The following is a 71,727-nucleotide window of genomic DNA, read 5'->3' as shown; positions in this document are numbered from 1 at the left end:
GAGTAAAATTATGTTGTCAAAATTACTGACTTTTCATTTGCCAAATAATAGGTTAAATATTTCTTTAGGGTTTTAAATTAGCTTGAAAAAATGTAGCATATAATCTCTTTGGCCAATGACATACACATTACGATAGCTAACCATGACATGTTTTTTGGGTAGATTTTTTGATCATATTTTGCCAAAAATTGACCAAGTAAGTCCTCGTTAGTATAGTATGAAGTATCCCCGCCTGACCTGCGGGAGACCGGGGTTTGATTTCTCGACTGGGAGTTTTGAACTTTCAATCTCTTTTTTTGCATGCTGTTTCACTTTGTTTCATTGAGATAACAAAAATGCCTTACCTAAATTAAATCCAGGGTTTATGTCAACTTGAAAAAATCTTGCATGTAAGCTTCATGGCCAGTGCTACAAGTACAATTTGTGAGGTCACCATGACCTGGTTTTGGATATATTTATCAAAGTAATAAATAGTGATTCAATACACTGCTTGGTTAGAGCAGGAGAAAAGACTTTAGAGTGCTATGCATTGCAAGAGTAAAATTATGTTGTCAATATTACTGACTTTTCATTTTCCAAATAATAGGTTAAATATTTCTTTCGGGTTTTAAATTAGCTTGAAAAAATGTAGCATATAATCTCTTTGGCCAATGACATACAAATATCGATAGCTAACCATGACATGTTTTTTGGGTATATTTTTTTATATTATTTTGCCAAAAATTGACCAAGTAAGTCCTCGTTAGTATAGTGTAAAGTGATTCCGCCTGTCATGCGGGAGGCTGGGGTTCAATTCCCCGACGGGGAGTTTTGAACTTTTAATCTATTTTTTTTGCATGCTGTTTCACTTTGTTTCATTGAGATAACAAAAATTCCTTATCTAAATTGAATCCAGGGATTATGTCAACTTGAAAAAAATCTTCCATGTAAGCTTCATGGCCAGTACTACAAGTAGAATTTATGAGGTCCCCATGACCTGGCTTTAGGTATATTTATCAAAGTAATAAATAGTGATTCAATACAAAGCTTGGTTAGAGCAGGAGAAAAGACGTTAGAGTGCTATGGATTGCAAGAGTAAAATTATGTTGTCAATATTACTGACTTTTCATTTTTCAAATAATAGGTTAAATATTTCTTTAGGGTTTTAAATTAGCTTGAAAAAATGTAGCATATAATCTCTTTGGCCAATGACATACACATTTCGATAGCTAACCATGACATGTTTTTTGGGAATATTTTTTGATCATATTTTGCCAAAAATTGACCAAGTAAGTCCTCGTTAGTATAGTGTGAAGTATCCCCGCCTGACCTGCGGGAGACCGGGGTTTGATTTCTCGACTGGGAGTTTTGAACTTTCAATCTCTTTTTTTGCATGCTGTTTCACTTTGTTTCATTGAGATAACAAAAATGCCATACCTAAATTAAATCCAGGGTTTATGTCAACTTGAAAAAATCTTGCATGTAAGCTTCATGGCCAGTGCTACAAGTACAATTTGTGAGGTCACCATGACCTGGTTTTGGGTATATTTATCAAAGTAATAAATAGTGATTCAATACACTGCTTGGTTAGAGCAGGAGAAAAGACTTTAGAGTGCTATGCATTGCAAGAGTAAAATTATGTTTTCAATATTACTGACTTTTCATTTTCCAAATACTAGGTTAAATATTTCTTTAGGGTTTTAAATTAGCTTGAAAAAATGTAGCATATAATCTCTTTGGCCAATGACATACAAATTTCGATAGCTAACCATGACATGTTTTTTGGGTATATTTTTTGATATTATTTTGCCAAAATTGACCATGTAAGTCCTCGTTAGTATAGTGTGAAGTGTTTCCGCCTGTCATGTGGGAGGCTGGGGTTCAATTCCCCGACGGGGAGTTTTGAACTTTTAATCTATTTTTTTTGCATGCTGTTTCAATTTGTTTCATTGAGATAACAAAAATGCCTTATCTAAATTGAATCAAGGGATTATGTCAACTTGAAAAAAATCTTGCATGTAAGCTTCATGGCCAGTGCTACAAGTAGAATTTACGAGGTCCCCATGATCTGGTTTTGGGTATATTTATCAAAGTAATAAATAGTGATTCAATACACTGCTTGGTTAGAGCAGGAGAAAAGACATTAGAGTGCTATGCATTGCAAGAGTAAAATTATGTTGTCAATATTACTGACTTTTCATTTTCCAAATAATAGGTTTAATATTTCTTTAGGGTTTTAAATTAGCTTGAAAAAATGTAGCATATAATCTCTTTGGCCAATGACATACACATTTCGATAGCTAACCATGACATGTTTTTTGGGAATATTTTTTGATCATATTTTGCCAAAAATTGACCAAGTAAGTCCTCGTTAGTATAGTGTGAAGTATCCCCGCCTGACCTGCGGGAGACCGGGGTTTGATTTCTCGACTGGGAGTTTTGAACTTTCAATCTCTTTTTTTGCATGCTGTTTCACTTTGTTTCATTGAGATAACAAAAATGCCTTATCTAAATTAAATCCAGGGTTTATGTCAACTTGAAAAAATCTTGCATGTAAGCTTCATGGCCAGTGCTACAAGTACAATTTGTGAGGTCCCCATGACCTGGTTTTGGGTATATTTATCAAAGTAATAAATAGTGATTCAATACACTGCTTGGTTAGAAAAGGAGAAAAGACTTTAGAGTGCTATGCATTGCAAGAGTAAAATTATGTTGTCAATATTACTGACTTTTCATTTTCCAAATAATAGGTTAAATATTTCTTTAGGGTTTTAAATTAGCTTGAAAAAATGTAGCATATAATCTCTTTGGCCAATGACATACATATTTCGATAGCTAACCATGACATGTTTTTTGGGTATATTTTTTGATCAAATTTTGCCAAAAATTGAGCAAGTAAGTCCTCGTTATTATAGTGGTGACTATGACTGCCTGTCACGCGGGAGACCGGGGTTCAATTCCCCGACGGGGAGTTTTGAACTTTTAATCTCTTTTATGTGTGCTGTTTCACGTTGTTTCATTGAGATAACAAAAAAAAATATCCAAATTGAATCCAGCGTTTATGTCAACTTGAAAAAAAGCTTGCATGTAAGCTTCATGGCCAGTGCTACAAGTACAGTTTGCGAGGTCCCCATGGCCTGGCTTTAGGTATATTTATCAAAGTAATCAATAGTTATTCAATACACTGCTTGGTTAGAGCAGGAGAATAGACTTTAGAGTGCTATGCATTGCAAGAGTAAAATTATGTTGTCAAAATTACTGACTTTTCATTTGCCAAATATTATGTTAAATATTTCTTTAGGGTTTTAAATTAGCTTGAAAAAATGTAGCATATAATCTCTTTGGCCAATGACATACACATTTCAATAGCTAACCATGACATGTTTTTTGTGTATATTTTTTGATCATATTTTGCCAAAAATTGACCAAGTAAGTCCTCGTTAGTATAGTGTGAAGTATCCCCGCCTGACCTGCGGGAGACCGGGGTTTGATTTCTCGACTGGGAGTTTTGAACTTTCAATCTCTTTTTTTGCATGCTGTTTCACTTTGTTTCATTGAGATAACAAAAATGCCTTATCTAAATTGAATCCAGGGTTTATGTCAACTTGAAAAAATCTTGCATGTAAGCTTCATGGCCAGTGCTACAAGTACAATTTGTGAGGTCACCATGACCTGGTTTTGGATATATTTATCAAAGTAATAAATAGTGATTCAATACACTGCTTGGTTAGAGCAGGAGAAAAGACTTTAGAGTGCTATGCATTGCAAGAGTAAAATTATGTTGTCAATATTACTGACTTTTCATTTGCCAAATAATAGGTTAAATATTTCTTTAGGGTTTTAAATTAGCTTGAAAAAATGTAGCATATAATCTCTTTGGCCAATGACATACAAATTTCGATAGCTAACCATGACATGTTATTTGGGTGAATTTTTTGATATTAGTTTGCCATTAATTGACCAAGTAAGTCCTCATTAGTATAGTATGAAGTGTTTCCGATTGTCATGCGGGAGGCTGGGGTTCAATTTCCCGACGGGGAGTTTTGAACTTTTAATCTATTTTTTTTGCATGCTGTTTCACTTTGTTTCATTGAGATAACAAAAATGCCTTATCTAAATTAAGTCCAGGGATTATGTCAACTTGAAAAAAATCTTGCAAGTAAGCTTCATGGCCAGTGCTACAAGTAGAATTTACAAGGTCCCCATGACCTGGCTTTAGGTATATTTATCAAAGTAATAAATAGTGATTCAATACACTGCTTGGTTAGAGCAGGAAAAAAGACTTTAGAGTGCTATGCATTGCAAGAGTAAAATTATGTTGTCAAAATTACTGACTTTTCATTTGCCAAATAATAGGTTAAATATTTCTTTAGGGTTTTAAATTAGCTTGAAAAAATGTAGCATATAATCTCTTTGGCCAATGACATACACATTACGATAGCTAACCATGACATGTTTTTTGGGTAGATTTTTTGATCATATTTTGCCAAAAATTGACCAAGTAAGTCCTCGTTAGTATAGTATGAAGTATCCCCGCCTGACCTGCGGGAGACCGGGGTTTGATTTCTAGACTGGGAGTTTTGAACTTTCAATCTCTTTTTTTGCATGCTGTTTCACTTTGTTTCATTGAGATAACAAAAATGCCTTACCTAAATTAAATCCAGGGTTTATGTCAACTTGAAAAAATCTTGCATGTAAGCTTCATGGCCAGTGCTACAAGTACAATTTGTGAGGTCACCATGACCTGGTTTTGGATATATTTATCAAAGTAATAAATAGTGATTCAATACACTGCTTGGTTAGAGCAGGAGAAAAGACTTTAGAGTGCTATGCATTGCAAGAGTAAAATTATGTTGTCAATATTACTGACTTTTCATTTTCCAAATAATAGGTTAAATATTTCTTTCGGGTTTTAAATTAGCTTGAAAAAATGTAGCATATAATCTCTTTGGCCAATGACATACAAATTTCGATAGCTAACCATGACATGTTTTTTGGGTATATTTTTTGATATTATTTTGCCAAAAATTGACCAAGTAAGTCCTCGTTAGTATAGTGTAAAGTGATTCCGCCTGTCATGCGGGAGGCTGGGGTTCAATTCCCCGACGGGGAGTTTTGAACTTTTAATCTATTTTTTTTGCATGCTGTTTCACTTTGTTTCATTGAGATAACAAAAATGCCTTATCTAAATTGAATCCAGGGATTATGTCAACTTGAAAAAAATCTTCCATGTAAGCTTCATGGCCAGTACTACAAGTAGAATTTATGAGGTCCCCATGACCTGGCTTTAGGTATATTTATCAAAGTAATAAATAGTGATTCAATACAAAGCTTGGTTAGAGCAGGAGAAAAGACGTTAGAGTGCTATGGATTGCAAGAGTAAAATTATGTTGTCAATATTACTGACTTTTCATTTTTCAAATAATAGGTTAAATATTTCTTTAGGGTTTTAAATTAGCTTGAAAAAATGTAGCATATAATCTCTTTGGCCAATGACATACACATTTCGATAGCTAACCATGACATGTTTTTTGGGAATATTTTTTGATCATATTTTGCCAAAAATTGACCAAGTAAGTCCTCGTTAGTATAGTGTGAAGTATCCCCGCCTGACCTGCGGGAGACCGGGGTTTGATTTCTAGACTGGGAGTTTTGAACTTTCAATCTCTTTTTTTGCATGCTGTTTCACTTTGTTTCATTGAGATAACAAAAATGCCATACCTAAATTAAATCCAGGGTTTATGTCAACTTGAAAAAATCTTGCATGTAAGCTTCATGGCCAGTGCTACAAGTACAATTTGTGAGGTCACCATGACCTGGTTTTGGGTATATTTATCAAAGTAATAAATAGTGATTCAATACACTGCTTGGTTAGAGCAGGAGAAAAGACTTTAGAGTGCTATGCATTGCAAGAGTAAAATTATGTTTTCAATATTACTGACTTTTCATTTTCCAAATAATAGGTTAAATATTTCTTTATTGTTTAAAATAAGCTTGAAAAAATGTAGCATATAATCTCTCTGGCCAATGACATACATATTTCGATAGCTAACCATGAAATGTTTTTTGGGTTTATTTTTTAATCAAATTTTGCCAAAAATTGACCAAGTAAGTCCTCGTTAGTATAGTGGTGAGTATCCCCGCCTGTCACGCGGGAGACCGGGGTTCAATTCCCCGACGGGGAGTTTTGAACTTTTAATCTCTTTGCTGTGTGCTGTTTCACGTTGTTTCATTGAGATAACAAAAATGCCTTATCCAAATTGAATCCAGGGTTTATGTCAACTTGAAAAAAATCTTGCATGTAAGTTTCAAGGCCAGTGATACAAGTACAGTTTGCGAGGTCCCCATGACCTGGCTTTAGGTATATTTATCAAAGTAATAAATAGTTATTCAATACACTGCTTGGTTAGAGCAGGAAAAAAGACTTTAGAGTGCTATGCATTGCAAGAGTAAAATTATGTTGTCAAAATTACTGACTTTTCATTTGCCAAATAATAGTTTAAATATTTCTTTAGGGTTTTAAATTAGCTTGAAAAAATGTAGCATATAATCTCTTTGGCCAATGACATACACATTTCGATAGCTAACCATGACATGTTTTTTGGGTATATTTTTTGATCATATTTTGCCAAAAATTGACCAAGTAAGTCCTCGTTAGTATATTATGAAGTATCCCCGCCTGACCTGCGGGAGACCGGGGTTTGATTTCTCGACTGGGAGTTTTGAACTTTCAATCTCTTTTTTTGCATGCTGTTTCACTTTGTTTCATTGAGATAACAAAAATGCCTTACCTAAATTAAATCCAGGTATTATGTCAACTTGAAAAAATCTTGCATGTAGGCTTCATGGCCAGTGCTACAAGTACAATTTGTGAGGTCACCATGACCTGGTTTTGGGTATATTTATCAAAGTAATAAATAGTGATTCAATACACTGCTTGGTTAGAGCAGGAAAAAAGACTTTAGAGTGCTATGCATTGCAAGAGTAAAATTATGTTGTCAAAATTACTGACTTTTCATTTTCCAAATAATAGGTTAAATATTTCTTTAGGGTTTTAAATTAGCTTGAAAAAATGTAGCATATAATCTCTTTGGCCAATGACATACACATTTCGATAGCTAACCATGACATGTTTTTTGGGAATATTTTTTGATCATATTTTGCCAAAAATTGACCAAGTAAGTCCTCGTTAGTATAGTGTGAAGTATCCCCGCCTGACCTGCGGGAGACCGGGGTTTGATTTCTCGACTGGGAGTTTTGAACTTTCAATCTCTTTTTTTGCATGCTGTTTCACTTTGTTTCATTGAGATAACAAAAATGCCTTATCTAAATTAAATCCAGGGTTTATGTCAACTTGAAAAAATCTTGCATGTAAGCTTCATGGCCAGTGCTACAAGTACAATTTGTGAGGTCACCATGACCTGGTTTTGGGTATATTTATCAAAGTAATAAATAGTGATTCAATACACTGCTTGGTTAGAGCAGGAGAAAAAACTTTAGAGTGCTATGCATTGCAAGAGTAAAATTATGTTTTCAATATTACTGACTTTTCATTTTCCAAATACTAGGTTAAATATTTCTTTAGGGTTTTAAATTAGCTTGAAAAAATGTAGCATATAATCTCTTTGGCCAATGACATACAAATTTCGATAGCTAACCATGACATGTTTTTTGGGTATATTTTTTGATATTATTTTGCCAAAAATTGACCAAGTAAGTCCTCGTTAGTATAGTGTGAAGTGTTTCCGCCTGTCATGTGGGTGGCTGGGGTTCAATTCCCAGACAGGGAGTTTTGAACTTTTAATCTATTTTTTTTGCATGCTGTTTCACTTTGTTTCATTGAGATAACAAAAATGCCTTATCTAAATTGAATCCAGGGATTATGTCAACTTGAAAAAAATCTTGCATGTAAGCTTCATGGCCAGTGCTACAAGTAGAATTTACGAGGTTCCCATGACCTGGTTTTGGGTATATTTATCAAAGTAATAAATAGTGATTCAATACACTGCTTGGTTAGAGCAGGAGAAAAGACTTTAGAGTGCTATGCATTGCAAGAGTAAAATTATGTTGTCAATATTACTGACTTTTCATTTTCCAAATAATAGGTTAAATATTTCTTTAGGGTTTTAAATTAGCTTGAAAAAATGTAGCATATAATCTCTTTGGCCAATGACATACACATTTTGATAGCTAACCATGACATGTTTTTTGGGTATATTTTTTGATCAAATTTTGCAAAAAATTGACCAAGTAAGTCCTCGTTAGTATAGTGGTGAGTATCCCTGCCTGTCATGCGGGAGACCGGGGTTCAATTCCCCGACGGGGAGTTTTGAACTTTTAATCTCTTTTATGTGTGCTGTTTCACGTTGTTTCATTGAGATAACAAAAAAAAATATCCAAATTGAATCCATGGTTTATGTCAACTTGAAAAAAAGCTTGCATGTAAGCTTCATGGCCAGTGCTACAAGTACAGTTTGCGAGGACCCCATGGCCTGGCTTTAGGTATATTTATCAAAGTAATAAATAGTTATTCAATACACTGCTTGGTTAGAGCAGGAGAATAGACTTTAGAGTGCTATGCATTGCAAGAGTAAAATTATGTTGTCAAAATTACTGACTTTTCATTTGCCAAATAATAGGTTCAATATTTCTTTAAGGTTTTAAATTAGCTTGAAAAAATGTAGCATATAATCTCTTTGGCCAATGACATACACATTTCGATCGCTAACCATGACATGTTTTTTGGGTTTTTTTTTTTATCATATTTTGCCAAAAATTGACCAAGTAAGTCCTCGTTAGTATAGTGTGAAGTATCCCCGCCTGACCTGCAGAGGACCGGGGTTTGATTTCTCGACGGGGAGTTTTGAACTTTCAATCGCTTTTTTTGCATGCTGTTTCACTTTGTTTCATTGAGATAACAAAAATGCCTTATCTAAATTGAATCCAGGGTTTATGTCAACTTGAAAAAATCTTGCATGTAAGCTTCATGGCCAGTGCTACAAGTAGAATTTACGAGGTCCCCATGACCTGGTTTTGGGTATATTTATCAAAGTAATAAATAGTGATTCAATACACTGCTTGGTTAGAGCAGGAGAAAAGACTTTAGAGTGCTATGCATTGCAAGAGTAAAATTATGTTGTCAATATTACTGACTTTTCATTTTCCAAATAATAGGTTAAATATTTCTTTATTGTTTAAAATAAGCTTGAAAAAATGTAGCATATAATCTCTTTGGCCAATAACATACAAATTTCGATAGCTAACCATGACATGTTTTTTGGGTATATTTTTGATCAAATTTTGCCAAAAATTTACCAAGTAAGTCCTCGTTAGTATAGTGGTGAGTATCCCCGCCTGTCACGTGGGAGACCGGGGTTCAATTCCCCGACGGGGAGTTTTGAACTTTTAATCTCTTTGCTGTGTGCTGTTTCACGTTGTTTCATTGAGATAACAAAAATGTCTTATCCAAATTGAATCCAGGGTTTATGTCAACTTGAAAAAAATCTTGCATGTAAGTTTCATGGCCAGTGCTACAAGTACAGTTTGCGAGGTCCCCATGACCTGGCTTTAGGTATATTTATCAAAGTAATAAATAGTTATTCAATACACTGCTTTGTTAGAGCAGGAAAAAAGACTTTAGAGTGCTATGCATTGCAAGAGTAAAATTATGTTGTCAAAATTACTGACTTTTCATTTGCCAAATAATAGGTTCAATATTTCTTTAGGGTTTTAAATTAGCTGGAAAAAATGTAGCATATAATCTCTTTGGCCAATGACATACACATTTCGATAGCTAACCATGACATGTTTTTTGGGTATATTTTTTGATCATATTTTGCCAAAAATTGACCAAGTAAGTCCTCGTTAGTATAGTATGAAGTATCCCCGCCTGACCTGCGGGAGACCGGGGTTTGATTTCTCGACTGGGAGTTTTGAACTTTCAATCTCTTTTTTTGCATGCTGTTTCACTTTGTTTCATTGAGATAACAAAAATGCCATACCTAAATTAAATCCAGGTATTATGTCAACTTGAAAAAATCTTGCATGTAGGCTTCATGGCCAGTGCTACAAGTACAATTTGTGAGGTCACCATGACCTGGTTTTGGGTATATTTATCAAAGTAATAAATAGTGATTCAATACACTGCTTGGTTAGAGCAGGAGAAAAGACTTTAGAGTGCTATGCATTGCAAGAGTAAAATAATGTTGTCAATATTACTGACTTTTCATTTGCCAAATAATAGGTTAAATATTTCTTTAGGGTTTTAAATTAGCTTTAAAAAAAGTAGCATATAATCTCTTTGGCCAATGACATACAAATTTCGATAGCTAACCATGACATGTTTTTTGGGTATATTTTTTGATCATATTTTGCCAAAAATGGACCAAGTAAGTCCTCGTTAGTATAGTGTGAAGTATTCCCGCCTGACCTGCGGGAGACCGGGGTTTGATTTCTCGACTGGGAGTTTTGAACTTTCAATCTCTTTTTTTGCATGCTGTTTCACTTTGTTTCATTGAGATAACAAAAATGCCTTATCTAAATTGAATCCAGGGTTTATGTCAACTTGAAAAAATCTTGCATGTAAGCTTCATGGCCAGTTCTACAAGTACAATTTGTGAGGTCACCATGACCTGGTTTTGGATATATTTATCAAAGTAATAAATAGTGATTCAATACACTGCTTGGTTAGAGCAGGAAAAAAGACTTTAGAGTGCTATGCATTGCAAGAGTAAAATTATGTTGTCAAAATTACTAACTTTTCATTTGCCAAATAATAGTTTAAATATTTATTTAGGGTTTTAAATTAGCTTGAAAAAATGTAGCATATAATCTCTTTGGCCAATGACATACACATTTCGATAGCTAACCATGACATGTTTTTTGGGTATATTTTTTGATCATATTTTGCCAAAAATTGATCAGGTAAGTCCTCGTTAGTATAGTATGAAGTATCCCCGCCTGACCTGCGGGAGACCGGGGTTTGATTTCTCGACTGGGAGTTTTGAACTTTCAATCTCTTTTTTTGCATGCTGTTTCACTTTGTTTCATTGAGATAACAAAAATGCCATACCTAAATTAAATCCAGGGTTTATGTCAACTTGAAAAAATCTTGCATGTAAGCTTCATGGCCAGTGCTACAAGTACAATTTGTGAGGTCACCATGACCTGGTTTTGGGTATATTTATCAAAGTAATAAATAGTGATTCAATACACTGCTTGGTTAGAGCAGGAGAAAAGACTTTAGAGTGCTATGCATTGCAAGAGTAAAATTATGTTGTCAATATTACTGACTTTTCATTTTCCAAATAATAGGTTAAATATTTCTTTAGGTTTTTAAATTAGCTTGAAAAAATGTAGCATATAATCTCTTTGGCCAATGACATACAAATTTCGATAGCTAACCATGACATGTTTTTTGGGTATATTTTTTTATATTATTTTGCCAAAAATTGACCAAGTAAGTCCTCGTTAGTATAGTGTGAAGTGATTCCGCCTGTCATGCGGGAGCCTGGGGTTCAATTCCCCGACGGGGAGTTTTGAACTTTTAATCTATTTTTTTTGCATGCTGTTTCACTTTGTTTCATTGAGATAACAAAAATGCCTTATCTAAATTGAATCCAGGATTTATGTCAACTTGAAAAAATCTTGCATGTAAGCTTCATGGCCAGTGCTACAAGTACAATTTGTGAGGTCACCATGACCTGGTTTTGGGTATATTTATCAAAGTAATAAATAGTGATTCAATACACTGCTTGGTTAGAGCAGGAGAAAAAACTTTAGAGTGCTATGCATTGCAAGAGTAAAATTATGTTTTCAATATTACTGACTTTTCATTTTCCAAATACTAGGTTAAATATTTCTTTAGGGTTTTAAATTAGCTTGAAAAAATGTAGCATATAATCTCTTTGGCCAATGACATACAAATTTCGATAGCTAACCATGACGTTTTTTGGGTATATTTTTTGATATTATTTTGCCAAAAATTGACCAAGTAAGTCCTCGTTAGTATAGTGTGAAGTGTTTCCGCTTGTCATGTGGGAGGCTGGGGTTCAATTCCCAGACGGGGAGTTTTGAACTTTTAATCTATTTTTTTTGCATGCTGTTTCACTTTGTTTCATTGAGATAACAAAAATGCCTTATCTAAATTGAATCCAGGGATTATGTCAACTTGAAAAAAATCTTGCATGTAAACTTCATGGCCAGTGCTACAAGTAGAATTTACGAGGTTCCCATGACCTGGTTTTGGGTATATTTATCAAAGTAATAAATAGTGATTCAATACACTGCTTGGTTAGAGCAGGAGAAAAGACTTTAGAGTGCTATGCATTGCAAGAGTAAAATTATGTTGTCAATATTACTGACTTTTCATTTTCCAAATAATAGGTTAAATATTTCTTTAGGGTTTTAAATTAGCTTGAAAAAATGTAGCATATAATCTCTTTGGCCAATGACATACACATTTTGATAGCTAACCATGACATGTTTTTTGGGTATATTTTTTGATCAAATTTTGCAAAAAATTGACCAAGTAAGTCCTCATTAGTATAGTGGTGAGTATCCCCGCCTGTCACGCGGGAGACCGGGGTTCAATTCCCCAACGGGGAGTTTTGAACTTTTAATCTCTTTTATGTGTGCTGTTTCACGTTGTTTCATTGAGATAACAAAAAAAAATATCCAAATTGAATCCAGGGTTTATGTCAACTTGAAAAAAAGCTTGCATGTAAGCTTCATGGCCAGAGCTACAAGTACAGTTTGCGAGGACCCCATGGCCTGGCTTTAGGTATATTTATCAAAGTAATAAATAGTTATTCAATACACTGCTTGGTTAGAGCAGGAGAATAGACTTTAGAGTGCTATGCATTGCAAGAGTAAAATTATGTTGTCAAAATTACTGACTTTTCATTTGCCAAATAATAGGTTCAATATTTCTTTAGGGTTTTAAATTAGCTTGAAAAAATGTAGCATATAATCTCTTTGGCCAATGACATACACATTTCGATCGCTAACCATGACATGTTTTTTGGGTATATTTTTTGATCATATTTTGCCAAAAATTGACCAAGTAAGTCCTCGTTAGTATAGTGTGAAGTATCCCCGCCTGACCTGCAGAGGACCGGGGTTTGATTTCTCGATGGGGAGTTTTGAACTTTCAATCGCTTTTTTTGCATGCTGTTTCACTTTGTTTCATTGAGATAACAAAAATGCCTTATCTAAATTGAATCCAGGGTTTATGTCAACTTGAAAAAATCTTGCATGTAAGCTTCATGGCCAGTGCTACAAGTAGAATTTACGAGGTCCCCATGACCTGGTTTTGGGTATATTTATCAAAGTAATAAATAGTGATTCAATACACTGCTTGGTTAGAGCAGGAAAAAAGACTTTAGAGTGCTATGCATTGCAAGAGTAAAATTATGTTGTCAAAATTACTGACTTTTCATTTGCCAAATAATAGGTTAAATATTTCTTTAGGGTTTTAAATTAGCTTGAAAAAATGTAGCATATAATCTCTTTGGCCAATGACATACACATTTCGATAGCTAACCATGACATGTTTTTTGGGTATATTTTTTGATCATATTTTGCCAAAAATTGACCAAGTAAGTCCTCGTTAGTATAGTATGAAGTATCCCCGCCTGACCTGCGGGAGACCGGGGTTTGATTTCTCGACTGGGAGTTTTGAACTTTCAATCTCTTTTTTTGCATGCTGTTTCACTTTGTTTCATTGAGATAACAAAAATGCCTTACCTAAATTAAATCCAGGGTTTATGTCAACTTGAAAAAATCTTGCATGTAAGCTTAATGGCCAGTGCTACAAGTACAATTTGTGAGGTCACCATGACCTGGTTTTGGGTATATTTATCAAAGTAATAAATAGTGATTCAATACACTGCTGGGTTAGAGCAGGAGAAAAGACTTTAGAGTGCTAAGCATTGCAAGAGTAAAATTATGTTGTCAATATTACTGACTTTTCATTTTCCAAATAATAGGTTAAATATTTCTTTAGGGTTTTAAATTAGCTTGAAAAAATGTAGCATATAATCTCTTTGGCCAATGACATACAAATTTCGATAGCTAACCATGACTTGTTTTTTGGGTATATTTTTTTATATTATTTTGCCAAAAATTGACCAAGTAAGTCCTCGTTAGTATAGTGTGAAGTGATTCCGCCTGTCATGCGGGAGCCTGGGGTTCAATTCCCCGACGGGGAGTTTTGAACTTTTAATCTATTTTTTTTGCATGCTGTTTCACTTTGTTTCATTGAGATAACAAAAATGCCTTATCTAAATTGAATCCAGGGATTATGTCAACTTGAAAAAAATCTTCCATGTAAGAATCATGGCCAGTACTACAAGTAGAATTTACGAGGTCCCCATGACCAGGCTTTAGGTATATTTATCAAAGTAATAAATAGTGATTCAATACACTGCTTGGTTAGAGCAGGAGAAAATACTTTAGAGTGCTATGGATTGCAAGAGTAAAATTATGTTGTCAAAATTACTGACTTTTCATTTGCCAAATAATAGGTTAAATATTTCTTTAGGGTTTTAAATTAGCTTGAAAAAATGTAGCATATAATCTCTTTGGCCAATGACATACACATTTCAATAGCTAACCATGACATGTTTTTTGTGTATATTTTTTGATCATATTTTGCCAAAAATTGACCAAGTAAGTCCTCGTTAGTATAGTGTGAAGTATACCGCCTGACCTGCGGGAGACCGGGGTTTGATTTCTCGACTGGGAGTTTTGAACTTTCAATCTCTTTTTTTGCATGCTGTTTCACTTTGTTTCATTGAGATAACAAAAATGCCTTATCTAAATTGAATCCAGGGTTTATGTCAACTTGAAAAAATCTTGCATGTAAGCTTCATGGCCAGTTCTACAAGTACAATTTGTGAGGTCACCATGACCTGGTTTTGGATATATTTATCAAAGTAATAAATAGTGATTCAATACACTGCTTGGTTAGAGCAGGAGAAAAGACTTTAGAGTGCTATGCATTGCAAGAGTAAAATTATGTTGTCAAAATTACTGACTTTTCATTTGCCAAATAATAGGTTCAATATTTCTTTAGGGTTTTAAATTAGCTGGAAAAAATGTAGCATATAATCTCTTTGGCCAATGACATACACATTTCGATAGCTAACCATGACATGTTTTTTGGGTATATTTTTTGAACATATTTTGCCAAAAATTGACCAAGTAAGTCCTCGTTAGTATAGTATGAAGTATCCCCGCCTGACATGCTGGAGACCGGTGTTTGATTTCTCGACTGGGAGTTTTGAACTTTCAATCTCTTTTTTTGCATGCTGTTTCACTTTATTTCATTGAGATAACAAAAATGCCTTATCTAAATTAAATCCAGGGTTTATGTCAACTTGAAAAAATCTTGCATGTAAGCTTCATGGCCAGTGCTACAAGTACAAATTGTGAGGTCACCATGACCTGGTTTTGGGTATATTTATCAAAGTAATAAATAGTGATTCAATACACTGCTTGGTTAGAGCAGGAGAAAAGACTTTAGAGTGCTATGCATTGCAAGAGTAAAATTATGTTGTCAATATTACTGACTTTTCATTTTCCAAATAATAGGTTAAATATTTCTTTAGGGTTTTAAATTAGATTGAAAAAATGTAGCATATAATCTCTTTGGCCAATGACATACAAATTTCGATAGCAAACCATGACATGTTTTTTGTGTATATTTTTTGATCATATTTTGCCAAAAATGGACCAAGTAAGTCCTCGTTAGTATAGTGTGAAGTATTCCCGCCTGACCTGCGGGAGACCGGGGTTTGATTTCTCGACTGGGAGTTTTGAACTTTCAATCTCTTTTTTTGCATGCTGTTTCACTTTGTTTCATTGAGATAACAAAAATGCCTTATCTAAATTGAATCCAGGGTTTATGTCAACTTGAAAAAATCTTGCATGTAAGCTTCATGGCCAGTTCTACAAGTACAATTTGTGAGGTCACCATGACCTGGTTTTGGATATATTTATCAAAGTAATAAATAGTGATTCTATACACTGCTTGGTTAGAGCAGGAGAAAAGACTTTAGAGTGCTATGCATTGCAAGAGTAAAATTATGTTGTCAAAATTACTGACTTTTCATTTGCCAAATAATAGGTTAAATATTTCTTTAGGGTTTTAAATTAGCTTGAAAAAATGTAGCATATAATCTCTTTGGCCAATGACATACAAATTTCGATAGCTAACCATGACATGTTTTTTGTGTATATTTTTTGATCATATTTTGCCAAAAATGGACCAAGTAAGTCCTCGTTAGTATAGTGTGAAGTATTCCCGCCTGACCTGCGGGAGACCGGGGTTTGATTTCTCGACTGGGAGTTTTGAACTTTCAATCTCTTTTTTTGCATGCTGTTTCACTTTGTTTCATTGAGATAACAAAAATGCCTTATCTAAATTGAATCCAGGGTTTATGTCAACTTGAAAAAATCTTGCATGTAAGCTTCATGGCCAGTTCTACAAGTACAATTTGTGAGGTCACCATGACCTGGTTTTGGATATATTTATCAAAGTAATAAATAGTGATTCAATACACTGCTTGGTTAGAGCAGGAAAAAAGACTTTAGAGTGCTATGCATTGCAAGAGTAAAATTATGTTGTCAAAATTACTGACTTTTCATTTGCCAAATAATAGTTTAAATATTTCTTTAGGGTTTTAAATTAGCTTGAAAAAATGTAGCATATAATCTCTTTGGCCAATGACATACAAATTTCGATAGCTAACCATGACTTGTTTTTTGGGTATATTTTTTGATATTATTTTGCCAAAAATTGACAAAGTAAGTCCTCGTTAGTATAGTGTGAAGTGATTCCGCCTGTCATGCAGGAGCCTGGGGTTCAATTCCCCGACGGGGAGTTTTGAACTTTTAATCTATTTTTTTGCATGCTGTTTCACTTTGTTTCATTGAGATAACAAAAATGCCTTATCTAAATTGAATCCAGGGATTATGTCAACTTGAAAAAAATCTTCCATGTAAGAATCATGGCCAGTACTACAAGTAGAATTTACGAGGTCCCCATGACCTGGCTTTAGGTATATTTATCAAAGTAATAAATAGTGATTCAATACACTGCTTGGTTAGAGCAGGAGAAAATACTTTAGAGTGCTATGGATTGCAAGAGTAAAATTATGTTGTCAAAATTACTGACTTTTCATTTGCCAAATAATAGGTTAAATATTTCTTTAGGGTTTTAAATTAGCTTGAAAAAATGTAGCATATAATCTCTTTGGCCAATGACATACACATTTCAATAGCTAACCATGACATGTTTTTTGTGTATATTTTTTGATCATATTTTGCCAAAAATTGACCAAGTAAGTCCTCGTTAGTATAGTGTGAAGTATACCGCCTGACCTGCGGGAGATCGGGGTTTGATTTCTCGACTGGGAGTTTTGAACTTTCAATGTCTTTTTTTGCATGCTGTTTCACTTTGTTTCATTGAGATAACAAAAATGCCTTATCTAAATTGAATCCAGGGTTTATGTCAACTTGAAAAAATCTTGCATGTAAGCTTCATGGCCAGTTCTACAAGTACAATTTGTGAGGTCACCATGACCTGGTTTTGGATATATTTATCAAAGTAATAAATAGTGATTCAATACACTGCTTGGTTAGAGCAGGAGAAAAGACTTTAGAGTGCTATGCATTGCAAGAGTAAAATTATGTTGTCAAAATTACTGACTTTTCATTTGCCAAATAATAGGTTAAATATTTCTTTAGGGTTTTAAATTAGCTTGAAAAAATGTAGCATATAATCTCTTTGGCCAATGACATACACATTTCGATAGCTAACCATGACATGTTTTTTGGGTATATTTTTTGAACATATTTTGCCAAAAATTGACCAAGTAAGTCCTCGTTAGTATAGTATGAAGTATCCCCGCCTGACATGCTGGAGACCGGGGTTTGATTCCTCGACTGGGAGTTTTGAACTTTCAATCTCTTTTTTTGCATGCTGTTTCACTTTGTTTCATTGAGATAACAAAAATGCCTTATCTAAATTAAATCCAGGGTTTATGTCAACTTGAAAAAATCTTGCATGTAAGCTTCATGGCCAGTGCTACAAGTACAATTTGTGAGGTCACCATGACCTGGTTTTGGGTATATTTATCAAAGTAATAAATAGTGATTCAATACACTGCTTGGTTAGAGCAGGAGAAAAGACTTTAGAGTGCTATGCATTGCAAGAGTAAAATTATGTTGTCAATATTACTGACTTTTCATTTTCCAAATAATAGGTTAAATATTTCTTTAGGGTTTTAAATTAGATTGAAAAAATGTAGCATATAATCTCTTTGGCCAATGACATACAAATTTCGATAGCAAACCATGACATGTTTTTTGTGTATATTTTTTGATCATATTTTGCCAAAAATGGACCAAGTAAGTCCTCGTTAGTATAGTGTGAAGTATTCCCGCCTGACCTGCGGGAGACCGGGGTTTGATTTCTCGACTGGGAGTTTTGAACTTTCAATCTCTTTTTTTGCATGCTGTTTCACTTTGTTTCATTGAGATAACAAAAATGCCTTATCTAAATTGAATCCAGGGTTTATGTCAACTTGAAAAAATCTTGCATGTAAGCTTCATGGCCAGTTCTACAAGTACAATTTGTGAGGACACCATGACCTGGTTTTGGATATATTTATCAAAGTAATAAATAGTGATCCAATACACTGCTTGGTTAGAGCAGGAAAAAAGACTTTAGAGTGCTATGCATTGCAAGAGTAAAATTATGTTGTCAAAATTACTGACTTTTCATTTGCCAAATAATAGTTTAAATATTTCTTTAGGGTTTTAAATTAGTTTGAAAAAATGTAGCATATAATCTCTTTGGCCAATGACATACACATTTCGATAGCTAACCATGACATGTTTTTTGGGTATATTTTTTGATCATATTTTGCCAAAAATTGACCAAGTAAGTCCTCGTTAGTATAGTATGAAGTATCCCCGCCTGACCTGCGGGAGACCGGGGTTTGATTTCTCGACTGGGAGTTTTGAACTTTCAATCTCTTTTTTTGCATGCTGTTTCACTTTGTTTCATTGAGATAACAAAAATGCCTTACCTAAATTAAATCCAGGGTTTATGTCAACTTGAAAAAATCTTGCATGTAAGCTTCATGGCCAGTGCTACAAGTACAATTTGTGAGGTCACCATGACCTGGTTTTGGGTATATTTATCAAAGTAATAAATAGTGATTCAATACACTGCTTGGTTAGAGCAGGAGAAAATACTTTAGAGTGCTATGCATTGCAAGAGTAAAATTATGTTTTCAATATTACTGACTTTTCATTTTCCAAATACTAGGTTAAATATTTCTTTAGGGTTTTAAATTAGCTTGAAAAAATGTAGCATATAATCTCTTTGGCCAATGACATACAAATTTCGATAGCTAACCATGACATGATTTTTGGGTATATTTTTTGATATTATTTTGCCAAAAATTGACCAAGTAAGTCCTCGTTAGTATAGTGTGAAGTGTTTCCGCCTGTCATGTGGGAGGCTGGGGTTCAATTCCCCGACGGGGAGTTTTGAACTTTTAATCTATTTTTTTTGCATGCTGTTTCACTTTGTTTCATTGAGATAACAAAAATGCCTTATCTAAATTGAATCCAGGGATTATGTCAACTTGAAAAAAATCTTGCATGTAAGCTTCATGGCCAGTGCTACAAGTAGAATTTACGAGGTCCCCATGACCTGGTTTTGGGTATATTTATCAAAGTAATAAATAGTGATTCAATACACTGCTTGGTTAGAGCAGGAGAAAAGACTTTAGAGTGCTATGCATTGCAAGAGTAAAATTATGTTGTCAATATTACTGACTTTTCATTTTCCAAATAATAGGTTAAATATTTCTTTAGGGTTTTAAATTAGCTTGAAAAAATGTACCATATAATCTCTTTGGCCAATGACATACACATTTCGATAGCTAACCATGACATGTTTTTTGGGTATATTTTTTGATCAAATTTTGCCAAAAATTGACCAAGTAAGTCCTCGTTAGTATAGTGGTGAGTATCCCCACCTGTCACGCGGGAGACCAGGGTTCAATTCCCCGACGGGGAGTTTTGAACTTTTAATCTCTTTTATGTGTGCTGTTTCACGTTGTTTCATTGAGATAACAAAAAAAAATATCCAAATTGAATCCAGTGTTTATGTCAACTTGAAAAAAAGCTTGCATGTAAGCTTCATGGCCAGTGCCACAAGTACAGTTTGCGAGGACCCCATGGCCTGGCTTTAGGTATATTTATCAAAGTAATAAATAGTTATTCAATACACTGCTTGGTTAGAGCAGGAGAATAGACTTTAGAGTGCTATGCATTGCAAGAGTAAAATTATGTTGTCAAAATTACTGACTTTTCATTTGCCAAATAATAGGTTCAATATTTCTTTAGGGTTTTAAATTAGCTTGAAAAAATGTAGCATATAATCTCTTTGGCCAATGACATACACATTTCGATCGCTAACCATGACATGTTTTTTGGGTATATTTTTTGATCATATTTTGCCAAAAATTGACCACGTAAGTCCTCGTTAGTATAGTGTGAAGTATCCCCGCCTGACCTGCAGAGGACCGGGGTTTGATTTCTCGACGGGGAGTTTTGAACTTTCAATCGCTTTTTTTGCATGCTGTTTCATTTTGTTTCATTGAGATAACAAAAATGCCTTATCTAAATTGAATCCAGGGTTTATGTCAACTTGAAAAAATCTTGCATGTAAGCTCCATGGCCAGTGCTACAAGTAGAATTTACGAGGTCCCCATGACCTGGTTTTGGGTATATTTATCAAAGTAATAAATAGTGATTCAATACACTGCTTGGTTAGAGCAGGAGAAAAGACTTTAGAGTGCTATGCATTGCAAGAGTAAAATTATGTTGTCAATATTACTGACTTTTCATTTTCCAAATAATAGGTTAAATATTTCTTTATTGTTTAAAATAAGCTTGAAAAAATGTAGAATATAATCTCTTTGGCCAATGACATACATATTTTGATAGCTAACCATGACATGTTTTTTGGGTTTATTTTTTGATCAAATTTTGCCAAAAATTGACCAAGTAAGTCCTCGTTAGTATAGTGTGAAGTATCCCTGCCTGACCTGCGGGAGACCGGGGTTTGATTTCTCGACTGGGAGTTTTGAACTTTCAATCTCTTTTTTTGCATGCTGTTTCACTTTGTTTCATTGAGATAACAAAAATGCCTTATCTAAATTAAATCCAGGGTTTATGTCAACTTGAAAAAATCTTGCATGAAAGCTTCATGGCCGTTGCTACAAGTACAATTTGTGAGGTCACCATGACCTGGTTTTGGGTATATTTATCAAAGTAATAAATAGTGATTCAATACACTGCTTGGTTAGAGCAGGAGAAAATACTTTAGAGTGCTATGCATTGCAAGAGTAAAATTATGTTTTCAATATTACTGACTTTTCATTTTCCAAATACTAGGTTAAATATTTCTTTAGGGTTTTAAATTAGCTTGAAAAAATGTAGCATATAATCTCTTTGGCCAATGACATACAAATTTCGATAGCTAACCATGACATGTTTTTTGGGTATATTTTTTGATATTATTTTGCCAAAAATTGACCAAGTAAGTCCTCGTTAGTATAGTGTGAAGTGTTTCCGCCTGTTATGTGGGAGGCTGGGGTTCAATTCCCCGACGGGGAGTTTTGAACTTTTAATCTATTTTATTGCATGCTGTTTCACTTTGTTTCATTGAGATAACAAAAATGCCTTATCTAAATTGAATCCAGGGATTATGTCAACTTGAAAAAAATCTTGCATGTAAGCTTCATGGCCAGTGCTACAAGTAGAATTTACGAGGTCCCCATGACCTGGTTTTGGGTATATTTATCAAAGTAATAAATAGTGATTCAATACACTGCTTGGTTAGAGCAGGAGAAAAGACTTTATAGTGCTATGCATTGCAAGAGTAAAATTATGTTGTCAATATTACTGACTTTTCATTTTCCAAATAATAGGTTAAATATTTCTTTAGGGTTTTAAATTAGCTTGAAAAAATGTAGCATATAATCTCTTTGGCCAATGTCATACACATTTCGATAGCTAACCATGACATGTTTTTTGGGTATATTTTTTGATCAAATTTTGCCAAAAATTGACCAAGTAAGTCCTTGTAAGTATAGTGGTGAGTATCCCCACCTGTCACGCGGGAGACCGGGGTTCAATTCCCCGACGGGGAGTTTTGAACTTTTAATCTCTTTTCTGTGTGCTGTTTCACGTTGTTTCATTGAGATTACAAAAATGCCTTATCCAAATTGAATCCAGGGTTTATGTCAACTTGAAAAAAATCTTGCATGTAAGTTTCATGGCCAGTGCTACAAGTACAGTTTGTGAGGTCCCCATGACCTGGCTTTAGGTATATTTATCAAAGTAATAAATAGTTATTCAATACACTGCTTGGTTAGAGGAGGAGAATAGACTTTAGAGTGCTATGCATTGCAAGAGTAAAATTATGTTGTCAAAATTACTGACTTTTCATTTGCCAAATAATAGTTTAAATATTTCTTTAAGGTTTTAAATTAGCTTGAAAAAATGTAGCATATAATCTCTTTGGTCAATGACATACACATTTCGATAGCTAACCATGACATGTTTTTTGGGTATATTTTTTGATCATATTTTGCCAAAAATTGACCAAGTAAGTCCTCGTTAGTATAGTGTGAAGTATCCCCGCCTGACCTGCGGGAGACCGGGGTTTGATTTCTCGACTGGGAGTTTTGAACTTTCAATCTCTTTTTTTGCATGCTGTTTCACTTTGTTTCATTGAGATAACAAAAATGCCTTATCTAAATTAAATCCAGGGTTTATGTCAACTTGAAAAAATCTTGCATGTAAGCTTCATGGCCAGTGCTACAAGTACAATTTGTGAGGTCACCATGACCTGGTTTTGGGTATATTTATCAAAGTATTAAATAGTGATTCAATACACTGCTTGGTTAGAGCAGGAGAAAATACTTTAGAGTGCTATGCATTGCAAGAGTAAAATTATGTTTTCAATATTACTGACTTTTCATTTTCCAAATACTAGGTTAAATATTTCTTTAGGGTTTTAAATTAGCTTGAAAAAATGTAGCATATAATCTCTTTGGCCAATGACATACAAATTTCGATAGCTAACCATGACATGTTTTTTAGGTATATTTTTTGATATTATTTTGCCAAAAATTGACCAAGTAAGTCCTCGTTAGAATAGTGTGAAGTGTTTCCGCCTGTCATGTGGGAGGCTGGGGTTCAATTCCCCGACGGGGAGTTTTGAACTTTTAATCTATTTTTTTGCATGCTGTTTCACTTTGTTTCATTGAGATAACAAAAATGCCTTATCTAAATTGAATCCAGGGATTATGTCAACTTGAAAAAAATCTTCCATGTAAGAATCATGGCCAGTACTACAAGTAGAATTTACGAGGTCCCCATGACCTGGCTTTAGGTATATTTATCAAAGTAATAAATAGTGATTCAATACACTGCTTGGTTAGAGCAGGAGAAAATACTTTAGAGTGCTATGGATTGCAAGAGTAAAATTATGTTGTCAAAATTACTGACTTTTCATTTGCCAAATAATAGGTTAAATATTTCTTTAGGGTTTTAAATTAGCTTGAAAAAATGTAGCATATAATCTCTTTGGCCAATGACATACACATTTCAATAGCTAACCATGACATGTTTTTTGTGTATATTTTTTGATCATATTTTGCCAAAAATTGACCAAGTAAGTCCTCGTTAGTATAGTGTGAAGTATACCGCCTGACCTGCGGGAGACCGGGGTTTGATTTCTCGACTGGGAGTTTTGAACTTTCAATGTCTTTTTTTGCATGCTGTTTCACTTTGTTTCATTGAGATAACAAAAATGCCTTATCTAAATTGAATCCAGGGTTTATGTCAACTTGAAAAAATCTTGCATGTAAGCTTCATGGCCAGTTCTACAAGTACAATTTGTGAGGTCACCATGACCTGGTTTTGGATATATTTATCAAAGTAATAAATAGTAATTCAATACACTGCTTGGTTAGAGCAGGAGAAAAGACTTTAGAGTGCTATGCATTGCAAGAGTAAAATTATGTTGTCAAAATTACTGACTTTTCATTTGCCAAATAATAGGTTAAATATTTCGTTAGGGTTTTAAATTAGCTTGAAAAAATGTAGCATATAATCTCTTTGGCCAATGACATACACATTTCGATAGCTAACCATGACATGTTTTTTGGGTATATTTTTTGAACATATTTTGCCAAAAATTGACCAAGTAAGTCCTCGTTAGTATAGTATGAAGTATCCCCGCCTGACATGCTGGAGACCGGGGTTTGATTCCTCGACTGGGAGTTTTGAACTTTCAATCTCTTTTTTTGCATGCTGTTTCACTTTGTTTCATTGAGATAACAAAAATGCCTTATCTAAATTAAATCCAGGGTTTATGTCAACTTGAAAAAATCTTGCATGTAAGCTTCATGGCCAGTGCTACAAGTACAATTTGTGAGGTCACCATGACCTGGTTTTGGGTATATTTATCAAAGTAATAAATAGTGATTCAATACACTGCTTGGTTAGAGCAGGAGAAAAGACTTTAGAGTGCTATGCATTGCAAGAGTAAAATTATGTTGTCAATATTACTGACTTTTCATTTTCCAAATAATAGGTTAAATATTTCTTTAGGGTTTTAAATTAGATTGAAAAAATGTAGCATATAATCTCTTTGGCCAATGACATACAAATTTCGATAGCAAACCATGACATGTTTTTTGTGTATATTTTTTGATCATATTTTGCCAAAAATGGACCAAGTAAGTCCTCGTTAGTATAGTGTGAAGTATTCCCGCCTGACCTGCGGGAGACCGGGGTTTGATTTCTCGACTGGGAGTTTTGAACTTTCAATCTCTTTTTTTGCATGCTGTTTCACTTTGTTTCATTGAGATAACAAAAATGCCTTATCTAAATTGAATCCAGGGTTTATGTCAACTTGAAAAAATCTTGCATGTAAGCTTCATGGCCAGTTCTACAAGTACAATTTGTGAGGACACCATGACCTGGTTTTGGATATATTTATCAAAGTAATAAATAGTGATCCAATACACTGCTTGGTTAGAGCAGGAAAAAAGACTTTAGAGTGCTATGCATTGCAAGAGTAAAATTATGTTGTCAAAATTACTGACTTTTCATTTGCCAAATAGTAGTTTAAATATTTCTTTAGGGTTTTAAATTAGTTTGAAAAAATGTAGCATATAATCTCTTTGGCCAATGACATACACATTTCGATAGCTAACCATGACATGTTTTTTGGGTATATTTTTTGATCATATTTTGCCAAAAATTGACCAAGTAAGTCCTCGTTAGTATAGTATGAAGTATCCCCGCCTGACCTGCGGGAGACCGGGGTTTGATTTCTCGACTGGGAGTTTTGAACTTTCAATCTCTTTTTTTGCATGCTGTTTCACTTTGTTTCATTGAGATAACAAAAATGCCTTACCTAAATTAAATCCAGGGTTTATGTCAACTTGAAAAAATCTTGCATGTAAGCTTCATGGCCAGTGCTACAAGTACAATTTGTGAGGTCACCATGACCTGGTTTTGGGTATATTTATCAAAGTAATAAATAGTGATTCAATACACTGCTTGGTTAGAGCAGGAGAAAATACTTTAGAGTGCTATGCATTGCAAGAGTAAAATTATGTTTTCAATATTACTGACTTTTCATTTTCCAAATACTAGGTTAAATATTTCTTTAGGGTTTTAAATTAGCTTGAAAAAATGTAGCATATAATCTCTTTGGCCAATGACATACAAATTTCGATAGCTAACCATGACATGTTTTTTGGGTATATTTTTTGATATTATTTTGCCAAAAATTGACCAAGTAAGTCCTCGTTAGTATAGTGTGAAGTGTTTCCGCCTGTCATGTGGGAGGCTGGGGTTCAATTCCCCGACGGGGAGTTTTGAACTTTTAATCTCTTTTTTTTGCATGCTGTTTCACTTTGTTTCATTGAGATAACAAAAATGCCTTATCTAAATTGAATCCAGGGATTATGTCAACTTGAAAAAAATCTTGCATGTAAGCTTCATGGCCAGTGCTACAAGTAGAATTTACGAGGTCCCCATGACCTGGTTTTGGGTATATTTATCAAAGTAATAAATAGTGATTCAATACACTGCTTGGTTAGAGCAGGAGAAAAGACTTTAGAGTGCTATGCATTGCAAGAGTAAAATTATGTTGTCAATATTACTGACTTTTCATTTTCCAAATAATAGGTTAAATATTTCTTTAGGGTTTTAAATTAGCTTGAAAAAATGTACCATATAATCTCTTTGGCCAATGACATACACATTTCGATAGCTAACCATGACATGTTTTTTGGGTATATTTTTTGATCAAATTTTGCCAAAAATTGACCAAGTAAGTCCTCGTTAGTATAGTGGTGAGTATCCCCACCTGTCACGCGGGAGACCAGGGTTCAATTCCCCGACGGGGAGTTTTGAACTTTTAATCTCTTTTATGTGTGCTGTTTCACGTTGTTTCATTGAGATAACAAAAAAAAATATCCAAATTGAATCCAGTGTTTATGTCAACTTGAAAAAAAGCTTGCATGTAAGCTTCATGGCCAGTGCCACAAGTACAGTTTGCGAGGACCCCATGGCCTGGCTTTAGGTATATTTATCAAAGTAATAAATAGTTATTCAATACACTGCTTGGTTAGAGCAGGAGAATAGACTTTAGAGTGCTATGCATTGCAAGAGTAAAATTATGTTGTCAAAATTACTGACTTTTCATTTGCCAAATAATAGGTTCAATATTTCTTTAGGGTTTTAAATTAGCTTGAAAAAATGTAGCATATAATCTCTTTGGCCAATGACATACACATTTCGATCGCTAACCATGACATGTTTTTTGGGTATATTTTTTGATCATATTTTGCCAAAAATTGACCACGTAAGTCCTCGTTAGTATAGTGTGAAGTATCCCCGCCTGACCTGCAGAGGACCGGGGTTTGATTTCTCGACGGGGAGTTTTGAACTTTCAATCGCTTTTTTTGCATGCTGTTTCATTTTGTTTCATTGAGATAACAAAAATGCCTTATCTAAATTGAATCCAGGGTTTATGTCAACTTGAAAAAATCTTGCATGTAAGCTTCATGGCCAGTGCTACAAGTAGAATTTACGAGGTCCCCATGACCTGGTTTTGGGTATATTTATCAAAGTAATAAATAGTGATTCAATACACTGCTTGGTTAGAGCAGGAGAAAAGACTTTAGAGTGCTATGCATTGCAAGAGTAAAATTATGTTGTCAATATTACTGACTTTTCATTTTCCAAATAATAGGTTAAATATTTCTTTATTGTTTAAAATAAGCTTGAAAAAATGTAGAATATAATCTCTTTGGCCAATGACATACATATTTTGATAGCTAACCATGACATGTTTTTTGGGTTTATTTTTTGATCAAATTTTGCCAAAAATTGACCAAGTAAGTCCTCGTTAGTATAGTGTGAAGTATCCCTGCCTGACCTGCGGGAGACCGGGGTTTGATTTCTCGACTGGGAGTTTTGAACTTTCAATCTCTTTTTTTGCATGCTGTTTCACTTTGTTTCATTGAGATAACAAAAATGCCTTATCTAAATTAAATCCAGGGTTTATGTCAACTTGAAAAAATCTTGCATGAAAGCTTCATGGCCGTTGCTACAAGTACAATTTGTGAGGTCACCATGACCTGGTTTTGGGTATATTTATCAAAGTAATAAATAGTGATTCAATACACTGCTTGGTTAGAGCAGGAGAAAATACTTTAGAGTGCTATGCATTGCAAGAGTAAAATTATGTTTTCAATATTACTGACTTTTCATTTTCCAAATACTAGGTTAAATATTTCTTTAGGGTTTTAAATTAGCTTGAAAAAATGTAGCATATAATCTCTTTGGCCAATGACATACAAATTTCGATAGCTAACCATGACATGTTTTTTGGGTATATTTTTTGATATTATTTTGCCAAAAATTGACCAAGTAAGTCCTCGTTAGTATAGTGTGAAGTGTTTCCGCCTGTTATGTGGGAGGCTGGGGTTCAATTCCCCGACGGGGAGTTTTGAACTTTTAATCTATTTTATTGCATGCTGTTTCACTTTGTTTCATTGAGATAACAAAAATGCCTTATCTAAATTGAATCCAGGGATTATGTCAACTTGAAAAAAATCTTGCATGTAAGCTTCATGGCCAGTGCTACAAGTAGAATTTACGAGGTCCCCATGACCTGGTTTTGGGTATATTTATCAAAGTAATAAATAGTGATTCAATACACTGCTTGGTTAGAGCAGGAGAAAAGACTTTATAGTGCTATGCATTGCAAGAGTAAAATTATGTTGTCAATATTACTGACTTTTCATTTTCCAAATAATAGGTTAAATATTTCTTTAGGGTTTTAAATTAGCTTGAAAAAATGTAGCATATAATCTCTTTGGCCAATGTCATACACATTTCGATAGCTAACCATGACATGTTTTTTGGGTATATTTTTTGATCAAATTTTGCCAAAAATTGACCAAGTAAGTCCTTGTAAGTATAGTGGTGAGTATCCCCACCTGTCACGCGGGAGACCGGGGTTCAATTCCCCGACGGGGAGTTTTGAACTTTTAATCTCTTTTCTGTGTGCTGTTTCACGTTGTTTCATTGAGATTACAAAAATGCCTTATCCAAATTGAATCCAGGGTTTATGTCAACTTGAAAAAAATCTTGCATGTAAGTTTCATGGCCAGTGCTACAAGTACAGTTTGTGAGGTCCCCATGACCTGGCTTTAGGTATATTTATCAAAGTAATAAATAGTTATTCAATACACTGCTTGGTTAGAGGAGGAGAATAGACTTTAGAGTGCTATGCATTGCAAGAGTAAAATTATGTTGTCAAAATTACTGACTTTTCATTTGCCAAATAATAGTTTAAATATTTCTTTAAGGTTTTAAATTAGCTTGAAAAAATGTAGCATATAATCTCTTTGGTCAATGACATACACATTTCGATAGCTAACCATGACATGTTTTTTGGGTATATTTTTTGATCATATTTTGCCAAAAATTGACCAAGTAAGTCCTCGTTAGTATAGTGTGAAGTATCCCCGCCTGACCTGCGGGAGACCGGGGTTTGATTTCTCGACTGGGAGTTTTGAACTTTCAATCTCTTTTTTTGCATGCTGTTTCACTTTGTTTCATTGAGATAACAAAAATGCCTTATCTAAATTAAATCCAGGGTTTATGTCAACTTGAAAAAATCTTGCATGTAAGCTTCATGGCCAGTGCTACAAGTACAATTTGTGAGGTCACCATGACCTGGTTTTGGGTATATTTATCAAAGTATTAAATAGTGATTCAATACACTGCTTGGTTAGAGCAGGAGAAAATACTTTAGAGTGCTATGCATTGCAAGAGTAAAATTATGTTTTCAATATTACTGACTTTTCATTTTCCAAATACTAGGTTAAATATTTCTTTAGGGTTTTAAATTAGCTTGAAAAAATGTAGCATATAATCTCTTTGGCCAATGACATACAAATTTCGATAGCTAACCATGACATGTTTTTTAGGTATATTTTTTGATATTATTTTGCCAAAAATTGACCAAGTAAGTCCTCGTTAGAATAGTGTGAAGTGTTTCCGCCTGTCATGTGGGAGGCTGGGGTTCAATTCCCCGACGGGGAGTTTTGAACTTTTAATCTATTTTTTTTGCATGCTGTTTCACTTTGTTTCATTGAGATAACAAAAATGCCTTATCTAAATTGAATCCAGGGATTATGTCAACTTGAAAAAAATCTTGCATGTAAGCTTCATGGCCAGTGCTACAAGTAGAATTTACGAGGTCCCCATGACCTGGTTTTGGGTATATTTATCAAAGTAATAAATAGTGATTCAATACACTGCTTGGTTAGAGCAGGAGAAAAGACTTTAGAGTGCTATGCATTGCAAGAGTAAAATTATGTTGTCAATATTACTGACTTTTCATTTTCCAAATAATAGGTTAAATATTTCTTTAGGGTTTTAAATTAGCTTGAAAAAATGTAGCATATAATCTCTTTGGCCAATGACATACACATTTCGATAGCTAACCATGACATGTTTTTTGGGTATATTTTTTGATCAAATTTTGCCAAAAATTGACCAAGTAAGTCCTCGTTAGTATAGTGGAGAGTATCCCCACCTGTCACGCGGGAGACCGGGGTTCAATTCCCCGACGGGGAGTTTTGAACTTTTAATCTCTTTTATGTGTGCTGTTTCACGTTGTTTCATTGAGATAACAAAAAAAAATATCCAAATTGAATCCAGGGTTTATGTCAACTTGAAAAAAAGCTTGCATGTAAGCTTCATGGCCAGTGCTACAAGTACAGTTTGCGAGGACCCCATGGCCTGGCTTTAGGTATATTTATCAAAGTAATAAATAGTTATTCAATACACTGCTTGGTTAGAGCAGGAGAATAGACTTTAGAGTGCTATGCATTGCAAGAGTAAAATTATGTTGTCAAAATTACTGACTTTTCATTTGCCAAATAATAGGTTCAATATTTCTTTAGGGTTTTAAATTAGCTTGAAAAAATGTAGCATATAATCTCTTTGGCCAATGACATACACATTTCGATCGCTAACCATGACATGTTTTTTGGGTATATTTTTTGATCATATTTTGCCAAAAATTGACCAAGTAAGTCCTCGTTAGTATAGTGTGAAGTATCCCCGCCTGACCTGCAGAGGACCGGGGTTTGATTTCTCGACGGGGAGTTTTGAACTTTCAATCGCTTTTTTTGCATGCTGTTTCACTTTGTTTCATTGAGATAACAAAAATGCCTTATCTAAATTGAATCCAGGGTTTATGTCAACTTGAAAAAATCTTGCATGTAAGCTTCATGGCCAGTGCTACAAGTAGAATTTACGAGGTCCCCATGACCTGGTTTTGGGTATATTTATCAAAGTAATAAATAGTGATTCAATACACTGCTTGGTTAGAGCAGGAGAAAAGACTTTAGAGTGCTATGCATTGCAAGAGTAAAATTATGTTGTCAATATTACTGACTTTTCATTTTCCAAATAATAGGTTAAATATGTCTTTATTGTTTAAAATAAGCTTGAAAAAATGTAGCATATAATCTCTTTGGCCAATGACATACATATTTCGATAGCTAACCATGACATGTTTTTTGGGTTTATTTTTTGATCAAATTTTGCCAAAAATTGACCAAGTAAGTCCTCGTTAGTATAGTGGTGAGTATCCCCGCCTGTCACGCGGGAGACCGGGATTCAATTCCCCGACGGGGAGTTTTGAACTTTTAATCTCTTTTCTGTGTGCTGTTTCACGTTGTTTCATTGAGATTACAAAAATGCCTTATCCAAATTGAATCCAGGGTTTATGTCAACTTGAAAAAAATCTTGCATGTAAGTTTCATGGCCAGTGCTACAAGTACAGTTTGTGAGGTCCCCATGACCTGGCTTTAGGTATATTTATCAAAGTAATAAATAGTTATTCAATACACTGCTTGGTTAGAGGAGGAGAATAGACTTTAGAGTGCTATGCATTGCAAGAGTAAAATTATGTTGTCAAAATTACTGACTTTTCATTTGCCAAATAATAGTTTAAATATTTCTTTAAGGTTTTAAATTAGCTTGAAAAAATGTAGCATATAATCTCTTTGGCCAATGACATACACATTTCGATAGCTAACCATGACATGTTTTTTGGGTATATTTTTTGATCATATTTTGCCAAAAATTGACCAAGTAAGTCCTCGTTAGTATAGTGTGAAGTATCCCCGCCTGACCTGCGGGAGACCGGGGTTTGATTTCTCGACTGGGAGTTTTGAACTTTCAATCTCTTTTTTTGCATGCTGTTTCACTTTGTTTCATTGAGATAACAAAAATGCCTTATCTAAATTAAATCCAGGGTTTATGTCAACTTGAAAAAATCTTGCATGTAAGCTTCATGGCCAGTGCTACAAGTACAATTTGTGAGGTCACCATGACCTGGTTTTGGGTATATTTATCAAAGTATTAAATAGTGATTCAATACACTGCTTGGTTAGAGCAGGAGAAAATACTTTAGAGTGCTATGCATTGCAAGAGTAAAATTATGTTTTCAATATTACTGACTTTTCATTTTCCAAATACTAGGTTAAATATTTCTTTAGGGTTTTAAATTAGCTTGAAAAAATGTAGCATATAATCTCTTTGGCCAATGACATACAAATTTCGATAGCTAACCATGAAATGTTTTTTGGGTATATTTTTTGATATTATTTTGCCAAAAATTGACCAAGTAAGTCCTCGTTAGTATATTGTGAAGTGTTTCCGCCTGTCATGTGGGAGGCTGGGGTTCAATTCCCCGACGGGGAGTTTTGAACTTTTAATCTATTTTTTTTGCATGCTGTTTCACTTTGTTTCATTGAGATAACAAAAATGCCTTATCTAAATTAAATCCAGGGTTTATGTCAACTTGAAAAAATCTTGCATGTAAGCTTCATGGCCAGTGCTACAAGTACAATTTGTGAGGTCACCATGACCTGGTTTTGGGTATATTTATCAAAGTAATAAATAGTGATTCAATACACTGCTTGGTTAGAGCAGGAGAAAAGACTTTAGAGTGCTATGCATTGCAAGAGTAAAATTATGTTGTCAATATTACTGACTTTTCATTTTCCAAATAATAGGTTAAATATTTCTTTAGGGTTTTAAATTAGATTGAAAAAATGTAGCATATAATCTCTTTGGCCAATGACATACAAATTTCGATAGCAAACCATGACATGTTTTTTGTGTATATTTTTTGATCATATTTTGCCAAAAATGGACCAAGTAAGTCCTCGTTAGTATAGTGTGAAGTATTCCCGCCTGACCTGCGGGAGACCGGGGTTTGATTTCTCGACTGGGAGTTTTGAACTTTCAATCTCTTTTTTTGCATGCTGTTTCACTTTGTTTCATTGAGATAACAAAAATGCCTTATCTAAATTGAATCCAGGGTTTATGTCAACTTGAAAAAATCTTGCATGTAAGCTTCATGGCCAGTTCTACAAGTACAATTTGTGAGGACACCATGACCTGGTTTTGGATATATTTATCAAAGTAATAAATAGTGATCCAATACACTGCTTGGTTAGAGCAGGAAAAAAGACTTTAGAGTGCTATGCATTGCAAGAGTAAAATTATGTTGTCAAAATTACTGACTTTTCATTTGCCAAATAGTAGTTTAAATATTTCTTTAGGGTTTTAAATTAGTTTGAAAAAATGTAGCATATAATCTCTTTGGCCAATGACATACACATTTCGATAGCTAACCATGACATGTTTTTTGGGTATATTTTTTGATCATATTTTGCCAAAAATTGACCAAGTAAGTCCTCGTTAGTATAGTATGAAGTATCCCCGCCTGACCTGCGGGAGACCGGGGTTTGATTTCTCGACTGGGAGTTTTGAACTTTCAATCTCTTTTTTTGCATGCTGTTTCACTTTGTTTCATTGAGATAACAAAAATGCCTTACCTAAATTAAATCCAGGGTTTATGTCAACTTGAAAAAATCTTGCATGTAAGCTTCATGGCCAGTGCTACAAGTACAATTTGTGAGGTCACCATGACCTGGTTTTGGGTATATTTATCAAAGTAATAAATAGTGATTCAATACACTGCTTGGTTAGAGCAGGAGAAAATACTTTAGAGTGCTATGCATTGCAAGAGTAAAATTATGTTTTCAATATTACTGACTTTTCATTTTCCAAATACTAGGTTAAATATTTCTTTAGGGTTTTAAATTAGCTTGAAAAAATGTAGCATATAATCTCTTTGGCCAATGACATACAAATTTCGATAGCTAACCATGACATGTTTTTTGGGTATATTTTTTTATATTATTTTGCCAAAAATTGACCAAGTAAGTCCTCGTTAGTATAGTGTGAAGTGTTTCCGCCTGTCATGTGGGAGGCTGGGGTTCAATTCCCCGACGGGGAGTTTTGAACTTTTAATCTATTTTTTTTGCATGCTGTTTCACTTTGTTTCATTGAGATAACAAAAATGCCTTATCTAAATTGAATCCAGGGATTATGTCAACTTGAAAAAAATCTTGCATGTAAGCTTCATGGCCAGTGCTACAAGTAGAATTTACGAGGTCCCCATGACCTGGTTTTGGGTATATTTATCAAAGTAATAAATAGTGATTCAATACACTGCTTGGTTAGAGCAGGAGAAAAGACTTTAGAGTGCTATGCATTGCAAGAGTAAAATTATGTTGTCAATATTACTGACTTTTCATTTTCCAAATAATAGGTTAAATATTTCTTTAGGGTTTTAAATTAGCTTGAAAAAATGTACCATATAATCTCTTTGGCCAATGACATACACATTTCGATAGCTAACCATGACATGTTTTTTGGGTATATTTTTTGATCAAATTTTGCCAAAAATTGACCAAGTAAGTCCTCGTTAGTATAGTGGTGAGTATCCCCACCTGTCACGCGGGAGACCAGGGTTCAATTCCCCGACGGGGAGTTTTGAACTTTTAATCTCTTTTATGTGTGCTGTTTCACGTTGTTTCATTGAGATAACAAAAAAAAATATCCAAATTGAATCCAGTGTTTATGTCAACTTGAAAAAAAGCTTGCATGTAAGCTTCATGGCCAGTGCCACAAGTACAGTTTGCGAGGACCCCATGGCCTGGCTTTAGGTATATTTATCAAAGTAATAAATAGTTATTCAATACACTGCTTGGTTAGAGCAGGAGAATAGACTTTAGAGTGCTATGCATTGCAAGAGTAAAATTATGTTGTCAAAATTACTGACTTTTCATTTGCCAAATAATAGGTTCAATATTTCTTTAGGGTTTTAAATTAGCTTGAAAAAATGTAGCATATAATCTCTTTGGCCAATGACATACACATTTCGATCGCTAACCATGACATGTTTTTTGGGTATATTTTTTGATCATATTTTGCCAAAAATTGACCACGTAAGTCCTCGTTAGTATAGTGTGAAGTATCCCCGCCTGACCTGCAGAGGACCGGGGTTTGATTTCTCGACGGGGAGTTTTGAACTTTCAATCGTTTTTTTTGCATGCTGTTTCATTTTGTTTCATTGAGATAACAAAAATGCCTTATCTAAATTGAATCCAGGGTTTATGTCAACTTGAAAAAATCTTGCATGTAAGCTTCATGGCCAGTGCTACAAGTAGAATTTACGAGGTCCCCATGACCTGGTTTTGGGTATATTTATCAAAGTAATAAATAGTGATTCAATACACTGCTTGGTTAGAGCAGGAGAAAAGACTTTAGAGTGCTATGCATTGCAAGAGTAAAATTATGTTGTCAATATTACTGACTTTTCATTTTCCAAATAATAGGTTAAATATTTCTTTATTGTTTAAAATAAGCTTGAAAAAATGTAGAATATAATCTCTTTGGCCAATGACATACATATTTTGATAGCTAACCATGACATGTTTTTTGGGTTTATTTTTTGATCAAATTTTGCCAAAAATTGACCAAGTAAGTCCTCGTTAGTATAGTGTGAAGTATCCCTGCCTGACCTGCGGGAGACCGGGGTTTGATTTCTCGACTGGGAGTTTTGAACTTTCAATCTCTTTTTTTGCATGCTGTTTCACTTTGTTTCATTGAGATAACAAAAATGCCTTATCTAAATTAAATCCAGGGTTTATGTCAACTTGAAAAAATCTTGCATGAAAGCTTCATGGCCGTTGCTACAAGTACAATTTGTGAGGTCACCATGACCTGGTTTTGGGTATATTTATCAAAGTAATAAATAGTGATTCAATACACTGCTTGGTTAGAGCAGGAGAAAATACTTTAGAGTGCTATGCATTGCAAGAGTAAAATTATGTTTTCAATATTACTGACTTTTCATTTTCCAAATACTAGGTTAAATATTTCTTTAGGGTTTTAAATTAGCTTGAAAAAATGTAGCATATAATCTCTTTGGCCAATGACATACAAATTTCGATAGCTAACCATGACATGTTTTTTGGGTATATTTTTTGATATTATTTTGCCAAAAATTGACCAAGTAAGTCCTCGTTAGTATAGTGTGAAGTGTTTCCGCCTGTTATGTGGGAGGCTGGGGTTCAATTCCCCGACGGGGAGTTTTGAACTTTTAATCTATTTTATTGCATGCTGTTTCACTTTGTTTCATTGAGATAACAAAAATGCCTTATCTAAATTGAATCCAGGGATTATGTCAACTTGAAAAAAATCTTGCATGTAAGCTTCATGGCCAGTGCTACAAGTAGAATTTACGAGGTCCCCATGACCTGGTTTTGGGTATATTTATCAAAGTAATAAATAGTGATTCAATACACTGCTTGGTTAGAGCAGGAGAAAAGACTTTATAGTGCTATGCATTGCAAGAGTAAAATTATGTTGTCAATATTACTGACTTTTCATTTTCCAAATAATAGGTTAAATATTTCTTTAGGGTTTTAAATTAGCTTGAAAAAATGTAGCATATAATCTCTTTGGCCAATGTCATACACATTTCGATAGCTAACCATGACATGTTTTTTGGGTATATTTTTTGATCAAATTTTGCCAAAAATTGACCAAGTAAGTCCTTGTAAGTATAGTGGTGAGTATCCCCACCTGTCACGCGGGAGACCGGGGTTCAATTCCCCGACGGGGAGTTTTGAACTTTTAATCTCTTTTCTGTGTGCTGTTTCACGTTGTTTCATTGAGATTACAAAAATGCCTTATCCAAATTGAATCCAGGGTTTATGTCAACTTGAAAAAAATCTTGCATGTAAGTTTCATGGCCAGTGCTACAAGTACAGTTTGTGAGGTCCCCATGACCTGGCTTTAGGTATATTTATCAAAGTAATAAATAGTTATTCAATACACTGCTTGGTTAGAGGAGGAGAATAGACTTTAGAGTGCTATGCATTGCAAGAGTAAAATTATGTTGTCAAAATTACTGACTTTTCATTTGCCAAATAATAGTTTAAATATTTCTTTAAGGTTTTAAATTAGCTTGAAAAAATGTAGCATATAATCTCTTTGGTCAATGACATACACATTTCGATAGCTAACCATGACATGTTTTTTGGGTATATTTTTTGATCATATTTTGCCAAAAATTGACCAAGTAAGTCCTCGTTAGTATAGTGTGAAGTATCCCCGCCTGACCTGCGGGAGACCGGGGTTTGATTTCTCGACTGGGAGTTTTGAACTTTCAATCTCTTTTTTTGCATGCTGTTTCACTTTGTTTCATTGAGATAACAAAAATGCCTTATCTAAATTAAATCCAGGGTTTATGTCAACTTGAAAAAATCTTGCATGTAAGCTTCATGGCCAGTGCTACAAGTACAATTTGTGAGGTCACCATGACCTGGTTTTGGGTATATTTATCAAAGTATTAAATAGTGATTCAATACACTGCTTGGTTAGAGCAGGAGAAAATACTTTAGAGTGCTATGCATTGCAAGAGTAAAATTATGTTTTCAATATTACTGACTTTTCATTTTCCAAATACTAGGTTAAATATTTCTTTAGGGTTTTAAATTAGCTTGAAAAAATGTAGCATATAATCTCTTTGGCCAATGACATACAAATTTCGATAGCTAACCATGACATGTTTTTTAGGTATATTTTTTGATATTATTTTGCCAAAACTTGACCAAGTAAGTCCTCGTTAGAATAGTGTGAAGTGTTTCCGCCTGTCATGTGGGAGGCTGGGGTTCAATTCCCCGACGGGGAGTTTTGAACTTTTAATCTATTTTTTTTGCATGCTGTTTCACTTTGTTTCATTGAGATAACAAAAATGCCTTATCTAAATTGAATCCAGGGATTATGTCAACTTGAAAAAAATCTTGCATGTAAGCTTCATGGCCAGTGCTACAAGTAGAATTTACGAGGTCCCCATGACCTGGTTTTGGGTATATTTATCAAAGTAATAAATAGTGATTCAATACACTGCTTGGTTAGAGCAGGAGAAAAGACTTTAGAGTGCTATGCATTGCAAGAGTAAAATTATGTTGTCAATATTAATGACTTTTCATTTTCCAAATAATAGGTTAAATATTTCTTTAGGGTTTTAAATTAGCTTGAAAAAATGTAGCATATAATCTCTTTGGCCAATGACATACACATTTCGATAGCTAACCATGACATGTTTTTTGGGTATATTTTTTGATCAAATTTTGCCAAAAATTGACCAAGTAAGTCCTCGTTAGTATAGTGGAGAGTATCCCCACCTGTCACGCGGGAGACCGGGGTTCAATTCCCCGACGGGGAGTTTTGAACTTTTAATCTCTTTTATGTGTGCTGTTTCACGTTGTTTCATTGAGATAACAAAAAAAAATATCCAAATTGAATCCAGGGTTTATGTCAACTTGAAAAAAAGCTTGCATGTAAGCTTCATGGCCAGTGCTACAAGTACAGTTTGCGAGGACCCCATGGCCTGGCTTTAGGTATATTTATCAAAGTAATAAATAGTTATTCAATACACTGCTTGGTTAGAGCAGGAGAATAGACTTTAGAGTGCTATGCATTGCAAGAGTAAAATTATGTTGTCAAAATTACTGACTTTTCATTTGCCAAATAATAGGTTCAATATTTCTTTAGGGTTTTAAATTAGCTTGAAAAAATGTAGCATATAATCTCTTTGGCCAATGACATACACATTTCGATCGCTAACCATGACATGTTTTTTGGGTATATTTTTTGATCATATTTTGCCAAAAATTGACCAAGTAAGTCCTCGTTAGTATAGTGTGAAGTATCCCCGCCTGACCTGCAGAGGACCGGGGTTTGATTTCTCGACGGGGAGTTTTGAACTTTCAATCGCTTTTTTTGCATGCTGTTTCACTTTGTTTCATTGAGATAACAAAAATGCCTTATCTAAATTGAATCCAGGGTTTATGTCAACTTGAAAAAATCTTGCATGTAAGCTTCATGGCCAGTGCTACAAGTAGAATTTACGAGGTCCCCATGACCTGGTTTTGGGTATATTTATCAAAGTAATAAATAGTGATTCAATACACTGCTTGGTTAGAGCAGGAGAAAAGACTTTAGAGTGCTATGCATTGCAAGAGTAAAATTATGTTGTCAATATTACTGACTTTTCATTTTCCAAATAATAGGTTAAATATGTCTTTATTGTTTAAAATAAGCTTGAAAAAATGTAGCATATAATCTCTTTGGCCAATGACATACATATTTCGATAGCTAACCATGACATGTTTTTTGGGTTTATTTTTTGATCAAATTTTGCCAAAAATTGACCAAGTAAGTCCTCGTTAGTATAGTGGTGAGTATCCCCGCCTGTCACGCGGGAGACCGGGATTCAATTCCCCGACGGGGAGTTTTGAACTTTTAATCTCTTTTCTGTGTGCTGTTTCACGTTGTTTCATTGAGATTACAAAAATGCCTTATCCAAATTGAATCCAGGGTTTATGTCAACTTGAAAAAAATCTTGCATGTAAGTTTCATGGCCAGTGCTACAAGTACAGTTTGTGAGGTCCCCATGACCTGGCTTTAGGTATATTTATCAAAGTAATAAATAGTTATTCAATACACTGCTTGGTTAGAGGAGGAGAATAGACTTTAGAGTGCTATGCATTGCAAGAGTAAAATTATGTTGTCAAAATTACTGACTTTTCATTTGCCAAATAATAGTTTAAATATTTCTTTAAGGTTTTAAATTAGCTTGAAAAAATGTAGCATATAATCTCTTTGGCCAATGACATACACATTTCGATAGCTAACCATGACATGTTTTTTGGGTATATTTTTTGATCATATTTTGCCAAAAATTGACCAAGTAAGTCCTCGTTAGTATAGTGTGAAGTATCCCCGCCTGACCTGCGGGAGACCGGGGTTTGATTTCTCGACTGGGAGTTTTGAACTTTCAATCTCTTTTTTGCATGCTGTTTCACTTTGTTTCATTGAGATAACAAAAATGCCTTATCTAAATTAAATCCAGGGTTTATGTCAACTTGAAAAAATCTTGCATGTAAGCTTCATGGCCAGTGCTACAAGTACAATTTGTGAGGTCACCATGACCTGGTTTTGGGTATATTTATCAAAGTATTAAATAGTGATTCAATACACTGCTTGGTTAGAGCAGGAGAAAATACTTTAGAGTGCTATGCATTGCAAGAGTAAAATTATGTTTTCAATATTACTGACTTTTCATTTTCCAAATACTAGGTTAAATATTTCTTTAGGGTTTTAAATTAGCTTGAAAAAATGTAGCATATAATCTCTTTGGCCAATGACATACAAATTTCGATAGCTAACCATGAAATGTTTTTTGGGTATATTTTTTGATATTATTTTGCCAAAAATTGACCAAGTAAGTCCTCGTTAGTATATTGTGAAGTGTTTCCGCCTGTCATGTGGGAGGCTGGGGTTCAATTCCCCGACGGGGAGTTTTGAACTTTTAATCTATTTTTTTTGCATGCTGTTTCACTTTGTTTCATTGAGATAACAAAAATGCCTTATCTAAATTGAATCCAGGGATTATGTCAACTTGAAAAAAATCTTGCATGTAAGCTTCATGGCCAGTGCTACAAGTAGAATTTACAAGGTCCCCATGACCTGGTTTTGGGTATATTTATCAAAGTAATAAATAGTGATTCAATACACTGCTTGGTTAGAGCAGGAGAAAAGACTTTAGAGTGCTATGCATTGCAAGAGTAAAATTATGTTGTCAATATTACTGACTTTTCATTTTCCAAATAATAGGTTAAATATTTCTTTAGGGTTTTAAATTAGCTTGAAAAAATGTAGCATATAATCTCTTTGGCCAATGACATACATATTTCGATAGCTAACCATGACATGTTTTTTGGGTTTATTTTTTGATCAAATTTTGCCAAAAATTGACCAAGTAAGTCCTCGTTAGTATAGTGGTGAGTATCCCCGCCTGTCACGCGGGAGACCGGGATTCAATTCCCCGACGGGGAGTTTTGAACTTTTAATCTCTTTTCTGTGTGCTGTTTCACGTTGTTTCATTGAGATTACAAAAATGCCTTATCCAAATTGAATCCAGGGTTTATGTCAACTTGAAAAAAATCTTGCATGTAAGTTTCATGGCCAGTGCTACAAGTACAGTTTGTGAGGTCCCCATGACCTGGCTTTAGGTATATTTATCAAAGTAATAAATAGTTATTCAATACACTGCTTGGTTAGAGGAGGAGAATAGACTTTAGAGTGCTATGCATTGCAAGAGTAAAATTATGTTGTCAAAATTACTGACTTTTCATTTGCCAAATAATAGTTTAAATATTTCTTTAAGGTTTTAAATTAGCTTGAAAAAATGTAGCATATAATCTCTTTGGCCAATGACATACACATTTCGATAGCTAACCATGACATGTTTTTTGGGTATATTTTTTGATCATATTTTGCCAAAAATTGACCAAGTAAGTCCTCGTTAGTATAGTGTGAAGTATCCCCGCCTGACCTGCGGGAGACCGGGGTTTGATTTCTCGACTGGGAGTTTTGAACTTTCAATCTCTTTTTTTGCATGCTGTTTCACTTTGTTTCATTGAGATAACAAAAATGCCTTATCTAAATTAAATCCAGGGTTTATGTCAACTTGAAAAAATCTTGCATGTAAGCTTCATGGCCAGTGCTACAAGTACAATTTGTGAGGTCACCATGACCTGGTTTTGGGTATATTTATCAAAGTATTAAATAGTGATTCAATACACTGCTTGGTTAGAGCAGGAGAAAATACTTTAGAGTGCTATGCATTGCAAGAGTAAAATTATGTTTTCAATATTACTGACTTTTCATTTTCCAAATACTAGGTTAAATATTTCTTTAGGGTTTTAAATTAGCTTGAAAAAATTTAGCATATAATCTCTTTGGCCAATGACATACAAATTTCGATAGCTAACCATGACATGTTTTTTGGGTATATTTTTTGATATTATTTTGCCAAAAATTGACAAAGTAAGTCCTCGTTAGTATATTGTGAAGTGTTTCCGCCTGTCATGTGGGAGGCTGGGGTTCAATTCCCCGACGGGGAGTTTTGAACTTTTAATCTATTTTTTTTGCATGCTGTTTCACTTTGTTTCATTGAGATAACAAAAATGCCTTATCTAAATTGAATCCAGGGATTATGTCAACTTGAAAAAAATCTTGCATGTAAGCTTCATGGCCAGTGCTACAAGTAGAATTTACGAGGACCCCATGACCTGGTTTTGGGTATATTTATCAAAGTAATAAATAGTGATTCAATACACTGCTTGGTTAGAGCAGGAGAAAAGACTTTAGAGTGCTATGCATTGCAAGAGTAAAATTATGTTGTCAATATTACTGACTTTTCATTTTCCAAATAATAGGTTAAATATTTCTTTAGGGTTTTAAATTAGCTTGAAAAAATGTAGCATATAATCTCTTTGGCCAATGACATACATATTTCGATAGCTAACCATGACATGTTTTTTGGGTTTATTTTTTGATCAAATTTTGCCAAAAATTGACCAAGTAAGTCCTCGTTAGTATAGTGGTGAGTATCCCCGCCTGTCACGCGGGAGACCGGGATTCAATTCCCCGACGGGGAGTTTTGAACTTTTAATCTCTTTTCTGTGTGCTGTTTCACGTTGTTTCATTGAGATTACAAAAATGCCTTATCCAAATTGAATCCAGGGTTTATGTCAACTTGAAAAAAATCTTGCATGTAAGTTTCATGGCCAGTGCTACAAGTACAGTTTGTGAGGTCCCCATGACCTGGCTTTAGGTATATTTATCAAAGTAATAAATAGTTATTCAATACACTGCTTGGTTAGAGGAGGAGAATAGACTTTAGAGTGCTATGCATTGCAAGAGTAAAATTATGTTGTCAAAATTACTGACTTTTCATTTGCCAAATAATAGTTTAAATATTTCTTTAAGGTTTTAAATTAGCTTGAAAAAATGTAGCATATAATCTCTTTGGCCAATGACATACACATTTCGATAGCTAACCATGACATGTTTTTTGGGTATATTTTTTGATCATATTTTGCCAAAAATTGACCAAGTAAGTCCTCGTTAGTATAGTGTGAAGTATCCCCGCCTGACCTGCGGGAGACCGGGGTTTGATTTCTCGACTGGGAGTTTTGAACTTTCAATCTCTTTTTTTGCATGCTGTTTCACTTTGTTTCATTGAGATAACAAAAATGCCTTATCTAAATTAAATCCAGGGTTTATGTCAACTTGAAAAAATCTTGCATGTAAGCTTCATGGCCAGTGCTACAAGTACAATTTGTGAGGTCACCATGACCTGGTTTTGGGTATATTTATCAAAGTATTAAATAGTGATTCAATACACTGCTTGGTTAGAGCAGGAGAAAATACTTTAGAGTGCTATGCATTGCAAGAGTAAAATTATGTTTTCAATATTACTGACTTTTCATTTTCCAAATACTAGGTTAAATATTTCTTTAGGGTTTTAAATTAGCTTGAAAAAATGTAGCATATAATCTCTTTGGCCAATGACATACAAATTTCGATAGCTAACCATGACATGTTTTTTGGGTATATTTTTTGATATTATTTTGCCAAAAATTGACCAAGTAAGTCCTCGTTAGTATATTGTGAAGTGTTTCCGCCTGTCATGTGGGAGGCTGGGGTTCAATTCCCCGACGGGGAGTTTTGAACTTTTAATCTATTTTTTTTGCATGCTGTTTCACTTTGTTTCATTGAGATAACAAAAATGCCTTATCTAAATTGAATCCAGGGATTATGTCAACTTGAAAAAAATCTTGCATGTAAGCTTCATGGCCAGTGCTACAAGTAGAATTTACGAGGTCCCCATGACCTGGTTTTGGGTATATTTATCAAAGTAATAAATAGTGATTCAATACACTGCTTGGTTAGAGCAGGAGAAAAGACTTTAGAGTGCTATGCATTGCAAGAGTAAAATTATGTTGTCAATATTACTGACTTTTCATTTTCCAAATAATAGGTTAAATATTTCTTTAGGGTTTTAAATTAGCTTGAAAAAATGTAGCATATAATCTCTTTGGCCAATGACATACACATTTCGATAGCTAACCATGACATGTTTTTTGGGTATATTTTTTGATCAAATTTTGCCAAAAATTGACCATGTAAGTCCTCGTTAGTATAGTGGTGAGTATCCCCACCTGTCACGCGGGAGACCGGGGTTCAATTCCCCGACGGGGAGTTTTGAACTTTTAATCTCTTTTATGTGTGCTGTTTCACGTTGTTTCATTGAGATAACAAAAAAAAATATCCAAATTGAATCCAGGGTTTATGTCAACTTGAAAAAAAGCTTGCATGTAAGCTTCATGGCCAGTGCTACAAGTACAGTTTGCGAGGACCCCATGGCCTGGCTTTAGGTATATTTATCAAAGTAATAAATAGTTATTCAATACACTGCTTGGTTAGAGCAGGAGAATAGACTTTAGAGTGCTATGCATTGCAAGAGTAAAATTATGTTGTCAAAATTACTGACTTTTCATTTGCCAAATAATAGGTTCAATATTTCTTTAGGGTTTTAAATTAGCTTGAAAAAATGTAGCATATAATCTCTTTGGCCAATGACATACACATTTCGATCGCTAACCATGACATGTTTTTTGGGTATATTTTTTGATCATATTTTGCCAAAAATTTACCAAGTAAGTCCTCGTTAGTATAGTGTGAAGTATCCCCGCCTGACCTGTAGAGGACCGGGTTTTGATTTCACGACGGGGAGTTTTGAACTTTCAATCGCTTTTTTTGCATGCTGTTTCACTTTGTTTCATTGAGATAACAAAAATGCCTTATCTAAATTGAATCCAGGGTTTATGTCAACTTGAAAAAATCTTGCATGTAAGCTTCATGGCCAGTGCTACAAGTAGAATTTACGAGGTCCCCATGACCTGGTTTTGGGTATATTTATCAAAGTAATAAATAGTGATTCAATACACTGCTTGGTTAGAGCAGGACAAAAGACTTTAGAGTGCTATGCATTGCAAGAGTAAAATTATGTTGTCAATATTACTGACTTTTCATTTTCCAAATAATAGGTTAAATATTTCTTTATTGTTTAAAATAAGCTTGAAAAAATGTAGCATATAATCTCTTTGGCCAATGACATACATATTTCGATAGATAACCATGACATGTTTTTTGGGTTTATTTTTTGATCAAATTTTGCCAAAAATTGACCAAGTAAGTCCTCGTTAGTATAGTGGTGAGTATCCCCACCTGTCACGCGGGAGACCGGGGTTCAATTCCCCGACGGGGAGTTTTGAACTTTTAATCTCTTTTCTGTGTGCTGTTTCACGTTGTTTCATTGAGATTACAAAAATGCCTTATCCAAATTGAATCCAGGGTTTATGTCAACTTGAAAAAAATCTTGCATGTAAGTTTCATGGCCAGTGCTACAAGTACAGTTTGTGAGGTCCCCATGACCTGGCTTTAGGTATATTTATCAAAGTAATAAATAGTTATTCAATACACTGCTTGGTTAGAGGAGGAGAATAGACTTTAGAGTGCTATGCATTGCAAGAGTAAAATTATGTTGTCAAAATTACTGACTTTTCATTTGCCAAATAATAGTTTAAATATTTCTTTAAGGTTTTAAATTAGCTTGAAAAAATGTAGCATATAATCTCTTTGGCCAATGACATACACATTTCGATAGCTAACCATGACATGTTTTTTGGGTATATTTTTTGATCATATTTTGCCAAAAATTGACCAAGTAAGTCCTCGTTAGTATAGTGTGAAGTATCCCCGCCTGACCTGCGGGAGACCGGGGTTTGATTTCTCGACTGGGAGTTTTGAACTTTCAATCTCTTTTTTTGCATGCTGTTTCACTTTGTTTCATTGAGATAACAAAAATGCCTTATCTAAATTAAATCCAGGGTTTATGTCAACTTGAAAAAATCTTGCATGTAAGCTTCATGGCCAGTGCTACAAGTACAATTTGTGAGGTCACCATGACCTGGTTTTGGGTATATTTATCAAAGTATTAAATAGTGATTCAATACACTGCTTGGTTAGAGCAGGAGAAAATACTTTAGAGTGCTATGCATTGCAAGAGTAAAATTATGTTTTCAATATTACTGACTTTTCATTTTCCAAATACTAGGTTAAATATTTCTTTAGGGTTTTAAATTAGCTTGAAAAAATGTAGCATATAATCTCTTTGGCCAATGACATACAAATTTCGATAGCTAACCATGACATGTTTTTTGGGTATATTTTTTGATATTATTTTGCCAAAAATTGACCAAGTAAGTCCTCGTTAGTATAGTGTGAAGTGTTTCCGCCTGTCATGTGGGAGGCTGGGGTTCAATTCCCCGACGGGGAGTTTTGAACTTTTAATCTATTTTTTTTGCATGCTGTTTCACTTTGTTTCATTGAGATAACAAAAATGCCTTATCTAAATTGAATCCAGGGATTATGTCAACTTGAAAAAAATCTTGCATGTAAGCTTCATGGCCAGTGCTACAAGTAGAATTTACGAGGTCCCCATGACCTGGTTTTGGGTATATTTATCAAAGTAATAAATAGTGATTCAATACACTGCTTGGTTAGAGCAGGAGAAAAGACTTTAGAGTGCTATGCATTGCAAGAGTAAAATTATGTTGTCAATATTACTGACTTTTCATTTTCCAAATAATAGGTTAAATATTTCTTTAGGGTTTTAAATTAGCTTGAAAAAATGTAGCATATAATCTCTTTGGCCAATGACATACACATTTCGATAGCTAACCATGACATGTTTTTTGGGTATATTTTTTGATCAAATTTTGCCAAAAATTGACCAAGTAAGTCCTCGTTAGTATAGTGGTGAGTATCCCCACCTCTCACGCGGGAGACCGGGGTTCAATTCCCCGACAGGGAGTTTTGAACTTTTAATCTCTTTTATGTGTGCTGTTTCACGTTGTTTCATTGAGATAACAAAAAAAAATATCCAAATTGAATCCAGGGTTTATGTCAACTTGAAAAAAAGCTTGCATGTACGCTTCATGGCCAGTGCTACAAGTACAGTTTGCGAGGACCCCATGGCCTGGCTTTAGGTATATTTATCAAAGTAATAAATAGTTATTCAATACACTGCTTGGTTAGAGCAGGAGAATAGACTTTAGAGTGCTATGCATTGCAAGAGTAAAATTATGTTGTCAAAATTACTGACTTTTCATTTGCCAAATAATAGGTTCAATATTTCTTTAGGGTTTTAAATTAGCTTGAAAAAATGTAGCATATAATCTCTTTGGCCAATGACATACACATTTCGATCGCTAACCATGACATGTTTTTTGGGTATATTTTTAGATCATATTTTGCCAAAAATTTACCAAGTAAGTCCTCGTTAGTATAGTGTGAAGTATCCCCGCCTGACCTGTAGAGGACCGGGTTTTGATTTCACGACGGGGAGTTTTGAACTTTCAATCGCTTTTTTTGCATGCTGTTTCACTTTGTTTCATTGAGATAACAAAAATGCCTTACCTAAATTGAATCCAGGGTTTATGTCAACTTGAAAAAATGTTGCATGTAAGCTTCATGGCCAGTGCTACAAGTAGAATTTACGAGGTCCCCATGACCTGGTTTTGGGTATATTTATCAAAGTAATAAATAGTGATTCAATACACTGCTTGGTTAGAGCAGGAGAAAAGACTTTAGAGTGCTATGCATTGCAAGAGTAAAATTATGTTGTCAATATTACTGACTTTTCATTTTCCAAATAATAGGTTAAATATTTCTTTATTGTTTAAAATAAGCTTGAAAAAATGTAGCATATAATCTCTTTGGCCAATGACATACATATTTCGATAGATAACCATGACATGTTTTTTGGGTTTATTTTTTGATCAAATTTTGCCAAAAATTGACCAAGTAAGTCCTCGTTAGTATAGTGGTGAGTATCCCCGCCTGTCACGCGGGAGACCGGGGTTCAATTCCCCGACGGGGAGTTTTGAACTTTTAATCTCTTTTCTGTGTGCTGTTTCACGTTGTTTCATTGAGATTACAAAAATGCCTTATCCAAATTGAATCCAGGGTTTATGTCAACTTGAAAAAAATCTTGCATGTAAGTTTCATGGCCAGTGCTACAAGTACAGTTTGTGAGGTCCCCATGACCTGGCTTTAGGTATATTTATCAAAGTAATAAATAGTTATTCAATACACTGCTTGGTTAGAGGAGGAGAATAGACTTTAGAGTGCTATGCATTGCAAGAGTAAAATTATGTTGTCAAAATTACTGACTTTTCATTTGCCAAATAATAGTTTAAATATTTCTTTAAGGTTTTAAATTAGCTTGAAAAAATGTAGCATATAATCTCTTTGGCCAATGACATACACATTTCGATAGCTAACCATGACATGTTTTTTGGGTATATTTTTTGATCATATTTTGCCAAAAATTGACCAAGTAAGTCCTCGTTAGTATAGTGTGAAGTATCCCCGCCTGACCTGCGGGAGACCGGGGTTTGATTTCTCGACTGGGAGTTTTGAACTTTCAATCTCTTTTTTTGCATGCTGTTTCACTTTGTTTCATTGAGATAACAAAAATGCCTTATCTAAATTAAATCCAGGGTTTATGTCAACTTGAAAAAATCTTGCATGTAAGCTTCATGGCCAGTGCTACAAGTACAATTTGTGAGGTCACCATGACCTGGTTTTGGGTATATTTATCAAAGTATTAAATAGTGATTCAATACACTGCTTGGTTAGAGCAGGAGAAAATACTTTAGAGTGCTATGCATTGCAAGAGTAAAATTATGTTTTCAATATTACTGACTTTTCATTTTCCAAATACTAGGTTAAATATTTCTTTAGGGTTTTAAATTAGCTTGAAAAAATGTAGCATATAATCTCTTTGGCCAATGACATACAAATTTCGATAGCTAACCATGACATGTTTTTTGGGTATATTTTTTGATATTATTTTGCCAAAAATTGACCAAGTAAGTCCTCGTTAGTATAGTGTGAAGTGTTTCCGCCTGTCATGTGGGAGGCTGGGGTTCAATTCCCCGACGGGGAGTTTTGAACTTTTAATCTATTTTTTTTGCATGCTGTTTCACTTTGTTTCATTGAGATAACAAAAATGCCTTATCTAAATTGAATCCAGGGATTATGTCAACTTGAAAAAAATCTTGCATGTAAGCTTCATGGCCAGTGCTACAAGTAGAATTTACGAGGTCCCCATGACCTGGTTTTGGGTATATTTATCAAAGTAATAAATAGTGATTCAATACACTGCTTGGTTAGAGCAGGAGAAAAGACTTTAGAGTGCTATGCATTGCAAGAGTAAAATTATGTTGTCAATATTACTGACTTTTCATTTTCCAAATAATAGGTTAAATATTTCTTTAGGGTTTTAAATTAGCTTGAAAAAATGTAGCATATAATCTCTTTGGCCAATGACATACACATTTCGATAGCTAACCATGACATGTTTTTTGGGTATATTTTTTGATCAAATTTTGCCAAAAATTGACCAAGTAAGTCCTCGTTAGTATAGTGGTGAGTATCCCCACCTGTCACGCGGGAGACCGGGGTTCAATTCCCCGACGGGGAGTTTTGAACTTTTAATCTCTTTTATGTGTGCTGTTTCACGTTGTTTCATTGAGATAACAAAAAAAAATATCCAAATTGAATCCAGGGTTTATGTCAACTTGAAAAAAAGCTTGCATGTACGCTTCATGGCCAGTGCTACAAGTACAGTTTGCGAGGACCCCATGGCCTGGCTTTAGGTATATTTATCAAAGTAATAAATAGTTATTCAATACACTGCTTGGTTAGAGCAGGAGAATAGACTTTAGAGTGCTATGCATTGCAAGAGTAAAATTATGTTGTCAAAATTACTGACTTTTCATTTGCCAAATAATAGGTTCAATATTTCTTTAGGGTTTTAAATTAGCTTGAAAAAATGTAGCATATAATCTCTTTGGCCAATGACATACACATTTCGATCGCTAACCATGACATGTTTTTTGGGTATATTTTTTGATCATATTTTGCCAAAAATTTACCAAGTAAGTCCTCGTTAGTATAGTGTGAAGTATCCCCGCCTGACCTGTAGAGGACCGGGGTTTGATTTCACGACGGGGAGTTTTGAACTTTCAATTGCTTTTTTTGCATGCTGTTTCACTTTGTTTCATTGAGATAACAAAAATGCCTTATCTAAATTAAATCCAGGGTTTATGTCAACTTGAAAAAATCTTGCATGTAAGCTTCATGGCCAGTGCTACAAGTACAATTTGTGAGGTCACCATGACCTGGTTTTGGGTATATTTATCAAAGTATTAAATAGTGATTCAATACACTGCTTGGTTAGAGCAGGAGAAAATACTTTAGAGTGCTATGCATTGCAAGAGTAAAATTATGTTTTCAATATTACTGACTGTTCATTTTCCAAATACTAGGTTAAATATTTCTTTAGGGTTTTAAATTAGCTTGAAAAAATGTAGCATATAATCTCTTTGGCCAATGACATACAAATTTCGATAGCTAACCATGAAATGTTTTTTGGGTATATTTTTTGATATTATTTTGCCAAAAATTGACCAAGTAAGTCCTCGTTAGTATATTGTGAAGTGTTTCCGCCTGTCATGTGGGAGGCTGGGGTTCAATTCCCCGACGGGGAGTTTTGAACTTTTAATCTATTTTTTTTGCATGCTGTTTCACTTTGTTTCATTGAGATAACAAAAATGCCTTATCTAAATTGAATCCAGGGATTATGTCAACTTGAAAAAAATCTTGCATGTAAGCTTCATGGCCAGTGCTACAAGTAGAATTTACGAGGTCCCCATTACCTGGTTTTGGGTATATTTATCGAAGTAATAAATAGTGATTCAATACACTGCTTGGTTAGAGCAGGAGAAAAGACTTTAGAGTGCTATGCATTGCAAGAGTAAAATTATGTTGTCAATATTACTGACTTTTCATTTTCCAAATAATAGGTTAAATATTTCTTTAGGGTTTTAAATTAGCTTGAAAAAATGTAGCATATAATCTCTTTGGCCAATGACATACACATTTCGATAGCTAACCATGACATGTTTTTTGGGTATATTTTTTTATCAAATTTTGCCAAAAATTGACCAAGTAAGTCCTCGTTAGTATAGTGGTGAGTATCCCCACCTGTCACGCGGGAGACCGGGGTTCAATTCCCCGACGGGGAGTTTTGAACTTTTAATCTCTTTTATGTGTGCTGTTTCACGTTGTTTCATTGAGATAACAAAAAAAAATATCCAAATTGAATCCAGGGTTTATGTCAACTTGAAAAAAAGCTTGCATGTAAGCTTCATGGCCAGTGCTACAAGTACAGTTTGCGAGGACCCCATGGCCTGGCTTTAGGTATATTTATCAAAGTAATAAATAGTTATTCAATACACTGCTTGGTTAGAGCAGGAGAATAGACTTTAGAGTGCTATGCATTGCAAGAGTAAAATTATGTTGTCAAAATTACTGACTTTTCATTTGCCAAATAATAGGTTCAATATTTCTTTAGGGTTTTAAATTAGCTTGAAAAAATGTAGCATATAATCTCTTTGGCCAATGACATACACATTTCGATCGCTAACCATGACATGTTTTTTGGGTATATTTTTTGATCATATTTTGCCAAAAATTGACCAAGTAAGTCCTCGTTAGTATAGTGTGAAGTATCCCCGCCTGACCTGCGGGAGACCGGGGTTTGATTTCTCGACTGGGAGTTTTGAACTTTCAATCTCTTTTTTTGCATGCTGTTTCACTTTGTTTCATTGAGATAACAAAAATGCCTTATCTAAATTAAATCCAGGGTTTATGTCAACTTGAAAAAATCTTGCATGTAAGCTTCATGGCCAGTGCTACAAGTACAATTTGTGAGGTCACCATGACCTGGTTTTGGGTATATTTATCAAAGTATTAAATAGTGATTCAATACACTGCTTGGTTAGAGCAGGAGAAAATACTTTAGAGTGCTATGCATTGCAAGAGTAAAATTATGTTTTCAATATTACTGACTTTTCATTTTCCAAATACTAGGTTAAATATTTCTTTAGGGTTTTAAATTAGCTTGAAAAAATGTAGCATATAATCTCTTTGGCCAATGACATACAAATTTCGATAGCTAACCATGACATGTTTTTTGGGTATATTTTTTGATATTATTTTGCCAAAAATTGACCAAGTAAGTCCTCGTTAGTATATTGTGAAGTGTTTCCGCCTGTCATGTGGGAGGCTGGGGTTCAATTCCCCGACGGGGAGTTTTGAACTTTTAATCTATTTTTTTTGCATGCTGTTTCACTTTGTTTCATTGAGATAACAAAAATGCCTTATCTAAATTGAATCCAGGGATTATGTCAACTTGAAAAAAATCTTGCATGTAAGCTTCATGGCCAGTGCTACAAGTAGAATTTACGAGGTCCCCATGACCTGGTTTTGGGTATATTTATCAAAGTAATAAATAGTGATTCAATACACTGCTTGGTTAGAGCAGGAGAAAAGACTTTAGAGTGCTATGCATTGCAAGAGTAAAATTATGTTGTCAATATTACTGACTTTTCATTTTCCAAATAATAGGTTAAATATTTCTTTAGGGTTTTAAATTAGCTTGAAAAAATGTAGCATATAATCTCTTTGGCCAATGACATACACATTTCGATAGCTAACCATGACATGTTTTTTGGGTATATTTTTTGATCAAATTTTGCCAAAAATTGACCATGTAAGTCCTCGTTAGTATAGTGGTGAGTATCCCCACCTGTCACGCGGGAGACCGGGGTTCAATTCCCCGACGGGGAGTTTTGAACTTTTAATCTCTTTTATGTGTGCTGTTTCACGTTGTTTCATTGAGATAACAAAAAAAAATATCCAAATTGAATCCAGGGTTTATGTCAACTTGAAAAAAAGCTTGCATGTAAGCTTCATGGCCAGTGCTACAAGTACAGTTTGCGAGGACCCCATGGCCTGGCTTTAGGTATATTTATCAAAGTAATAAATAGTTATTCAATACACTGCTTGGTTAGAGCAGGAGAATAGACTTTAGAGTGCTATGCATTGCAAGAGTAAAATTATGTTGTCAAAATTACTGACTTTTCATTTGCCAAATAATAGGTTCAATATTTCTTTAGGGTTTTAAATTAGCTTGAAAAAATGTAGCATATAATCTCTTTGGCCAATGACATACACATTTCGATCGCTAACCATGACATGTTTTTTGGGTATATTTTTTGATCATATTTTGCCAAAAATTTACCAAGTAAGTCCTCGTTAGTATAGTGTGAAGTATCCCCGCCTGACCTGTAGAGGACCGGGTTTTGATTTCACGACGGGGAGTTTTGAACTTTCAATCGCTTTTTTTGCATGCTGTTTCACTTTGTTTCATTGAGATAACAAAAATGCCTTATCTAAATTGAATCCAGGGTTTATGTCAACTTGAAAAAATCTTGCATGTAAGCTTCATGGCCAGTGCTACAAGTAGAATTTACGAGGTCCCCATGACCTGGTTTTGGGTATATTTATCAAAGTAATAAATAGTGATTCAATACACTGCTTGGTTAGAGCAGGAGAAAAGACTTTAGAGTGCTATGCATTGCAAGAGTAAAATTATGTTGTCAATATTACTGACTTTTCATTTTCCAAATAATAGGTTAAATATTTCTTTATTGTTTAAAATAAGCTTGAAAAAATGTAGCATATAATCTCTTTGGCCAATGACATACATATTTCGATAGATAACCATGACATGTTTTTTGGGTTTATTTTTTGATCAAATTTTGCCAAAAATTGACCAAGTAAGTCCTCGTTAGTATAGTGGTGAGTATCCCCACCTGTCACGCGGGAGACCGGGGTTCAATTCCCCGACGGGGAGTTTTGAACTTTTAATCTCTTTTCTGTGTGCTGTTTCACGTTGTTTCATTGAGATTACAAAAATGCCTTATCCAAATTGAATCCAGGGTTTATGTCAACTTGAAAAAAAGCTTGCATGTAAGTTTCATGGCCAGTGCTACAAGTACAGTTTGTGAGGTCCCCATGACCTGGCTTTAGGTATATTTATCAAAGTAATAAATAGTTATTCAATACACTGCTTGGTTAGAGGAGGAGAATAGACTTTAGAGTGCTATGCATTGCAAGAGTAAAATTATGTTGTCAAAATTACTGACTTTTCATTTGCCAAATAATAGTTTAAATATTTCTTTAAGGTTTTAAATTAGCTTGAAAAAATGTAGCATATAATCTCTTTGGCCAATGACATACACATTTCGATAGCTAACCATGACATGTTTTTTGGGTATATTTTTTGATCATATTTTGCCAAAAATTGACCAAGTAAGTCCTCGTTAGTATAGTGTGAAGTATCCCCGCCTGACCTGCGGGAGACCGGGGTTTGATTTCTCGACTGGGAGTTTTGAACTTTCAATCTCTTTTTTTGCATGCTGTTTCACTTTGTTTCATTGAGATAACAAAAATGCCTTATCTAAATTAAATCCAGGGTTTATGTCAACTTGAAAAAATCTTGCATGTAAGCTTCATGGCCAGTGCTACAAGTACAATTTGTGAGGTCACCATGACCTGGTTTTGGGTATATTTATCAAAGTATTAAATAGTGATTCAATACACTGCTTGGTTAGAGCAGGAGAAAATACTTTAGAGTGCTATGCATTGCAAGAGTAAAATTATGTTTTCAATATTACTGACTTTTCATTTTCCAAATACTAGGTTAAATATTTCTTTAGGGTTTTAAATTAGCTTGAAAAAATGTAGCATATAATCTCTTTGGCCAATGACATACAAATTTCGATAGCTAACCATGACATGTTTTTTGGGTATATTTTTTGATATTATTTTGCCAAAAATTGACCAAGTAAGTCCTCGTTAGTATAGTGTGAAGTGTTTCCGCCTGTCATGTGGGAGGCTGGGGTTCAATTCCCCGACGGGGAGTTTTGAACTTTTAATCTATTTTTTTTGCATGCTGTTTCACTTTGTTTCATTGAGATAACAAAAATGCCTTATCTAAATTGAATCCAGGGATTATGTCAACTTGAAAAAAATCTTGCATGTAAGCTTCATGGCCAGTGCTACAAATAGAATTTACGAGGTCCCCATGACCTGGTTTTGGGTATATTTATCAAAGTAATAAATAGTGATTCAATACACTGCTTGGTTAGAGCAGGAGAAAAGACTTTAGAGTGCTATGCATTGCAAGAGTAAAATTATGTTGTCAATATTACTGACTTTTCATTTTCCAAATAATAGGTTAAATATTTCTTTAGGGTTTTAAATTAGCTTGAAAAAATGTAGCATATAATCTCTTTGGCCAATGACATACACATTTCGATAGCTAACCATGACATGTTTTTTGGGTATATTTTTTGATCAAATTTTGCCAAAAATTGACCAAGTAAGTCCTCGTTAGTATAGTGGTGAGTATCCCCACCTGTCACGCGGGAGACCGGGGTTCAATTCCCCGACGGGGAGTTTTGAACTTTTAATCTCTTTTATGTGTGCTGTTTCACGTTGTTTCATTGAGATAACAAAAAAAAATATCCAAATTGAATCCAGGGTTTATGTCAACTTGAAAAAAAGCTTGCATGTACGCTTCATGGCCAGTGCTACAAGTACAGTTTGCGAGGACCCCATGGCCTGGCTTTAGGTATATTTATCAAAGTAATAAATAGTTATTCAATACACTGCTTGGTTAGAGCAGGAGAATAGACTTTAGAGTGCTATGCATTGCAAGAGTAAAATTATGTTGTCAAAATTACTGACTTTTCATTTGCCAAATAATAGGTTCAATATTTCTTTAGGGTTTTAAATTAGCTTGAAAAAATGTAGCATATAATCTCTTTGGCCAATGACATACACATTTCGATCGCTAACCATGACATGTTTTTTGGGTATATTTTTAGATCATATTTTGCCAAAAATTTACCAAGTAAGTCCTCGTTAGTATAGTGTGAAGTATCCCCGCCTGACCTGTAGAGGACCGGGTTTTGATTTCACGACGGGGAGTTTTGAACTTTCAATCGCTTTTTTTGCATGCTGTTTCACTTTGTTTCATTGAGATAACAAAAATGCCTTACCTAAATTGAATCCAGGGTTTATGTCAACTTGAAAAAATGTTGCATGTAAGCTTCATGGCCAGTGCTACAAGTAGAATTTACGAGGTCCCCATGACCTGGTTTTGGGTATATTTATCAAAGTAATAAATAGTGATTCAATACACTGCTTGGTTAGAGCAGGAGAAAAGACTTTAGAGTGCTATGCATTGCAAGAGTAAAATTATGTTGTCAATATTACTGACTTTTCATTTTCCAAATAATAGGTTAAATATTTCTTTATTGTTTAAAATAAGCTTGAAAAAATGTAGCATATAATCTCTTTGGCCAATGACATACATATTTCGATAGATAACCATGACATGTTTTTTGGGTTTATTTTTTGTTCAAATTTTGCCAAAAATTGACCAAGTAAGTCCTCGTTAGTATAGTGGTGAGTATCCCCGCCTGTCACGCGGGAGACCGGGGTTCAATTCCCCAACGGGGAGTTTTGAACTTTTAATCTCTTTTCTGTGTGCTGTTTCACGTTGTTTCATTGAGATTACAAAAATGCCTTATCCAAATTGAATCCAGGGTTTATGTCAACTTGAAAAAAATCTTGCATGTAAGTTTCATGGCCAGTGCTACAAGTACAGTTTGTTAGGTCCCCATGACCTGGCTTTAGGTATATTTATCAAAGTAATAAATAGTTATTCAATACACTGCTTGGTTAGAGGAGGAGAATAGACTTTAGAGTGCTATGCATTGCAAGAGTAAAATTATGTTGTCAAAATTACTGACTTTTCATTTGCCAAATAATAGTTTAAATATTTCTTTAAGGTTTTAAATTAGCTTGAAAAAATGTAGCATATAATCTCTTTGGCCAATGACATACACATTTCGATAGCTAACCATGACATGTTTTTTGGGTATATTTTTTGATCATATTTTGCCAAAAATTGACCAAGTAAGTCCTCGTTAGTATAGTGTGAAGTATCCCCGCCTGACCTGCGGGAGACCGGGGTTTGATTTCTCGACTGGGAGTTTTGAACTTTCAATCTCTTTTTTTGCATGCTGTTTCACTTTGTTTCATTGAGATAACAAAAATGCCTTATCTAAATTAAATCCAGGGTTTATGTCAACTTGAAAAAATCTTGCATGTAAGCTTCATGGCCAGTGCTACAAGTACAATTTGTGAGGTCACCATGACCTGGTTTTGGGTATATTTATCAAAGTATTAAATAGTGATTCAATACACTGCTTGGTTAGAGCAGGAGAAAATACTTTAGAGTGCTATGCATTGCAAGAGTAAAATTATGTTTTCAATATTACTGACTTTTCATTTTCCAAATACTAGGTTAAATATTTCTTTAGGGTTTTAAATTAGCTTGAAAAAATGTAGCATATAATCTCTTTGGCCAATGACATACAAATTTCGATAGCTAACCATGACATGTTTTTTGGGTATATTTTTTGATATTATTTTGCCAAAAATTGACCAAGTAAGTCCTCGTTAGTATAGTGTGAAGTGTTTCCGCCTGTCATGTGGGAGGCTGGGGTTCAATTCCCCGACGGGGAGTTTTGAACTTTTAATCTATTTTTTTTGCATGCTGTTTCACTTTGTTTCATTGAGATAACAAAAATGCCTTATCTAAATTGAATCCAGGGATTATGTCAACTTGAAAAAAATCTTGCATGTAAGCTTCATGGCCAGTGCTACAAGTAGAATTTACGAGGTCCCCATGACCTGGTTTTGGGTATATTTATCAAAGTAATAAATAGTGATTCAATACACTGCTTGGTTAGAGCAGGAGAAAAGACTTTAGAGTGCTATGCATTGCAAGAGTAAAATTATGTTGTCAATATTACTGACTTTTCATTTTCCAAATAATAGGTTAAATATTTCTTTAGGGTTTTAAATTAGCTTGAAAAAATGTAGCATATAATCTCTTTGGCCAATGACATACACATTTCGATAGCTAACCATGACATGTTTTTTGGGTATATTTTTTGATCAAATTTTGCCAAAAATTGGCCAAGTAAGTCCTCGTTAGTATAGTGGTGAGTATCCCCACCTGTCACGCGGGAGACCGGGGTTCAATTCCCCGACGGGGAGTTTTGAACTTTTAATCTCTTTCATGTGTGCTGTTTCACGTTGTTTCATTGAGATAACAAAAAAAAATATCCAAATTGAATCCAGGGTTTATGTCAACTTGAAAAAAAGCTTGCATGTACGCTTCATGGCCAGTGCTACAAGTACAGTTTGCGAGGACCCCATGGCCTGGCTTTAGGTATATTTATCAAAGTAATAAATAGTTATTCAATACACTGCTTGGTTAGAGCAGGAGAATAGACTTTAGAGTGCTATGCATTGCAAGAGTAAAATTATGTTGTCAAAATTACTGACTTTTCATTTGCCAAATAATAGGTTCAATATTTCTTTAGGGTTTTAAATTAGCTTGAAAAAATGTAGCATATAATCTCTTTGGCCAATGACATACACATTTCGATCGCTAACCATGACATGTTTTTTGGGTATATTTTTTGATCATATTTTGCCAAAAATTTACCAAGTAAGTCCTCGTTAGTATAGTGTGAAGTATCCCCGCCTGACCTGTAGAGGACCGGGTTTTGATTTCACGACGGGGAGTTTTGAACTTTCAATTGCTTTTTTTGCATGCTGTTTCACTTTGTTTCATTGAGATAACAAAAATGCCTTATCTAAATTGAATCCAGGGTTTATGTCAACTTGAAAAAATCTTGCATGTAAGCTTCATGGCCAGTGCTACAAGTAGAATTTACGAGGTCCCCATGACCTGGTTTTGGGTATATTTATCAAAGTAATAAATAGTGATTCAATACACTGCTTGGTTAGAGCAGGAGAAAAGACTTTAGAGTGCTATGCATTGCAAGAGTAAAATTATGTTGTCAATATTACTGACTTTTCATTTTCCAAATAATAGGTTAAATATTTCTTTATTGTTTAAAATAAGCTTGAAAAAATGTAGCATATAATCTCTTTGGCCAATGACATACATATTTCGATAGATAACCATGACATGTTTTTTGGGTTTATTTTTTGATCAAATTTTGCCAAAAATTGACCAAGTAAGTCCTCGTTAGTATAGTGGTGAGTATCCCCGCCTGTCACGCGGGAGACCGGGGTTCAATTCCCCGACGGGGAGTTTTGAACTTTTAATCTCTTTTCTGTGTGCTGTTTCACGTTGTTTCATTGAGATTACAAAAATGCCTTATCCAAATTGAATCCAGGGTTTATGTCAACTTGAAAAAAATCTTGCATGTAAGTTTCATGGCCAGTGCTACAAGTACAGTTTGTGAGGTCCCCATGACCTGGCTTTAGGTATATTTATCAAAGTAATAAATAGTTATTCAATACACTGCTTGGTTAGAGGAGGAGAATAGACTTTAGAGTGCTATGCATTGCAAGAGTAAAATTATGTTGTCAAAATTACTGACTTTTCATTTGCCAAATAATAGTTTAAATATTTCTTTAAGGTTTTAAATTAGCTTGAAAAAATGTAGCATATAATCTCTTTGGCCAATGACATACACATTTCGATAGCTAACCATGACATGTTTTTTGGGTATATTTTTTGATCATATTTTGCCAAAAATTGACCAAGTAAGTCCTCGTTAGTATAGTGTGAAGTATCCCCGCCTGACCTGCGGGAGACCGGGGTTTGATTTCTCGACTGGGAGTTTTGAACTTTCAATCTCTTTTTTTGCATGCTGTTTCACTTTGTTTCATTGAGATAACAAAAATGCCTTATCTAAATTAAATCCAGGGTTTATGTCAACTTGAAAAAATCTTGCATGTAAGCTTCATGGCCAGTGCTACAAGTACAATTTGTGAGGTCACCATGACCTGGTTTTGGGTATATTTATCAAAGTATTAAATAGTGATTCAATACACTGCTTGGTTAGAGCAGGAGAAAATACTTTAGAGTGCTATGCATTGCAAGAGTAAAATTATGTTTTCAATATTACTGACTTTTCATTTTCCAAATACTAGGTTAAATATTTCTTTAGGGTTTTAAATTAGCTTGAAAAAATGTAGCATATAATCTCTTTGGCCAATGACATACAAATTTCGATAGCTAACCATGACATGTTTTTTGGGTATATTTTTTGATATTATTTTGCCAAAAATTGACCAAGTAAGTCCTCGTTAGTATAGTGTGAAGTGTTTCCGCCTGTCATGTGGGAGGCTGGGGTTCAATTCCCCGACGGGGAGTTTTGAACTTTTAATCTATTTTTTTTGCATGCTGTTTCACTTTGTTTCATTGAGATAACAAAAATGCCTTATCTAAATTGAATCCAGGGATTATGTCAACTTGAAAAAAATCTTGCATGTAAGCTTCATGGCCAGTGCTACAAGTAGAATTTACGAGGTCCCCATGACCTGGTTTTGGGTATATTTATCAAAGTAATAAATAGTGATTCAATACACTGCTTGGTTAGAGCAGGAGAAAAGACTTTAGAGTGCTATGCATTGCAAGAGTAAAATTATGTTGTCAATATTACTGACTTTTCATTTTCCAAATAATAGGTTAAATATTTCTTTAGGGTTTTAAATTAGCTTGAAAAAATGTAGCATATAATCTCTTTGGCCAATGACATACACATTTCGATAGCTAACCATGACATGTTTTTTGGGTATATTTTTTGATCAAATTTTGCCAAAAATTGACCAAGTAAGTCCTCGTTAGTATAGTGGTGAGTATCCCCACCTGTCACGCGGGAGACCGGGGTTCAATTCCCCGACGGGGAGTTTTGAACTTTTAATCTCTTTTATGTGTGCTGTTTCACGTTGTTTCATTGAGATAACAAAAAAAAATATCCAAATTGAATCCAGGGTTTATGTCAACTTGAAAAAAAGCTTGCATGTACGCTTCATGGCCAGTGCTACAAGTACAGTTTGCGAGGACCCCATGGCCTGGCTTTAGGTATATTTATCAAAGTAATAAATAGTTATTCAATACACTGCTTGGTTAGAGCAGGAGAATAGACTTTAGAGTGCTATGCATTGCAAGAGTAAAATTATGTTGTCAAAATTACTGACTTTTCATTTGCCAAATAATAGGTTCAATATTTCTTTAGGGTTTTAAATTAGCTTGAAAAAATGTAGCATATAATCTCTTTGGCCAATGACATACACATTTCGATCGCTAACCATGACATGTTTTTTGGGTATATTTTTTGATCATATTTTGCCAAAAATTTACCAAGTAAGTCCTCGTTAGTATAGTGTGAAGTATCCCCGCCTGACCTGTAGAGGACCGGGTTTTGATTTCACGACGGGGAGTTTTGAACTTTCAATTGCTTTTTTTGCATGCTGTTTCACTTTGTTTCATTGAGATAACAAAAATGCCTTATCTAAATTGAATCCAGGGTTTATGTCAACTTGAAAAAATCTTGCATGTAAGCTTCATGGCCAGTGCTACAAGTAGAATTTACGAGGTCCCCATGACCTGGTTTTGGGTATATTTATCAAAGTAATAAATAGTGATTCAATACACTGCTTGGTTAGAGCAGGAGAAAAGACTTTAGAGTGCTATGCATTGCAAGAGTAAAATTATGTTGTCAATATTACTGACTTTTCATTTTCCAAATAATAGGTTAAATATTTCTTTATTGTTTAAAATAAGCTTGAAAAAATTTAGCATATAATCTCTTTGGCCAATGACATACATATTTCGATAGATAACCATGACATGTTTTTTGGGTTTATTTTTTGATCAAATTTTGCCAAAAATTAACCAAGTAAGTCCTCGTTAGTATAGTGGTGAGTATCCCCGCCTGTCACGCGGGAGACCGGGGTTCAATTCCACGACGGGGAGTTTTGAACTTTTAATCTCTTTTCTGTGTGCTGTTTCACGTTGTTTCATTGAGATTACAAAAATGCCTTATCCAAATTGAATCCAGGGTTTATGTCAACTTGAAAAAAATCTTGCATGTAAGTTTCATGGCCAGTGCTACAAGTACAGTTTGTGAGGTCCCCATGACCTGGCTTTAGGTATATTTATCAAAGTAATAAATAGTTATTCAATACACTGCTTGGTTAGAGGAGGAGAATAGACTTTAGAGTGCTATGCATTGCAAGAGTAAAATTATGTTGTCAAAATTACTGACTTTTCATTTGCCAATTAATAGTTTAAATATTTCTTTAAGGTTTTAAATTAGCTTGAAAAAATGTAGCATATAATCTCTTTGGCCAATGACATACACATTTCGATAGCTAACCATGACATGTTTTTTGGGTATATTTTTTGATCATATTTTGCCAAAAATTGACCAAGTAAGTCCTCGTTAGTATAGTGTGAAGTATCCCCGCCTGACCTGCGGGAGACCGGGGTTTGATTTCTCGACTGGGAGTTTTGAACTTTCAATCTCTTTTTTTGCATGCTGTTTCACTTTGTTTCATTGAGATAACAAAAATGCCTTATCTAAATTAAATCCAGGGTTTATGTCAACTTGAAAAAATCTTGCATGTAAGCTTCATGGCCAGTGCTACAAGTACAATTTGTGAGGTCACCATGACCTGGTTTTGGGTATATTTATCAAAGCTTTAAATAGTGATTCAATACACTGCTTGGTTAGAGCAGGAGAAAATACTTTAGAGTGCTATGCATTGCAAGAGTAAAATTATGTTTTCAATATTACTGACTTTTCATTTTCCAAATACTAGGTTAAATATTTCTTTAGGGTTTTAAATTAGCTTGAAAAAATGTAGCATATAATCTCTTTGGCCAATGACATACAAATTTCGATAGCTAACCATGACATGTTTTTTGGGTATATTTTTTGATATTATTTTGCCAAAAATTGACCAAGTAAGTCCTCGTTAGTATAGTGTGAAGTGTTTCCGCCTGTCATGTGGGACGCTGGGGTTCAATTCCCCGACGGGGAGTTTTGAACTTTTAATCTATTTTTTTTGCATGCTGTTTCACTTTGTTTCATTGAGATAACAAAAATGCCTTATCTAAATTGAATCCAGGGATTATGTCAACTTGAAAAAAATCTTGCATGTAAGCTTCATGGCCAGTGCTACAAGTAGAATTTACGAGGTCCCCATGACCTGGTTTTGGGTATATTTATCAAAGTAATAAATAGTGATTCAATACACTGCTTGGTTAGAGCAGGAGAAAAGACTTTAGAGTGCTATGCATTGCAAGAGTAAAATTATGTTGTCAATATTACTGACTTTTCATTTTCCAAATAATAGGTTAAATATTTCTTTAGGGTTTTAAATTAGCTTGAAAAAATGTAGCATATAATCTCTTTGGCCAATGACATACACATTTCGATAGCTAACCATGACATGTTTTTTGGGTATATTTTTTGATCAAATTTTGCCAAAAATTGACCAAGTAAGTCCTCGTTAGTATAGTGGTGAGTATCCCCACCTGTCACGCGGGAGACCGGGGTTCAATTCCCCGACGGGGAGTTTTGAACTTTTAATCTCTTTTATGTGTGCTGTTTCACGTTGTTTCATTGAGATAACAAAAAAAAATATCCAAATTGAATCCAGGGTTTATGTCAACTTGAAAAAAAGCTTGCATGTAAGCTTCATGGCCAGTGCTACAAGTACAGTTTGCGAGGACCCCATGGCCTGGCTTTAGGTATATTTATCAAAGTAATAAATAGTTATTCAATACACTGCTTGGTTAGAGCAGGAGAATAGACTTTAGAGTGCTATGCATTGCAAGAGTAAAATTATGTTGTCAAAATTACTGACTTTTCATTTGCCAAATAATAGGTTCAATATTTCTTTAGGGTTTTAAATTAGCTTGAAAAAATGTAGCATATAATCTCTTTGGCCAATGACATACACATTTCGATCGCTAACCATGACATGTTTTTTGGGTATATTTTTTGATCATATTTTGCCAAAAATTGACCAAGTAAGTCCTCGTTAGTATAGTGTGAAGTATCCCCGCCTGACCTGCAGAGGACCGGGGTTTGATTTCTCGACGGGGAGTTTTGAACTTTCAATCGCTTTTTTTGCATGCTGTTTCACTTTGTTTCATTGAGATAACAAAAATGCCTTATCTAAATTGAATCCAGGGTTTATGTCAACTTGAAAAAATCTTGCATGTAAGCTTCATGGCCAGTGCTACAAGTAGAATTTGCGAGGTCCCCATGACCTGGTTTTGGGTATATTTATCAAAGTAATAAATAGTGATTCAATACACTGCTTGGTTAGAGCAGGAGAAAAGACTTTAGAGTGCTATGCATTGCAAGAGTTAAATTATGTTGTCAATATTACTGACTTTTCATTTTCCAAATAATAGGTTAAATATTTCTTTATTGTTTAAAATAAGCTTGAAAAAATGTAGCATATAATCTCTTTGGCCAATGACATACATATTTCGATAGCTAACCATGACATGATTTTTGGGTATATTTTTTGATCATATTTTGCCAAAAATTGACCAAGTAAGTCCTCGTTAGTATAGTATGAAGTATCCCCGCCTGACCTGTGGGAGACCGGGGTTTGATTTCTCGACTGGGAGTTTTGAACTTTCAATCTCCTTTTTTGCATGCTGTTTCACTTTGTTTCATTGAGATAACAAAAATGCCTTACCTAAATTAAATCCAGGGTTTATGTCAACTTGAAAAAATCTTGCATGTAAGCTTCATGGCCAGTGCTACAAGTAGAATTTGTGAGGTCACCATGACCTGGTTTTGGGTATATTTATCAAAGTAATAAATAGTGATTCAATACACTGCTTGGTTAGAGCAGGAGAAAAGACTTTAGAGTGCTATGCATTGCAAGAGTAAAATTATGTTGTCAATATTACTGACTTTTCATTTTCCAAATAATAGGTTAAATATTTCTTTAGGGTTTTAAATTAGCTTGAAAAAATGTAGCATATAATCTCTTTGGCCAATGACATACAAATTTCGATAGCTAACCATGACATGTTTTTTGGGTATATTTTTTGATATTATTTTGCCAAAAATTGACCAAGTAAGTCCTCGTTAGTATAGTGTGAAGTGATTCCGCCTGTCATGCGGGAGGCTGGGGTTCAATTCCCCGACGGGGAGTTTTGAACTTTTAATCTATTTTTTTTGCATGCTGTTTCACTTTGTTTCATTGAGATAACAAAAATGCCTTATCTAAATTGAATCCAGGGATTATGTCAACTTGAAAAAAATCTTCCATGTAAGCTTCATGGCCAGTACTACAAGTAGAATTTACGAGGACCCCATGACCTGGCTTTAGGTATATTTATCAAAGTAATAAATAGTGATTCAATACACTGCTTGGTTAGAGCAGGAGAAAATACTTTAGAGTGCAATGGATTGCAAGAGTAAAATTATGTTGTCAATATTACTGACTTTTCATTTTCCAAATAATAGGTTAAATATTTCTTTAGGGTTTTAAATTAGCTTGAAAAAATGTAGCATATAATCTCTTTGGCCAATGACATACACATTTCGATAGCTAACCATGACATGTTTTTTGGGAATATTTTTTGATCATATTTTGCCAAAAATTGACCAAGTAAGTCCTCGTTAGTATAGTGTGAAGTATCCCCGCCTGACCTGCGGGAGACCGGGGTTTGATTTCTCGACTGGGAGTTTTGAACTTTCAATCTCTTTTTTTGCATGCTGTTTCACTTTGTTTCATTGAGATAACAAAAATGCCTTATCTAAATTAAATCCAGGGTTTATGTCAACTTGAAAAAATCTTGCATGTAAGCTTCATGGCCAGTGCTACAAGTACAATTTGTGAGGTCACCATGACCTGGTTTTGGGTATATTTATCAAAGTAATAAATAGTGATTCAATACACTGCTTGGTTAGTGCAGGAGAAAAGACTTTAGAGTGCTATGCATTGCAAGAGTAAAATTATGTTGTCAATATTACTGACTTTTCATTTGCCAAATAATAGGTTCAATATTTCTTTATGGTATTAAATTAGCTTGAAAAAATGTAGCATATAGTCTCTTTGGCCAATGACATACACATTTCGATCGCTAACCATGACATGTTTTTTGGGTATATTTTTTTATCATATTTTGCCAAAAATTGACCAAGTAAGTCCTCGTTAGTATAGTGTGAAGTATCCCCGCCTGACCTGCAGAGGACCTGGGTTTGATTTCTCGACGGGGAGTTTTGAACTTTCAATCGCTTTTTTTGCATGCTGTTTCACTTTGTTTCATTGAGATAACAAAAATGCCTTATCTAAATTGAATCCAGGGTTTATGTCAACTTGAAAAAATCTTGCATGTAAGCTTCATGGCCAGTGCTACAAGTAGAATTTACGAGGTCCCCATGACCTGGTTTTGGGTATATTTATCAAAGTAATAAATAGTGATTCAATACACTGCTTGGTTAGAGCAGGAGAAAAGACTTTAGAGTGCTATGCATTGCAAGAGTAAAATTATGTTGTCAATATTACTGACTTTTCATTTTCCAAATAATAGGTTAAATATTTCTTTAGGGTTTAAAATAAGCTTGAAAAAATGTAGCATATAATCTCTTTGGCCAATGACATACACATTTCGATAGCTAACCATGACATGTTTTTTGGGTTTATTTTTTGATCAAATTTTGCCAAAAATTGACCAAGTGAGTCCTCGTTAGTATAGTGGTGAGTATCCCCGCCTGTCACGCGGGAGACCGGGGTTCAATTCCCCGACGGGGAGTTTTGAACTTTTAATCTCTTTTCTGTGTGCTGTTTCACGTTGTTTCATTGAGATTACAAAAATGCCTTATCCAAATTGAATCCAGGGTTTATGTCAACTTGAAAAAAATCTTGCATGTAAGTTTCATGGCCAGTGCTACAAGTACAGTTTGTGAGGTCCCCATGACCTGGCTTTAGGTATATTTATCAAAGTAATAAACAGTTATTCAATACACTGCTTGGTTAGCGGAGGAGAATAGACTTTAGAGTGCTATGCATTGCAAGAGTAAAATTATGTTGTCAAAATTACTGACTTTTCATTTGCCAAATAATAGTTTAAATATTTCTTTAAGGTTTTAAATTAGCTTGAAAAAATGTATCATATAATCTCTTTGGCCAATGACATACACATTTCGATAGCTAACCATGACATGTTTTTTGGGTATATTTTTTGATCATATTTTGCCATAAATTGACCAAGTAAGTCCTCGTTAGTATAGTGTGAAGTATCCCCGCCTGACCTGCGGGAGACCGGGGTTTGATTTCTCGACTGGGAGTTTTGAACTTTCAATCTCTTTTTTTGCATGCTGTTTCACTTTGTTTCATTGAGATAACAAAAATGCCTTATCTAAATTGAATCCAGGGTTTATGTCAACTTGAAAAAATCTTGCATGTAAGCTTCATGGCCAGTGCTACAAGTACAATTTGTGAGGTCACCATGACCTGGTTTTGGATATATTTATCAAAGTAATAAATAGTGATTCAATACACTGCTTGGTTAGTGCAGGAGAAAAGACTTTAGAGTGCTATGCATTGCAAGAGTAAAATTATGTTGTCAATATTACTGACTTTTCATTTGCCAAATAATAGGTTAAATATTTCTTTAGGGTTTTAAATTAGCTTGAAAAAATTTAGCATATAATCTCTTTGGCCAATGACATACAAATTTCGATAGCTAACCATGACATGTTTTTTGTGTATATTTTTTGATCAAATTTTGCCAAAAATTGACAAATTAAGTCCTCGTTAGTATAGTGGTGAGTATCCCCGCCTGTCACGTGGGAGACCGGGGTTCAATTCCCCGACGGGGAGTTTTGAACTTTTAATCTCTTTTCTGTGTGCTGTTTCACGTTGTTTCATTGAGATAACAAAAATGCCTTATCCAAATTGAATCCAGGGTTTATGTCAACTTGAAAAAAATCTTACATGTAAGTTTCATGGCCAGTGCTACAAGTACAGTTTGCGAGGTCCCCATGACCTGGCTTTAGGTATATTTATCAAAGTAATAAATAGTGATTCAATACACTGCTTGGTTAGAGCAGGAGAAAAGACTTTAGAGTGCTATGCATTGCAAGAGTAAAATTATGTTGTCAATATTACTGACTTTTCATTTTCCAAATACTAGGTTAAATATTTCTTTAGGGTTTTAAATTAGATTGAAAAAATGTAGCATATAATCTCTTTGGCCAATGACATACACATTTCGATAGCTAACCATGACATGTTTTTTGGGTATATTTTTTGATATTATTTTGCCAAAAATTGTCCAAGTAAGTCCTCGTTAGTATAGTGTGAAGTGTTTCTGCCTGTCATGCGGGAGGCTGGGGTTCAATTCCCCGACGGGGAGTTTTGAACTTTTAATCTATTTTTTTTGCATGCTGTTTCACTTTGTTTCATTGAGATAACAAAAATGCCTTATCTAAATTGAATCCAGGGATTATGTCAACTTGAAAAAAATCTTGCATGTAAACTTCATGGCCAGTGCTACAAGTAGAATTTACGAGGTCCCCATGACCTGGTTTTGGGTATATTTATCAAAGTAATAAATAGTGATTCAATACACTGCTTGGTTAGAGGAGGAGAAAAGACTTTAGAGTGCTATGCATTGCAAGAGTAAAATTATGTTGTCAAAATTACTTACTTTTCATTTGACAAATAATAGTTTAAATATTTCTTTAGGGTTTAAAATTAGCTTGAAAAAATGTAGCATATAATCTCTTTGGCCAATGACATACACATTTCGATAGCTAACCATGACATGTTTTTTGTGTATATTTTTTGATCATATTTTGCCAAAAATTGACCAAGTAAGTCCTCATTAGTATAGTGTGAAGTATCCCCGCCTGACCTGCGGGAGACCGGGGTTTGATTTCTCGACTGGGAGTTTTGAACTTTCAATCTCTTTTTTTGCATGCTGTTTCACTTTGTTTTATTGAGATAACAAAAATGCCTTATCTAAATTGAATCCAGGGTTTCTGTCAACTTGAAAAAATCTTGCATGTAAGCTTCATGGCCAGTGCTACAAGTACAATTTGTGAGGTCACCATGACCTGGTTTTGGATATATTTATCAAAGTAATAAATAGTGATTCAATACACTGCTTGGTTAGTGCAGGAGAAAAGACTTTAGAGTGCTATGCATTGCAAGAGTAAAATTATGTTGTCAATATTACTGACTTTTCATTTGCCAAATAATAGGTTCAATATTTCTTTATGGTATTAAATTAGCTTGAAAAAATGTAGCATATAATCTCTTTGGCCAATGACATACACATTTCGATCGCTAACCATGACATGTTTTTTGGGTATATTTTTTTATCATATTTTGCCAAAAATTGACCAAGTAAGTCCTCGTTAGTATAGTGTGAAGTATCCCCGCCTGACCTGCAGAGGACCTGGGTTTGATTTCTCGACGGGGAGTTTTGAACTTTCAATCGCTTTTTTTGCATGCTGTTTCACTTTGTTTCATTGAGATAACAAAAATGCCTTATCTAAATTGAATCCAGGGTTTATGTCAACTTGAAAAAATCTTGCATGTAAGCTTCATGGCCAGTGCTACAAGTAGAATTTACGAGGTCCCCATGACCTGGTTTTGGGTATATTTATCAAAGTAATAAATAGTGATTCAATACACTGCTTGGTTAGAGCAGGAGAAAAGACTTTAGAGTGCTATGCATTGCAAGAGTAAAATTATGTTGTCAATATTACTGACTTTTCATTTTCCAAATAATACGTTAAATATTTCTTTAGGGTTTAAAATAAGCTTGAAAAAATGTAGCATATAATCTCTTTGGCCAATGACATACACATTTCGATAGCTAACCATGACATGTTTTTTGGGTTTATTTTTTGATCAAATTTTGCCAAAAATTGACCAAGTGAGTCCTCGTTAGTATAGTGGTGAGTATCCCCGCCTGTCACGCGGGAGACCGGGGTTCAATTCCCCGACGGGGAGTTTTGAACTTTTAATCTCTTTTCTGTGTGCTGTTTCACGTTGTTTCATTGAGATTACAAAAATGCCTTATCCAAATTGAATCCAGGGTTTATGTCAACTTGAAAAAAATCTTGCATGTAAGTTTCATGGCCAGTGCTACAAGTACAGTTTGTGAGGTCCCCATGACCTGGCTTTAGGTATATTTATCAAAGTAATAAACAGTTATTCAATACACTGCTTGGTTAGCGGAGGAGAATAGACTTTAGAGTGCTATGCATTGCAAGAGTAAAATTATGTTGTCAAAATTACTGACTTTTCATTTGCCAAATAATAGTTTAAATATTTCTTTAAGGTTTTAAATTAGCTTGAAAAAATGTAGCATATAATCTCTTTGGCCAATGACATACACATTTCGATAGCTAACCATGACATGTTTTTTGGGTATATTTTTTGATCATATTTTGCCATAAATTGACCAAGTAAATCCTCGTTAGTATAGTGTGAAGTATCCCCGCCTGACCTGCGGGAGACCGGGGTTTGATTTCTCGACTGGGAGTTTTGAACTTTCAATCTCTTTTTTTGCATGCTGTTTCACTTTGTTTCATTGAGATAACAAAAATGCCTTATCTAAATTGAATCCAGGGTTTATGTCAACTTGAAAAAATCTTGCATGTAAGCTTCATGGCCAGTGCTACAAGTACAATTTGTGAGGTCACCATGACCTGGTTTTGGATATATTTATCAAAGTAATAAATAGTGATTCAATACACTGCTTGGTTAGTGCAGGAGAAAAGACTTTAGAGTGCTATGCATTGCAAGAGTAAAATTATGTTGTCAATATTACTGACTTTTCATTTGCCAAATAATAGGTTAAATATTTCTTTAGGGTTTTAAATTAGCTTGAAAAAATTTAGCATATAATCTCTTTGGCCAATGACATACAAATTTCGATAGCTAACCATGACATGTTTTTTGTGTATATTTTTTGATCAAATTTTGCCAAAAATTGACAAATTAAGTCCTCGTTAGTATAGTGGTGAGTATCCCCGCCTGTCACGTGGGAGACCGGGGTTCAATTCCCCGACGGGGAGTTTTGAACTTTTAATCTCTTTTCTGTGTGCTGTTTCACGTTGTTTCATTGAGATAACAAAAATGCCTTATCCAAATTGAATCCAGGGTTTATGTCAACTTGAAAAAAATCTTACATGTAAGTTTCATGGCCAGTGCTACAAGTACAGTTTGCGAGGTCCCCATGACCTGGCTTTAGGTATATTTATCAAAGTAATAAATAGTGATTCAATACACTGCTTGGTTAGAGCAGGAGAAAAGACTTTAGAGTGCTATGCATTGCAAGAGTAAAATTATGTTGTCAATATTACTGACTTTTCATTTTCCAAATACTAGGTTAAATATTTCTTTAGGGTTTTAAATTAGATTGAAAAAATGTAGCATATAATCTCTTTGGCCAATGACATACACATTTCGATAGCTAACCATGACATATTTTTTGGGTATATTTTTTGATATTATTTTGCCAAAAATTGTCCAAGTAAGTCCTCGTTAGTATAGTGTGAAGTGTTTCTGCCTGTCATGCGGGAGGCTGGGGTTCAATTCCCCGACGGGGAGTTTTGAACTTTTAATCTATTTTTTTTGCATGCTGTTTCACTTTGTTTCATTGAGATAACAAAAATGCCTTATCTAAATTGAATCCAGGGATTATGTCAACTTGAAAAAAATCTTGCATGTAAACTTCATGGCCAGTGCTACAAGTAGAATTTACGAGGTCCCCATGACCTGGTTTTGGGTATATTTATCAAAGTAATAAATAGTGATTCAATACACTGCTTGGTTAGAGGAGGAGAAAAGACTTTAGAGTGCTATGCATTGCAAGAG

General features: G+C 34.4%; 20 non-coding genes across 20 annotated transcripts; all 20 read left to right on the top strand.

The window, feature by feature from the left end:
* The first annotated feature begins 6,092 nt into the window (after positions 1-6,092).
* On the top strand, positions 6,093-6,164 carry TRNAD-GUC (transfer RNA aspartic acid (anticodon GUC)). Its single transcript has one exon. It is a non-coding gene; the product is annotated as a tRNA-Asp (tRNA).
* A 2,070-nt stretch (positions 6,165-8,234) lies between these two features.
* TRNAD-GUC (transfer RNA aspartic acid (anticodon GUC)) lies at positions 8,235-8,306 on the top strand. The gene has a single exon. It is a non-coding gene; the product is annotated as a tRNA-Asp (tRNA).
* Positions 8,307-9,302: 996 nt separating this feature from the next.
* On the top strand, positions 9,303-9,374 carry TRNAD-GUC (transfer RNA aspartic acid (anticodon GUC)). Its single transcript has one exon. It is a non-coding gene; the product is annotated as a tRNA-Asp (tRNA).
* Positions 9,375-44,092: 34,718 nt separating this feature from the next.
* Positions 44,093-44,164, top strand: TRNAD-GUC (transfer RNA aspartic acid (anticodon GUC)). Its single transcript has one exon. It is a non-coding gene; the product is annotated as a tRNA-Asp (tRNA).
* A 997-nt stretch (positions 44,165-45,161) lies between these two features.
* Positions 45,162-45,233, top strand: TRNAD-GUC (transfer RNA aspartic acid (anticodon GUC)). The gene has a single exon. It is a non-coding gene; the product is annotated as a tRNA-Asp (tRNA).
* Positions 45,234-47,837: 2,604 nt separating this feature from the next.
* On the top strand, positions 47,838-47,909 carry TRNAD-GUC (transfer RNA aspartic acid (anticodon GUC)). The gene has a single exon. It is a non-coding gene; the product is annotated as a tRNA-Asp (tRNA).
* A 1,535-nt stretch (positions 47,910-49,444) lies between these two features.
* TRNAD-GUC (transfer RNA aspartic acid (anticodon GUC)) lies at positions 49,445-49,516 on the top strand. Its single transcript has one exon. It is a non-coding gene; the product is annotated as a tRNA-Asp (tRNA).
* A 1,534-nt stretch (positions 49,517-51,050) lies between these two features.
* On the top strand, positions 51,051-51,122 carry TRNAD-GUC (transfer RNA aspartic acid (anticodon GUC)). Its single transcript has one exon. It is a non-coding gene; the product is annotated as a tRNA-Asp (tRNA).
* A 1,534-nt stretch (positions 51,123-52,656) lies between these two features.
* Positions 52,657-52,728, top strand: TRNAD-GUC (transfer RNA aspartic acid (anticodon GUC)). The gene has a single exon. It is a non-coding gene; the product is annotated as a tRNA-Asp (tRNA).
* A 997-nt stretch (positions 52,729-53,725) lies between these two features.
* Positions 53,726-53,797, top strand: TRNAD-GUC (transfer RNA aspartic acid (anticodon GUC)). The gene has a single exon. It is a non-coding gene; the product is annotated as a tRNA-Asp (tRNA).
* A 1,535-nt stretch (positions 53,798-55,332) lies between these two features.
* On the top strand, positions 55,333-55,404 carry TRNAD-GUC (transfer RNA aspartic acid (anticodon GUC)). The gene has a single exon. It is a non-coding gene; the product is annotated as a tRNA-Asp (tRNA).
* A 997-nt stretch (positions 55,405-56,401) lies between these two features.
* On the top strand, positions 56,402-56,473 carry TRNAD-GUC (transfer RNA aspartic acid (anticodon GUC)). Its single transcript has one exon. It is a non-coding gene; the product is annotated as a tRNA-Asp (tRNA).
* A 1,535-nt stretch (positions 56,474-58,008) lies between these two features.
* TRNAD-GUC (transfer RNA aspartic acid (anticodon GUC)) lies at positions 58,009-58,080 on the top strand. The gene has a single exon. It is a non-coding gene; the product is annotated as a tRNA-Asp (tRNA).
* Positions 58,081-59,077: 997 nt separating this feature from the next.
* Positions 59,078-59,149, top strand: TRNAD-GUC (transfer RNA aspartic acid (anticodon GUC)). Its single transcript has one exon. It is a non-coding gene; the product is annotated as a tRNA-Asp (tRNA).
* A 1,535-nt stretch (positions 59,150-60,684) lies between these two features.
* On the top strand, positions 60,685-60,756 carry TRNAD-GUC (transfer RNA aspartic acid (anticodon GUC)). Its single transcript has one exon. It is a non-coding gene; the product is annotated as a tRNA-Asp (tRNA).
* Positions 60,757-63,360: 2,604 nt separating this feature from the next.
* On the top strand, positions 63,361-63,432 carry TRNAD-GUC (transfer RNA aspartic acid (anticodon GUC)). The gene has a single exon. It is a non-coding gene; the product is annotated as a tRNA-Asp (tRNA).
* A 3,139-nt stretch (positions 63,433-66,571) lies between these two features.
* Positions 66,572-66,643, top strand: TRNAD-GUC (transfer RNA aspartic acid (anticodon GUC)). Its single transcript has one exon. It is a non-coding gene; the product is annotated as a tRNA-Asp (tRNA).
* A 998-nt stretch (positions 66,644-67,641) lies between these two features.
* On the top strand, positions 67,642-67,713 carry TRNAD-GUC (transfer RNA aspartic acid (anticodon GUC)). The gene has a single exon. It is a non-coding gene; the product is annotated as a tRNA-Asp (tRNA).
* A 2,070-nt stretch (positions 67,714-69,783) lies between these two features.
* Positions 69,784-69,855, top strand: TRNAD-GUC (transfer RNA aspartic acid (anticodon GUC)). The gene has a single exon. It is a non-coding gene; the product is annotated as a tRNA-Asp (tRNA).
* A 998-nt stretch (positions 69,856-70,853) lies between these two features.
* Positions 70,854-70,925, top strand: TRNAD-GUC (transfer RNA aspartic acid (anticodon GUC)). Its single transcript has one exon. It is a non-coding gene; the product is annotated as a tRNA-Asp (tRNA).
* The last annotated feature ends 802 nt before the right edge of the window (positions 70,926-71,727 follow it).

Source organism: Taudactylus pleione, unplaced genomic scaffold (assembly GCF_031769625.1).
Source record: "Taudactylus pleione unplaced genomic scaffold, aTauple2 ptg000117l, whole genome shotgun sequence".
NCBI classification, from domain to species: domain Eukaryota; kingdom Metazoa; phylum Chordata; class Amphibia; order Anura; family Myobatrachidae; genus Taudactylus; species Taudactylus pleione.
The sequence above is the reverse complement of the archived record's forward strand: the minus strand, read 5'-3'. Positions and strand labels throughout refer to the sequence as shown.